Below are 72089 nucleotides of genomic sequence, written 5' to 3' on the forward strand. Positions count from 1 at the left end.
CTTCCTGGGTTTCAGTTAAGTCCAGAACCAACTCTGGGACAAATGACAAATCCTTAACCAGCGTCAAGCTGAGAGGCTCCTTCTGTTTGCTCCACAGACAAAGGCCTGGAGATACACTTTTCTTCAGCAGGCATGTGACTATTTTCAACAGACAAACAACTGGAGAAACCCTCCATAGGCAAGTCATTGCCCCTAATAGATACAGGTTTAGGGGCACTTCGTTCCTGGTCACAGTCTTGTTACTGGTAGCAGGTAAGGCACAGGGAATACCTTCATAGTTCCTTTGTGACTGGGTTATAGAATCATAGAACTGGAAGGGACCTTGAGAGGTCATCTAGTCCAGTCCCTTGCACTTAAGGCAGGACTAATTATTATCTAGACCATCCCTGACAGGTGTTTGTCCAACCTGCTCTTAAAAATCCCCAATGATGGAGATTCCACAACCTCCCTAGGCAATTTATTCCAGTGCTTAACCACTCTGACAGTTAAGAAGTTTTTCCTAATGTCCAACCTAAACTGCCCTTGCTGCAATTTAAGCCCATTGCCTCTTGTCCTATCCTCAGAGGTTAAGAAGAACATTTTTTCTCCCTCCTCCTTGTAACAACCTTTTATGTACTTGAAAACTGTTATCATGTCCCCCTCCGTCTTCTCTTCTCCAGACTAAACAAACCCAATTTTTTCAATCTTCCCTCATAGGTCATGTTTTCTAGACCTTTAATCATTTTTGTTGCTCTCCTCTGGACTTTCTCCCATTTGTCCACATCTTTCCTGAAATGTGGCACCCAGAACTGGACACAATACTCCAGTTAAGGCCTAATCAGCAGGGAGTAGAGCAGAAGAATTATTTCTTGTGTCTTGCTTACAATACTCCTGCTAATACATCCCAGAATGATGTTTGCTTTTTTGCAACAGTGTTACACTGTTGACTCATATTTAGCTTGTGATCCACTATGACCCCCAGATCCCTTTCCACAGTACTCCTTCCTAGGCAGTCATTTCCCATTTTGTATGTGTGCAACTGATTGTTCCTTCCTAAGTGGAGTACTTTGCATTTGTCCTTATTGAATTTCATCCTATTTACTTCAGACCATTTCTCCAATTTGTCCAGATCATTTTTAATTTTAATCCTACCCTCCAAAGCACTTGCAACCCCTCCCAGATTGCTATGGTCCACAAACTTTATAACTGTACTCTCTATGCCATTATCTAAACCATTGATGAAGATATTGAACAGAACTGGACCCAGAACTGATCCCTGTGGGACCCCACTCGTTATGCCCTTCCAGCATGACTGTGAACCACTGAGAACTACTCTCTGGGAACAATTTTCCAACCAGTTATGCACCCACCTTATAGTAGCTCCATCTAGGTTGTATTTCCCTAGTTTGTTTATGAGAAGGTCATGCGAGACAGTGTCAAAAGCCTTACTAACGTCAAGATATACCACATCTACCACTTCCCCCCTATCCACAAGGCTTGTTACCCTGTCAAAGAAAGCTATCAGATTGGTTTGACACAATTTGTTCTTGACAAATCCATGCTGACTGTTACTTATCACCTCACTATCTTCTAGGTGTTTGCAAATTGCTCCGGGTACAGAAGTTAAGCTGACTGGTCTGTAATTCCCCGGGTAGTCCTTATTTCCCTTTTTTATAGATGGGCACTATATTTGCCCTTTTCAAGTCTTCTGGAATGTCTCCCATCTTCCATAACTTTTCAAAGATAATTTATAATACTAACTTGACTGAACATAGCTTTAACATCATCCCCAATTAAAAGATCGGCCGGCAATCACTTCCTTACACCAACTATAACTTCATGTTTAATACCCTTCCATTCAAGATGGCTTCAGGCTAAAGGCACATTCACGGTAAACAAAGAGAGGATTACAATATTCACAGTCTTATCTGATAAATAATCTTCCTCTCTGACAAGACTTGCTTTAACTAAAGTGATGTTAGAAGCTGTAACTTGCCCTAAACAGCTGTTATCATTGGGCCTTTTGTGTTCAGTATAACAGCCTATGGCATCAAGTGCCATGTATGTTTCATCCAGTGTATTAAACCTCTATTTGGCTACTCACCTTTTTGGGGGGGGGGAGGGGGAAGGAGAGAGGTCTGGTTTTTTTGTTCAATTTCTCTCATAATCTCGAAACTTAAAATCACTTCAATTAAGAAGAATATGAAGGACTCGTCAATCCATGGTTATGATGCAGTTTTAATTATATTTAATAAGGAGAACAATGCTAAAGTTTAAAGTAAAATTGTTTCCTTGGTCAAAGAGAATAAGCACACAAGATAGAAACTGGCCAACATTACAGAAATGATTGACAGATTTAACAAAACATTGAATGAAAGCAACATTGTAATAAAGTCTTGGTTCCTTATTTTTTTTAAAATGAAATGTTGTGTCAGTAGTGCACTGAACTCTTACAAATAACACCATTGATAGGCTTAAATTAAACCCAGGAAACTTTACTTGTGCAGGATTAATTCATTGGATAGAACAAGTTATTCAACAAGTAAAAGTACCTTTTGAAAAATAGTTGGCGAAGGAGGTGCAGCATTTAATGAACTAACTCACTGAGCAAACTCCAGGATTGCTGTATTTTTCCCCCATAAGTGATATGGCACTTTTGGCAGTGTGATTGGTTATATGTAATGTGTTTGAATGATGTCTTTACACATGCAAGATTGTTATGCTGTTTTTTAAATAAAATAAAATATTCTGTACACAAATAAATCTCAAAAATGTAGGCACGATGTGTTTGAATGCAGATGGCTTCAATGCCACATCAGTTTATGATACAGCAGAGAGGGCTATTAACATGCTTTTCCTATCTCAAATTAAACACTACTGGCTGTAACCAATGACACTAGAGTATCCAGCTCACTAGTCTCAGTAGCTTTTCAATGGTTCATAGCTGCTAATTGTGCAAAATATTCTAAAGCATTAAAAGTCTACTTGAAATTCTGCAACGTAGCTGGCTTTCACTGTACTGCAAAAGTGACACATTATTTTAGATTAGTTCCACTTCAGATTGAGGAGGGGGGGGAGAGAATTTGATGCTCTGTCTAATTTTAATGACAATCATCTTTCATATTGTGCTGTTGTATAAAGCACTGAGGAAACTTTAAATATAATTAACCTTTCCTGTGGCAGACTCCTGCCTCGGGGCCTGATCCAGTCTTTATTAGCTGAAATACAGATGCCACAGTGATAAAGCCTGGCATAAATACCTGGCTAGAGAAGAGAGGTTAGATAGATAGGATCATGGCTCTGATTTTAAAAAGTATCTGGATTATTACACTATATCCCATATAATCATATGTTATCAGCTAAGGCATGTGAGGCTGGTGAACACACTGCATTTGGGGAAACCTAATGTTATATAATAGAATATCTGATTCATTACATTTTAATCAAGGGGAATAGCAGAAACAGTTAGAAAATAGATTTGCAACAAAGGGTTTAAGGGAAATTTTAGCAGTGGGGGTTTGAGCTAAACAGGACATAAGATCCCCTGCTTGCACCACAGTAGATGAAAGGGAAATTTGCCCGGCCCTTTTTCATGGGAACCGTTTGGAGGAGGATATAAAAAGCCTGGCTGAGAGAAGGGCCAGGAACAATTCCAGTCCCTATGCTCAGGCGTATAGGGACTGCTTCCTTCCTGCTCCCCGAGGGTACATGGTACCCTGAAGTGGGCAGACATGAGGCTGGTCTATGGTTCCTCCCCACCATTGTACAACAGCCAGTTGGGGGAGGGGAGTGAGTTGTGCCCCTCAGAGGTGCATAGTAGTACATATGCAGCCTCTGCCTACCCGGGAGCTCTGGGAATCCTCACTCTCTGGTGGGCAGCTGCATAACAACCCTTTCTATGGGTTGTGACTAAATGGCACAATCTAGCCCAATGTGATTTGTGAACTGGAGCCAAGTTTGCCAACTCATACCACCACACTGACATCAGTGGGAGTACTTGCAAGAATAGGTGCTACTCCCAGCAGTGAGTGAGTTCAGGATCAAGCTCTTGATTAGTTTACTACCCAGACCTAGTCACACATGGGGTAACATTTTAAAGTGCCTAAGTGACTTAGGAGTCTGTCCTGTTTTCAAAAGTGCTTTAGACACTTAGGACCCTAAGTCTCATTGAAAGTGAATGAGACTTAGGCTCCTAAGTGACTTGGGAGCTTATGAAAATTGTACCCTGGTCTTTGGGAGTTTTTTATTTGCCATTTCAAAAATAGGTGACTCAAGTCATGTTCCCAAACAAATCGTCTGATTTTCAAAATTGAAGAGTAGCCAGCAGCTCCCATTAAAGTCAATGGGAGCTGATGGGTACTGAGCACTTGAAAATTGTCACTTTTTTGGAGCCTAAATGTGGATATAGGAGCCTCAGTTTAGGCACCTATTTTTGAAAATTTGAATTATTATTGCAGCACCTGGGATCCCTAGTCATGGACCAGGAACCCATTGCGCTAGGCACTGTTCAAACACAGTGAAAAGATGGTCCCTGTAAGAAAAAGATGGTCTAAGTAATCTTAGTTTAGGTAATCCTTATGGAGAACACATAATAATCCATTTTCATGCGATAGTGATGGCCATTACGTTTTTTTAAGGCAATCAGAATGTCAGAATAGGGTATCATCCTAATTAACATTTTAAAAATGTCAGGAAAGGCTTTTTTAGGAGAAGTCTGTAAATTGTGCAAGTGGCTGCTACTGGCATCTAGTACAAGAAGAAAACTGAACACTCTCCTTGATTGCATCACTCATTGGGGGTTTTACTCTTTGACAGGTTTTGGCATTTTATCAAAACGGAGTTATTAGCAGAACACCACCCACAATCACACCGCTTGTTAAATACAGAACCTATCCTGAAAAAGAATGATCATAGCAAAATGTCTATCTAATTTTGATTGTTGGGGCAAGATTGTGCCATTTAGACACAGCTCAAGTAAAAGATGGTGCAAAGTACCACCACTCTAGTGGGGGCACCAGGAGCCATTCTGTTCTGCACCACTTAGGGCTCCCAGGTACAATGACGGGGTGCAGCTTACTACCCTCCACCCCTTCTTGGGACACCATATGTCCATATAGCATAGGGAGGTAGAAGTCCCTGTGTTCCCAGACTGGAATTCAACCTGGCCCTTATGTGGGCAATGCTACCAGGGAAATGATCCCTGACCCACACTGTGCTTGCACTAAAGTCCAGGCATAATCTGTCTCTTAAAGAGCAAATGGGGGATTTTTTTCATGTTGAGCAGTAGTGCAAGATACCTAATGGGTGAGGCTACACAAATGAGCAATTGGAAAGCCTGTCTCCTGGCACTTTGGGTAGACATTATTTCTTCCTTAGGCTGACTTAAATTTTCATCCTTGTTTCTAAGCATCCAAGTTCACATTGTTCAAACCATGTTTTCTACCTCTTCTAAACCCTTTTTAGCCTCCATTTTGAGTATTAATGCAGTTAAATGAAAGATATCGAAGGACATGGGAGAAGAACAAGGCTATTAAAGAGTGATTGCTACTGTAGAGAGCTGCTTTTGTCAATGGGCCTGATTCTGCACTCCTTTTGTGTTCAGAGCCCCCACTGCAGTCAAGGGGCGTTTATGTTGTGGAAGAAGTAAAGGATATAAAGGAATGATTCCTCATGTCTGGAACTGATTGTAAGTCCATGAGTATTCTTCCATATTCTGCCCTCATGTTAGTCTGTGTGAGTGTTCAGTGACAACTTGAGCCTTTTGAACACACATCTTACATACAGATGTGCTTAGGAGTCAAGTGCTGCATAGACCTGGTGCTGGCCACTGCATAGCAGCAGATTTTCCCCTCACCCGCCCCCCACTGTGGACAGTGGTGGTGGGGAGGAGAGGGAATGGAGGTGTAAGGGAATTTTGCTAATTATTTTGTGCCATTTTGCAAGGCCTTTCATGCTTTTGCTTTTTCAGTGATATACTGATGAAATGGCAACATTCACATGGAACACATGCAAGGAGGTGAATTGTCATGTTTTCATTGTGAAGCCATTTTGGCTCAAAAGCAAGGCATTTTTACTGAACATATGAAAAAACAACAGCAAACAGAGCAAATATAGGCCATTCCTGATGTACCTAAAAAGCACAGGCCCAGCTGGTGTAAATTGGCATAGCTCATCATTCCTGCAGTTTTAGTACTTGTGATTATGTCACATCTGTAACCAGAAGGCCACCTCACCTGGTCTACAGAAGAGTTCATGGGTTCTTTGATATCCATTTTAGATACACTGAATAATTGTAAAACTGCATTACTGTAGCCAACTCTTCATTGCACTGCTGGAGAATGATTTCCTATATTATCATAGATTTAAGCTAAATAAATATGTAAAAATTAAAGCAGCAACTTCAAGACTTCATCCCGCAATCCTAAGATTGAGTGGGCATTTTGCTTGCACACGAACTTCAGATCAGATCTTTATTTTGGGCCTGATCATGCAGTATGCATGGAAACCAATAGGAGTTCTTCGTGTGGTAGCCAGCATTTTAGCTATCACTAGATATTGTGCTGGGGACTTCTAGGACTGAACACATGAGGCTCTGCAGACTGAGAGAAAGAACCAGGCTCTGTGGCTAGGCACTGTGATACTCTTCCTCTGTGGATCCAGCCAGTAGGTTACAGTGGGAGGTCTTGCGGGATCAAGTTCTTTGCTACTGCAACCATGTCAACATGAAACATTCTTAATATTACATTCATATTATTCATGTTTTACAATGCAATTAAAAATAGCTCTTGCCCTAGAGGTTACATGAAGGGAATTATTGCAAAATATTTACAAAAAGATCTTTTTAAAAAAAATGATAACACCAATGTTTAGCGGTGTTTTCTGGATGTTGCTGATGGAATAATTAACAAAGGATGAACCAGAATCAATAATGCTTCCTACAGTTTGACATTATTAAGTGTCTCCATACATGCTTGATAGAGGTTGAGGCAGTCTATGGATTTATTACTTAGACTTAGGGTGTAGAATCCAGCCAGTGAAATGGCCATTTATTCCAATGGAACAGGAATGCTGGGGGGTGGGGGTGGAGGGTTGTTTTTAAAATTTGTGGTAGAAGCTTAACTCAAGAAATGGTTACAAGGAATACTATCTACAAGATCCACAAATACTTACAATCGTCTATATACAGATAGAGATTTATTTATTTAACTGTAAAATCTCCAGCCTCATACAGTTCTTTTAAAATTAGAACTGGGGCAAAAACTAATCATTCTAAAACCAAATGTGTCATTAAAAGAAGGAAGAGAGAGATGTGTTTCTGCCCCTGAGAATGGGCTACTCAGAATCAGTCAGTTGAATCAGCACTTTTAGTGTGAAATCCTGGCCTCATTGAAGTTAATAGCTCCAGAATTCCATCCTTAACATTTTATGAAAATGGTCTTTGAGGATGAAAGTCATCCCTGTAGTCATGCCTGTGCAGAGGGCAATTCGCCACATAAATCTCACTTAAGCTCATTGGAGAAAGTAAAAGATCCATCCCCCTGTGCTAAAGTGGGACTTAATGGATAGAACCTCTGCAATAGACGCTCTGCAAAGGGTTGAATTTCACTTCTACAGAAGAGTTTTGCTGTAAGAAACATTCTGGAATAGCATCATTTTATTATAAATCCAAAACACTAATAACATTTAAAATCAAATCAAGAAGAAACTAAATAGTTGAAAAGATTCCAAATAGTCTTCCAAAAGCAGAATAATCGCTAAGAGCCTTCTGTCCCTGAAGCACCATTCTCATTTCGCTAGTGACCCATGTAGAAGACAGGGTCTCCCTTTGATTTTTTCTGACGTTGTCTTAAAGTGTCAACATTTGATATGCTGGTATCATAAATATTTTATAGTCTTCACAACTGAGATACTCATTTCCTCAAAGATGCATAAATCTGTATGCAGCTTATTACACTCATCCTGAATATGTGTTTCAAATCATGCTATAAACATATAACCTGTATTGTAGACTAATAAAATAGTTTCTTTTTTCCCATATCAGAAATAATTGCATCTTACATTTACAAGTTTTTTTCAAAATGTACAGTTGGAGGGAGGGATTTTCTAACTGTAACAAAGTAATGGATAAAACTAATTTAAGGCTTTTTACATAGGTACATGGGTATATTATTACATGGAAAAATAAACTATTGCTAAATGAAGAGAGAGTTTACTATGGAAGAACTGTGTTAGTCATCTAGTTTAACTGGATTTATATAATTAATTTCAGGTTTAAATTAAAATTAACAGTTGTGCAGTAACATACTATATAAAAACTTGTTCTTTGTTTACCAAGCACCACCCACCATCATTGCAAAAGTATTCAAGATAAAGAGTACCTTATGCTGCAAATAGCCCCACTGATTTCATGTAGACACCACGAGGAGCAAGATAACAAGGTACACCTCTACCCCGATATAACACGACCTGATATAACATGAATTCAGATATAACGCGGTAAAACAGTGCTCCGGGGGCGGGGGGGCGGGGCTGCGCACTCCGCCGGATCAAAGCAAGGTCGATATAACGCGGTTTCACCTATAACGCAGTAAGATTTTTTGGCCCCCGAGGACAGCGTTATATTGGGGTAGAGGTGTACTAAGTGAGAGTAAGGTTGGCAGAATCTGTCCCTTAGGATAAAGCATTTCTTCTGACATCTTTTAGCCAGTTGCAATGAAGGGCCAGATTTTGGAACCCTTATATATCTTAGTAAGCAGTTACTCACATGAGTAGTCTCATTAGCTTCATTTGGGATTACTGATGTAAGTGCTCACCAATGTGAGTAATAATTCCAAAATTTGACCCCTAATTTTTAAAGTGCAAATGTAATTAGAAAAATGACTTTGTAAAAATTTCAATGTCCATGTCACATCTGCTTCCTATAAACATATAGAATATCTGCTTACTTGTATGAGAAAAGTTATTACTACTTTTCATTTAGCTCTGCAGAGTTAACACAGCGATGGGAGTGTGAGCTGGATGCTATTCTGGCTCATGCATCATCAAATGATAAACCGAGCTCCATCTGAGCTTTCTTTAACACTAGTGTTCATATACAAGTTAGAAAGGAAAGCTCGAATGTCAAGTCCCAAGTTGAGTTTTCAGGGCTAGAAGTCTGTATAAACAATGTTGTGAAGTGAGCAAATTTGGTGCCACCTCCTGCATTCCCTGAGCACTCAAATTTCCCATTGACTTTGATGGGCATTTCACACACACACACACACACACACACACACACACACACACACACACACACACACACACCCCAATTCCATATTCAGGCCCTTGGAAGAAATGGAGGGTGCAAGTTTTATAGAGTCATTTTCAAAGTAGAACTATGTTTTAAGGATGCTTATAGTTAAATTAATTTTAGAGACACCACTGAGACAAATTTGTCCTGTTTAAATCCATGGAGTAATAAAAGGAATGAATTTAGAATCATGATTCTTTAGCTATTTCTCTTGGGTCATCATTAAGTGTTCCTCTCTTTCACCATCCTATAGAAAATGGTTATGTCTCTCCAAGATCTTTGTCCACTTAGTTTTCATCAAAGCAGTACGATATGCCAGTTAGGCTCCTGTGCTTCAGAGCACATTAGAAATACCAGGAAAATATGGAAGAAGCTTGGAAAATCTTCAGATTTGTCACTTTGCCATACAGTTTTGACTTTAGATAGATTTTATGGCAGGCAATGAAAACCATTAAAGTGAGTTCATTCTTTGAAATTTGTCTCTAAAAATAGGGTCCTATGTTTAATGTGTTTTAGTGACTCCATATCCAATTTGCTTAGCGCACAAGTTCTTAAATATTTTTCCTAATGGTCAGCACAGTAAACCCAACTTGGAGTGTGAAAGTCAAGTTGAGTTCCTTCCTTCTTACTCAGCATCACTACTGTAGCAATAAAGATGATGCAAGCTAAATTATACAGGCCATAGTGGGGTGTGCAGGTGTAACCCATGTTGTAATTTGGCCTGCATGATTGCTGTTAGTGGAGAAGGAAAGAACCCAGCTTGAATTTCAGAGCCGAAAGCTGAGTTTGCAGAGCTGACCAAAAAAACTTCCCTTTTATCTTGCAAACTGTGCAGAGTTGACCTGGAGTCACACTAAAAGACCACAGACATGGAACCTCATACTGATATTTTTAAAGCAGCACCCCACTTGAAGCCAGCAACCGCACCTGCTTGGTGTACAGGAAACTTTTAAATATCTAAGGGGAGGTTTGCTCAAAAGCATTCGGTATTGGCCAAATGCTGCTCGCACTGAAGTCAGTAGGAGTCAATAAAGCAAATGAGCGTTTCACCACTGACTTCAATGGGAGAAGAGCTAGGTCAATGCTGAGCACTTTTGAAAAGTGACACTGTTAGTGTCTCCCCTTCATTTTACCTGATTCTGTTTGGAATTCATTGTTCCATATAGTTTTTGGAGCCTACAACTCCCAAATGAACTATATATACTATATATAAAATTAAGAAGGCAACATTTATACTATACATTTTATATCTATTATTTCTATACAGTTATTATGTGCCTATTGCCCTTCAGTATACACACAACTCCACCTAGTACTCATGGGAATTCTGAGCACATATAAGAAGAAGAATCCTCAAAGTAATATAAATGTGTAAACAATTGTCCAGTTACATTGTACAATCTGAAGGAAAAAAAGAGAAACAATATATACAGAAGACAAATAGAATAAATAAACTGAGATGGATATATATGAAAATCCCTGTCAAGAAAGGCATTAGTGTTAAAATTCTCTTGTAGGACAAAAGGACAAAATTTTCCTGTTCAGTACACAAGCAAAACTTGTTTCCCTACCAGTACATACACAGAAATGCCAAGTTTGACCCATAGAGGGAAAGCAAAATATCTACATCAATCTCCATGTACAGATATGACAGGAAAAAAATTCCCTCAGCCTTAACTACCATACCTTTAAGCAAATGCATTCATTATATTTTCTAAGAGACAAATTCTGACCTTGGATAACTGCATGACTCCCATTGAAGTCAATGAGTGCCTCATCCACATTTTGAGGGCAGGATTAGTCTCTGAGAAATAAAGCAGCTGGCATTCATGTTCTACTTTAATTCTGAAGCTGATTTCAAATTGGTATCTTGTATAAAATATGAATTTAGAAGAGCAGTGTGTTTTATCAAGACAACAGGATTCCAGTCACTCTATACCATTAAAATTGAAAGCACAGAAAAGTAAGCAAGAATGAGTGTAATCTTATAACTACATCATTGGAGTTCTCAATGACACTTCTTTGCATTCATCATAGCACATTTACAAGGTATCAGTTTTGATTTGGTCATTGTTGTTTAAAGCAGGAGAAGGCTTGCTCTTCTGACCTTCAGTCCCCCCTTTGGATGTTTCCTGAAATAAAAGCCTTGGCATCCACAGTGACATTAGGATTCGTTTATATTCTTTTCGAAAATTCTGGTTAAGAAGTCCGTATATTATTGCGTTAAGGCAACTGTTGAAGTAGGCCATGAAATAGCTTACGACGAACAACCACTCAGGAATTTTTGGTGCCATTTCCAAAGGATTGATAGCTACAGCTAGTCCAATGAAGTTCAGTGGTGCCCAACAAAAGGCAAAGATCACAAAAACCACGAACATTGTGAGAAAGTTTCTGAAGTCACTCGGCTTCAGTCTTGGTTTTATTTCTGATTTGACTCTTCTTCTTACTTGAATCACTAAGATCCAAATCCGAAAGTAGCAGAAGCTCACAATAGTGATAGGTACTATGAAATGAATTATGACAACAGCGATGGTGTAATAGGAGCTAGCAGTCTGAACAAATGTGCATGAATAGATGCGCGGATCATACTCTAAAGAGCCAACGAAAAAATTTGGCACTGTTGCAACAACTGTTAACACCCAAATTAGGCAGACGTATAGCATTGTGTTCCACCAGGTATACACTTTGTCATAAGCAAAGCTATGGCATATGTAACAGTATCTGTTTATTGCAATTGCAGCAATGTTGAAGATGGAGCCTATTACGCTTAGTCCCATCACAAAGCCACTCAGTTTACAGTGCATTTCACCCAAGGACCATCCATTGTGGAAAATGGCTAAGAGCACCAGTGGATATGGATACAAGGCCACCACCAGGTCTGCCAAAGCCAGGCTAACCACAAATGCATTACCTACGGAAGAAGAAAAGAGAGGCAAATAAATATACTCATATTTACGAAAGAGAAGAAAATAGTTTCAAACATTTGTAACACGAACATGTTCAAGGTACCAGCAAGAAGCAGCTATTTCAATAGCAACCTGTCTGTACATGAGATCTAGCTCTGTCATACAGAACACGCTATCACATAAATGTCAGCTGGTGCTGAGCAGTTGCTGAGTGGCTTATAGCTATTAGTGACTGCGCTTAGGCCGGTGGATCTTCCCACAGTAAATACCCTACTGCCAGCATCACTATACTATTCTACCGCCGTTTATAAACTTAAACATCAATAATCCATTATATATAAACTAAGTCAGTTTATTGTAACCAACTCCAGTAGTTGGAGAGAGCCTTGTGCGAAAATGTGATTGAAAAGGCAGCTAGGTAGGCAGATACTTGTGTGGTGGATCGTTACAGGCTGCCACTGTAATACACCTAGGGATTCAATAAACTGCAAAGGGAAAAATGACAGACAGAGCAGGGATGATGGTACCAGGATGATGCATCATATGTTTATTTCAAATAGCTACACAATAAGCTGAACTACGTATATTTTCTTTGGTATGTTGCCTATCCTTTTACAGCTATTTTGCCATTGAATCAACTTAGGAGGAAGAGTGAAACACCTCCACCATCTTCTATACAAAAGCACACCAAACTATGCAAAATCAAAAATATAGGAGTGTAATAGAAAGAAAAAGTATTTAAATGCACAGAAGTCTAGATTCTTTTCTACTGTTGATGTTAAAAGAAACTTCAACAATAAAAGTGAGGCTTATTGTCTCTCTTTAAATAATACCCTTTTCATCTATTTGAAGTTTCTGGACTGTATCTATAAAATCATTCCTGTATAAAACAATAGGATATCAAAATTTATATTTGAAATGTGAAATACGTTACAGTAAATAGTGGTTCCACTGATTTTGTGGGAAGAACCAAATACCTTCTTAGCAACTTCCCAAAGTAATATAATAGGAGAGTTACTAATATTAGGTTTCTGACATTCAGGAAACATAAAAGATGTTCTTAGCTTGGCTGTTTGCTTGTTTTTATTGAAATCCATAGAGTAGTAGTAGTAAAAAAAAATCCTTTACACTGTGAACGTAATTGTGAAAAAGACCAGTGTATTTTTAAAATTATGTGTGAGCATAAATCTGGTGTTCATTTACAGTGAACAATTAAGGGCTCAATCGTGGAAGATGCTGAGCATTCTGTTCTTGATCCAGTGACACACCTGTGCACATGCTTAATTTTAGGCATATGAATAATCCATATGCTTACGTGCATTGCTGGATCCGGTCCATAGTGCTTAGTCCCTTGCAGGATTCAACACTTAGAAACAATGGCAAGACCAGTGTCCATACAAATTTCTCCACACACTTTAGCAAATATACCTTAACCATACGGAAGGAATATGGAGCTCTGCTACTCCCCTCTACTCAAAGGGAGATCTGCTTCCATCAACCCCTTCACATGAGGTAAGGGAGACTTACGATACTATCAAGAAGGACCTTGAGCAGATCACTGCAGACTACATGGCTCTGGGAAGAAGGATAAAAGAGTTTGGGACACAAGTGATGTTCTTGTCCCTTCTCTCTGTTGAAGGAAATGGCCTGGGCAGGGACCAACAAATTGCGGAAGTAAATGCGTAGTTACGCAGGTGGTGTCGGCAAGAGGGCTTTGGATTCTTCAACAACAAGCTGATGTTCCAGGATTACTGTGCTGGGATGGGCTCTATCTATCTATTACTAGGAAGAGCATCTTTGGACATTGACTGGCTAACCTGATGAGAGCTTTAAACTAGGTCCAATGGGGGATGGTGACAAAAATACAGCCAATGCGTATCTAGGCTCAAGTAATGAAGACAAGGGGAAGGGGCTCATTTCTGAAGAAGGATCTAGAAATAACAACTGCATTCAAAAGGCAAAAAGAAAAGCAACAGGACAGTCTGTAAAGTATCTTTGATGACTGTATGTGATTGAAAGGAGTATGGGGAACAAGCAGGATGAACTGAAAGTCATAGTATATAAAGAAAATTATGACTTAATTGGCATGACAGAGACTTGGTGAAACAACTCCCATGATTGGAGTACCTGCATTGAGTAATATAGCTAGTTCCAAAAGGATAGGTATGAGAAAAAAAGAGCTGTTGCACTGTATGTCAAGATTGAATACACTTGTTCTGAGGTCCAAGGGGAAGTGGGTCACAGACCTACTAAGTCTCTGGGTGAGGATAACAAGAGAAAAGAACAGTAGTGACGTTATGGTGGGACTCTATTATAGACCACCAAATCAGAAAGAGGAAGTGGATGAGTAATTCTATAAGCAGTTAATAAGATTAACTAACACACATGAGCTAGTATTAATGGGGGATATTAAATTCAATGATATATATTGGAAGACTATTGCAGCAAAACATAATACATCCTGCAAATTCTTAGCATGTGTAGGAGACAGCTTTCTGATTCAGAAAGTTGAGGAAACAACTAGGGGGTCTTCCATTTTGGATCTGGTTTTGACCAACAGGGATGAATTCGTTGCAAACGTGAAGGTGGTCAGGAACTTGGGAGGAAGTGATCACGATCTGATAGAATTCAAGATCCTATGGAAATAAGGACATGAGAACAGCAAAACAAGGACACAGGACTTCAGAAAGGTGGATTTCAACCAACTCAGAGAAATAGTAGGCAAGGTCCCATTGAAAGACCAATTAGGAAGAAAAGGAGTCGAAGGGGGCTGGCAGTTCTTAAAATATGTAATACTAGAGGCTCAACATCAAGCTATTCCGATGCAGAGAAAAGATAAAAAGAGGCACAGGAAGCTAATGTGGCTGCTCAAGGAGCTCTTTAACTATTCAAAAACCAAAAGGGACACATACAGGAAATGGAAGGAGCGGCATGTCACCAAGGAAGTATACATGGGAAAAGCGTAAGCACATAGGGACAAAATCAGGAAAGCTAAGGCAAAGAATGAGTTACAGTTGGCAAGAAATGTTAGAAACAACAGGAAGGGGTTCTTCAAATACATCAGACAAAAAGAAAGATCTAGGATGGTATGGGTCCACTGCTCAATGGAGAAGGTGAGCTGGTAATGCAAGATGATAGAAAGGCAGAGCTGCTCAATGCCTTCTTTGCTTCAGTCTTCTCACAAAAAATAACGTGACCGGATGACTAGCAAAGTTACCAGAGACAATAAAGGGGAAGGGATGCAGATCAGAGTAAGTTAAGAATATGTCAGAGATCTTCTGACCAATTTGAATAAATTCAAATCAGCAGGGCCAGATGCTATTCACCCAAGGGTACCGAAGGAATTAGCTGAAGAAATCTCAGAACCACTAGCAATAATATTTACAAACTCATGGATGACAGAAGAGGTCCCGTAAGACCGGAGAAGGGCTACTAATATAGTGCCCATCTTTAAAAAGGGGGGGAAAGAGGAACTGGGGAACTATAGACCAGTCAGCCTGACTTTGATACCTGGGAAGCTACTCAAGCAACGTATAAAACATTCAATTTGCGAATAGCTGGAGAGTGGAGGGGTAATCACTAGCAGCCGGCATGGATTTACCAAGAACAAATCATGCCAGACTAGCTTGATTGCCTTCTTTGACAGGCTAACTGATTTGATGGATAGAGGGAATGTAGTGGATATAATATACTTGGACTTCATCAATGATTTTGACACAGTCCCATGTGACATTCAGTTAAGTACGCTGGAGAAATGCGGGCTTGACAGAACTGCCAGTAAGTGGCTACATAAACAACCACAAAGAGTAACTATTAATGGAATGATGTCGGATTGGAGGGAGAGGTTCAACAGGGATCTCTTCTGGGTCTGGTCTTGTTTAAATCTTTATTAATGACCTGGATGTAGGTATAGAGAGCATACTGATCAAATCTGCAGATGACACAAAACTAGGACAGGCTGCAAACACTTTGGAGGATAGAGCTAAACTTCAGCGGGATCTCGAGAAATTGGAGACCTGGGCTATACACAACAAAACGAAATTCAACAAAGACAAATGTAAGGTGCTACACTTAGGGAAGAAAAACCAAATGCATAAATGAATGGGGGATAACTGGCGTGGCAGCAGCACTGCTGAGAAGAATCTGGGAGTTTTAGCGGATCACAACCTCAACATGAGTAAGCAATGCAAAACTGTTGCAAAAAAAGTAATGCAATTTTAGGTTGCATTAGCAGAGGCATAGCATGCAAGTCATAGGAAGTGATAGTACCGCTCTACTCAGTGTTGCATAGGCCTCAGCTGGAGTACCCTGTCCAATTTTGGTCACCAGTGTATAGAAAGGATATAGAGAAACCAGAAAAGATCCAGAGGTGAGCGACACAGATGATCAAAGGGATGGAATGCAAGCCATCTGAGCAAAGGCTGAACAAACTCAGCATGTTTAGTTTGGAAAAGAGGAGATGAATGGGCGATATGATAACAGTCTTCAGGTACTGAAAGGCTGCCATAAAAAAGATGGAGAAAAGTTGTTCTTTTTTTGCCACAGAGGACAGGACGAGAGGCAATGGGTTCAAACTGCAGCATAGCAGATTTAGATTAAATCTCAGGGACAACTTCTTAACTGTAAGAACAGTAGGACAATAGAACAGACTGCCTAGGGAGGTTGTGGAAACTTCTTCCCTGGAGATTTTCAAAAGGAGGCTGGATAGCCATCTGTCATGGATGGTTTAGACACAACAAATCCTGCATTTTGGCAGGTGGTTAGACTAGATGAGCCTTGCATTCCCTTCTAACCCTATGATTCCACCTTCCCGCTACAGTCAGGACAGGTGGTCTACAATGAAAGGAGATTGGCTTACCTCAAGATAGATGCAGAAAATTTTTGAGGGCGCTCCTTGCTATAAATTTGGCAGCACTTTGCAGGGCCGGGTCCTGCCTGCTTTATGATTCCCAGGATGCCCAAACACCTTGATGTCCACTGTTCATTCCAACACTCAGTTGAGTGTTGGAATAATTTTCTTTGAGGCTGTTGGATCCCTTTTTCTGTACTTGTCTCTACGAGGTGGAGTACAGAACTCAAAATGAGGGGGAGGCAGGGGTTAAGATGACTTTAAGACAGTTTCCTGCCCTCCCAATCCTGAGTTGTTCTCATGGCTGGAGAGTCCATAAGAACATAAGAACATAAGAAAGGCCGTACTGGGTCAGACCAAAGGTCCATCTAGCCCAATATCTGTCTACCGACAGTGGCCAATGCCAGGTGCCCCAGAGGGAGTGAACCTAACAGGCAATGATCAAGTGATCTCTCTCCTGCCATCCATCTCCATCCTCTGACGAACAGAGGCTAGGGACACCATTCTTACCCATCCTGGCTAATAGCCATTTATGAACTTAGCCACCATGAATTTATCCAGTCCCCTTTTAAACATTGTTATAGTCCTGGCATCATTTAGACAGCCCTAGGAGTCTAATTTATGGTAGCTTCCCAGAATCTCCTCAGACCCACCCCAAAACTCTCTTCCTGCCCCCAGTTTCATTCCTGGTATGCACCTTACATCGGGATTGTGAAGAGGTCCTCAAAAGGCAGCCTTATGGTTGTCTTCTGCAGTGCCTGGGCTGGGGGAATCCTCCACAGGTCAGATATAGGGGGTTTATGGCCCCTTTACTCCACTCCACCCTTTTTACTTGGCATAGAGGGGACAGAGCCGGGTGGGGAAGATCTGACCGTGGTGTGTATGCTTCATGGTAGTAAGTATCTTCACCACATTTTCCCCACATTGTGATATCTTTTGGGGAGAGAAAATTTAATCCATGATAACACAGATTAAATCTCCATAAATCCCCTTAAACATCAACCAGGCACATATCTCAATTCAGCTAAAGGAATCACCTATTACTTTCATAAAATTCTACCTGGCTTCTAGCCATCAGGAGATCTTCCCCATATAATTGAATCATTTACATTTCACACACACTTACAGGTGCAGCTTCTTATTAAATGCTGCGTAAAGATAATCCAGAAAAGCAGGTGGTGGTGCTGCTGCTGCAGCGGCATCAAGCCTTCTTTCCTTGTGAGAACATCTGTGAGATCCCTGAACATACTCAGTATTTGTCTTACTGATGTCTTTCAAAAGATCCTTCTCTCTCTAGTCCTGGAGGGGGCATGGCTGGAGAATCCTTGGAAATAGCTAATTAAATGTAAATCTGATTTCAGAGTTACCAGCTAAAGCCACACTGTGGAGAGGGTTAGACTAGGTTGAGATGGCTGGGAAATTATTTACCCCTATGAAACATTTTGATGAAAACAATTTTTTTTTTAATTTTCAACAAAAATTTTCTTCAAATATTTTCAGGTTTTTGTCAAAAAAACCAAAACAAAACGGAAATTGTTCCATTTAAAAGAAAAATTTTACCTTTCCGTGGCTGAAATGTGAAGTTTTTATTCAAAAAAAGAAAACCTTTGAGGAAAATGGAAAATATTGGGTAAATATTTCTGTTTAGTCAAGAAGCCATTTTCTGTCGAGGAAATATTTAGATGGGAAATTTTCGACAAGCTCTAATACTGCATAAGTAGCATCCAAGGAACACTAGTTTTTTAATCATAGCAAGGTGCACAGCACTTACATGTAGGAATAGAAATCAGATATAAAAGGCTCCCGGAAAAAATGCAGAAAGTCTATGGGACTTGTGATCCTAAATGAAGCTTTTGAAAATGCCACCTATGATGAATAAGGCCATTCCAAACTGGTCCAGAAATGAATGTGACATTAGTGCATAATATATACTGCATTTTAGGAGACGGAGTGTAAAAGCCTGACAGAAGAATGTTTTCTGTGCTTTTTCAGACGATTCATTGCAATATAAGGGCCAGAGTCTTGTCTCTTGTGGAGCTGAGTGCAGAATATGGTCCTAAATTGTTATATTATTGCAATGAGTAGTTTGAAAAAGCAAAGAAAACCTTTTCTAATGTATAAATAATCTAAACTTTTGGAAATCAAAGGACTGTGATGTCTTTGAAGTTCTGTGACAAGCAAATGTTCCTTAACATGCCTATGATGCAGTCTCTAGCATGGGTATTATCCATAAGAAAATTACCAGATTAGTGCAGGAACCACCCTTTGCTCTCTCCAGCAAGTCTGAAGCCACAGTATGCTCAGGTAGTTGGAATTAGGTGTCCCGATGTCCCGATTTTATAGGGACAGTTCTGATTTTGGGGGCTTTTTCTTACATAGGCACCTATTACCCCCAACCCCTGTCACAAATTGAAATAACGCATTATTTTTTTAACGAGCATCATCAGCATGGAAGCATGTCCTCTGGAATCGTGGCCGAAGCATGAAGGGGCATATGAATGTTTAGCATATCTGGCACATAAATACTTTGCAATGCCTGTTCTCACTTTCTGGTGACATTGTAAATAAGAAGAGGGCAGCATTATCCCTTATAAATGTAAAACTTGTTTGTCTTAGCAATTGGCTAAACAAGAAGTAGGACTGAGTGGACTTGTAAGCCCTGAAGTTTTACATTGTTTTGTTTTTGAGTGCAGTTATGTAACAAAAAAAATCTACATTTGTAAGTTGCACTTTCACAACAAAAAGATTGCACTACAGTACTTGTATGAGGTGAATTGAAAAATTACTATTTCTTTTGTTAATACACTTTGATTTCAATTACAACACAGAGTACAATATCTAGGAAAATGTAGAAAAACATCCAGAATATATAATAAATTTCAACTGGTATTCTATTGTTTGACAGTGCTATTAAAACTGCGATTAATTTTTTTGAGTTCATCGTGTGAGTTAACTACAATTATTCGACAGCCCTAGTTTGAATTAATCTTTTTTGAACATAGGAGACCAGAATTTCATGCAGTATTCCAGATGAGGTCTCGCCAATGCCTTGTATAATGTTACTAACACTTCCCTGTCTCTACCTGAAATACCTCGCCTGATGCATCCTAGGACAGTATTAGCCTTTTTCATGGCCACATCACCTTGATGGCTCATAGTCATCCTGTGGCCAATCAATACACCCAGCTCTTTCTCCTTTTCTGTTGCTTCCAACTGATAAGGCCCAGCTTATAGCAAAAATTCTTGTTCTTAGTCCCTAAATGCCCGGCCTTTCACTTCGCACTATTAAATTTCATCCCATTTCTATTACTCCAGTTTATAAGGTCATCAAGTTCTTCTCGTATGATATTCCAGTCCTCCTCCATATTGGAAATACCGCCCAACTTTGTTATATTTGTTATTTATTTGTTTAGCATGAATAAGGTACTGGGCATTGTACAATATACAAAAATAAAAAAGTCTGTGGGTTACATTTTTTTCAAGTGCGACTTAGGCAATTAGCAGCGTACATCCTATTGAAAATATATTAAATATACAAATTTGCATTAATATTAGAGTTAAGGTTACAGTTTTTAACACACAGAAATAATGATATACAAATGTCTGGGGGATACATTTTACTCTCGGTTACATCTATTTAACTAAGAGCAGGATTTGGCTAGAGTTAATGTTCCCTCAGTTGCATCTAACTGAAGTAAACTGGAATTGTACATGGATATCAGAAGGCAAAATTGAGCCCATTGTTATTTAAGTCATATATTTAACATCATAATTAGTCCTCCAAATAACCCTTCTGTGCACAAAGGGCAAAATCGGTACTATGTATTAATGTAATAAGAATGATGAATATGTTAGCCCTGTAATACAAAGGCATTAGTCTATCAAAGGACAGTCGTGTGATAGTTATCCTAACCACAAGAGAGAAGCTCAGAGTAGTTTGTCTCCAGAAGCTCGATGCAGAATGCCCTTGCATATTTGTTACTTTTACTAAGAGTTAAATTGGAACATTTAAATATTAAATCTCTGGTTTAGATTCCATATTTCAAAAAGGCTGAAATAATGATACTATATTAATGGTATTGACTTCATAGTATTGACCAAGGAGGATTTACAGAGAATAACAAACTAGGTAGACTGGGAAAACTGAAAATTCAGACTGAAGATCAGCCAGGAGAAAACAAAAATTATGCCAACTGGAAGGCAAGAGGAAGAGAGAAAGATCAAAATTGGAGACAAAAACTAGAACAAGTGGAAAAATTTGTAAATCTTGGAGGACTAGTATCAAACATTGGGAATTGTGAAGATCACATAAGAAGAATCGGACTAGGTGCTATTGCATTCAGATCTTGCATAATTTTCTGGAAGGCTAAAGACATTCAGATAAAAATGAAGATCAGCATATATGAGACAATTTTCGTGCCAATCAGGAGCGCCGCCAGCTTTTCTGCCGCCCTAGGTGGCGGAAGGTCCCGCCCCGAAATGCCGCCCCCCACAGAGGCGGCGGAAGGTCCCACCACTGAAATACCGCTGCAGCCGCCGCCCCCCAAATTGTAGCGCCCTAGGTGACCGCCTAGGTCGCCTAATGGGTTGTGCCAGCCCTGGTGCCAATACTGCTGTTCGGTTTGGAGTGTTGAAATATGAGGAAAGCTAACAAACAAAAAATACTGACTGCAGACATGAACTGATTGAGAGGAATACTGTGAATTTCAAAACCACAGAAAATAAAAGATGAAGTGATAAGAAAACAGCTAGGGCAAGAAATAATGCTGTTACAGAAGATTCAAGAAAAATGACTGCAATGGTTTGGATACATGTTAAGGATGGACCTGGAAAGGATACCATATATGGTGATACATACCAAAGTGCAAGGAAATAGAAACAAAGGAAGACTGAGGAGGCGTTGGATAGACATAGTGAAGAATCACATATAGAACAAAAAGGTTTAAAGGTTAACAAAGCCATGAAGCTGGTACAAAGCAGAAAGTGGTGGAAAGAATTCATTTGGCCCCATTTGTTGCTGCTGAGCTGATGGGCAAAAATCAAAGAAGAGGAGGAAGAGTGACAGTATTGGCGTTAATCTCTGTGCCTCAGTTTCCCCGGTGTAAAATGGGAATAATTGTACCACCTCACCTGACAGGGGGTTTGTAAAGATAAGTTAATTAATAAAACAATAATTAAGAGACATCAGAAAAGAATTCTGTATCCACTGTAGGGTTTGAATGGTGTGCAGTAAATAAAACACAGGGCCACTCACTGAATGATGATAGAAAAAAATATTGAATAGGAAATATGAACATGGTGCATCCTGTTATGAACATGATATGGATGTGTGAGGCAGGGGAGAGTCAAAATGAAAAAAAAAAACAAAGTTATCCCAGGTTATGGGTCTGAGTGACAGGGAGGTAGTATTGTCCTCAGTGACAGAGAAAGGGGGGAGAGGAATGATAAAGGGTGAAATTCTGACCCTAATGAAGTAATTTGGAGTTTTGACATTGTCTTCAGTAGTACCAGGAATTCACTCAAGGTGTAAAATTGATAACAAAACATCTTAGAAAATATGTCAAAATAGCAGACTGAGTGTGCCAGAGATGCTTACAATATGTTCACAGTTGATTTATCTAAGACAGGGGTGGGCAAACTTTTTGGCCTGAAGGCCACATTGGGTTTCCGAAATTGTATGGAGGGCTGGTTAGGGGAGGCTGTGCCTCTCCAAACAGCCAGGCGTGTCCCAGCCCCCGCCCCCTATCCAACCCCCCCCCTGCTTCTCGCCCCCTGATGGCCCCCCCTGGGACTCCTGCCCCATCCAACCCCCCCTGCTCCCTGTCCCCTGACCGCCCCAGGACCCCCCGCCCCTGACTGCCCCCTGCCGCCCCATCCAACGCCTCCTCTCATTCCTGACTGCCCCCCTGGGACCCCTGCCCCATCCAACCACCCTTTCTCCCTGCCCGCCCCCAGAACTCCTGCCCCTGACTGCCCCCCCGCTGCCCCATCCAACCCCCTCCCTTCCTGACTGCCCCTCCCAGGACTCCTGCCCCCATTCAACCCCCATTCCCCACCCTCTAACCGCCCCGACACCTATCCACACCCCCGCCCCCTGCCCACCACCCTGAACTCCCCTGCGCTCTAACCCCCCCTGCTCCCTGCCCCCTTACCCCGCTGCCAGAGCACCAGGACAGGCAGCCACGCCGCCCGGCTGGAGCCAGCGACGCCACCGCGCAGCACAGAGCACCGGGTCAGTCCGCGGCTCTGCAGCTGCGCTGCTGGAATAACAGTTTCTTACAAGGCTTTGCATTAGTAACTGCTACCAGTAGCACATTCCTACAGGGAACAGTTGAACACACTGCACCGGCAGGAGCTCGCAGCCCCGCCACCCAGAGCATTGTGCCAGCGGTGCAGTGAGCTGAGGCTGCGGGGGAAGGGGAACAGCAGGGGAGGGGCCAGGGGCTAGCCTCCCGGGCCAGGAGCTCAGGGGCCGGGCAGGAGGGTCCTGTGGGTCGGATGTGGCCCACGAGCCATAGTTTGCCCACCTCTGGCTTAGTCCAATGTCCATGAAAGTCAAATGGAAGAATTCCCATTGACTTCAATGGGCACTGGACCAGGCCATTAAATAACAGAAGTATAAGGAAATAAAGGTCACTTATTCTAAAGTGGAAATCCTGTGAGAAGCTATTCTCACAGTACTTCCAACCTGACCTAAACCAGGTAGTACAGGAAATCTTACTAGCAAAATCTGGCAAGTTTTTCACCCAGATTTCTCAACTAATGAGGTCCAGAAAAGCAACTGAACTCCAGAATTGCAGAAAATTGAGAAGCACTAATTTAAGGGAACAAGAGCTCCACCAATAAAAGATACAGTAATAAATGGGGGTATGGAGTTTTCACAGGTTCTTACTGCAGTAAAGACGGTTATATGTTTGTTTAACAAGAATGTGAAACACTGAAAACATATGGTATAGCTAACATGCATTAAATTGTGAAAGTTCAAGGCATGTGCATAAAATATGAAAACAAACAAACAAAGAAAAACCCCAACCCATAGTTTCTATCCAACCAAAAGTTTCTACAACTTTTAAAAGAACAGACCTCTTCTCAAAACAGAGCTAAGAAGTAACCCACTAGCAACCTCAGGTAGGAAAAAGCCTGAGAAAAGGTCGGCCATGCCAAGGGAAGTGGCCAAAGCTTACTCTGCTATTTTATAATGGGGTGTTCAAGTCCATTAGCATCCCAAAAGGAGATTCTTATTGTCATGACATTTACCACTAAGGCTAGGTCTACACTACCCGCCTGAATCGGCGGGTAGAAATCGATCTCTTGGGGATCGACTTATCGCGTCTCGTCAGGACGCGACAATCGATCCCCGAATCGACGCGCTTACTCCACCAGCGGAGGTGGGAGTAAGCGCCGTCGACTGGGAGCCGCGGCAGTCGATTTTGCCGCCGTCCTCACAACAGGGTAAGTTGGATCTGATACGTCGAATTCAGCTACGCTATTCGCGTAGCTGAATTTGCGTATCTTAAATCGACCCCCCCCTGTAGTGTAGATGTAGCCTAAGCAGAAACATTGCCAAACTGGCCAGCAATGCAGGTGGGCTTGAGGAAACTGGAGTTGTTTAATCTAGCATCTGTTAGCTTGGATACGGAGAGTGCCTGCTACTCCAGGAGAAGCTGTGGGCTGGGGAGATTGGGGTTAAATCCCAACTGTAGATTCTAATTTAAGCTCATTGAAGCTGAAGGAAAGCAGCTGGATCCCCAGCTAAGCCTCGTGTTAACCAGGGCAGCTGAGCTTTGTTCTGTAATCAAAGGTTTATAAAAGATCAGGCTTCTTCTCAGGGAGAAAGAAATCAAGGGAGAATTTCTGCTGTCTAACCAGAACTCAGCATGTACCTGGGTTGTTTTGTGTTGTAGATGATAAACCTCCACATGCTCTTTATCCTGTAGAAGCAAGATAATAAATGAAAGTCCCTAACACAGGGGTGGGCAAACTTTTTGGCCCGAGGGCCACACTGGAGTTGCAAAACTGTATGGAAAGCCGGGTAGGGAAGGCTGTGCCTCCCCAAACAGCCTGCCCCCCGCCCTCTATCCGACCCCTCCCACTTCCCACCCCGACTGCCCCCCTCAGAACCCCTGACCCATCCAACCCCCCCTGCTCCTTGTCCCCTGACCACCCCTTCCTGGGACCCCCTGACCCTAACTGCCCCTGGGACCCCACCCCATCCAACCCCCCTGCTCCCAGTCCCCTGATTGCTCTGACCCCTATCTACATCCCCACCTGCTGACAGGCCCACCCTGAGACTCCCACGCTTATCCAACCTCCCTGTCCCCTGACTGCCCCCCAGAACCTCCCCCCCTTCCTACCTCCCCTGTTCCCCGTCCTCTGACCCCTATCCACACCCCCGCCCCTTGACAGCCCCCCCCCCGGACTCCCACGCTTATCCAACCCCCACCCCCATCACCTGACCGCCCCCCAGAACCTCCGCCCCATCCCACCGCTCCCTGTCCCCTGACTGCCCCCCAGCCCCGGCCCCCTTACCATACTGCTCAGAGCAGCATGCCTGGCAGCTGCGCCGCCCGACCAGAGCCAGACATGCTGCCGCGCTGCTTGGCAGGAGCGCGCAAACCCGCCACCCAGAGCAGTGGCGGCGCGACAGCATGGCTGCGGTGGAGGGTGGACAGCGGGGGAGGGGCTAGCCTCCCCAGCCGGGAGCTCAAAGGCCGGGCAGGACGGTCCCACGGGCCGTAGTTTGCCCACCTCTGCCCTAACAGAAGAGGAAGTCATCTTGTTGTCCCCCGACTAAAGACCCGTGTGATTTGCAAGTGTGGACCCTGGCACAGCAATGAACTTCCTAGGCATAGCCAGTTCACTGATATGGTAAGAGCTGCATTTTGTGTTCCTGGTTCTATTCCTGGCTAGAACTAAGAAGCATATAGACAGGTGGGAACAGGGTTAACTCTTGCAAACATGTAAAGACTAGTTTGAGTTTTGAGACCAGGTTTGTGCAAACCCCAGAGCTAGAAGGGGTAGAGGGATGGAACTATCTGCAACCTCTATGGGGGAAAAGCTAGCTCTGGCCACCCTCATTACACAAATTACAATATTTCTTACCATTAGTTCCACGTACTTTGGGGTTTTTTTACTTGGAATATGTCTGTGTTGTGGTAGTATACATGCTAATAGATTGTTACTGTGACTGATCTTAGGAAAAGGCATAGGAGTTGTGCAAAATATGCCCTAGAGTATGTTGGTCACCCTGACCTTGTAGATCGTGAACTCTGGTTTGGGAATGGGATTCAGGTTCAGTAAGAGACTAGAGAGTTCTGTCTGAGATACTGGGAATTCTTTCTTCCAAGGAGCAGGGGCTTCATCAAAAAGGCTTGTTTTGTAGGTTTCTACTAGAGATTCTGAATCTTGAGTGGAGTGATTTGACTTGACCAGACTGGACTACACTCAACTAACCGCCATGATGCAGAACTGACTTCACGGTGAAGCCTGACTGGGCAAGTGGTGGTGGAGAGCTAACTACATAACAGGGCCCCACCAGAACAGCAGTGGCAGAGCTGATGTCACAGAACAGGACTAGGTAGCTATAGATCAGAATGCGATTGTGTGGTATGTAATTCACTGGAGTGGACGAGGAGGGCCGCCCCCTGACGATCACCAAGTCTCTTTCAAACAGTGAGTGGCTTTGTTTGTGACCAAGAGTTCTGCACCACAACAAGCTGGACAGTTGATACAATGGAACTGAGGGGTTGGCCACTGTTTAGGGCAGGGGTAGGCAACCTATGGCACGCGTGCCAAAGGCAGCACGCGAGCTGATTTTCAGTGGCACTGACAATGCCCGGGTCCTGGCCATCGGTCCAGGGGGCTCTGCATTTTAATTTAATTTTAAATGAAGCTTCTTAAACATTTTAAAAACCTTATTTACTTTACATACAACAATAGTTTAGTTATTTATTATAGACGTATAGAAAGAGACATTCTAAAAATGTTAAAATGTATTACTGGCACACGAAACCTTAAATTAGAGTGAATAAATGAAGACTTGGCACACCACTTCTGAAAGGTTGCCGACCCCTGGTTTAGGGTTTCTTTCCCACATTACTTCTGGAGGGAATTCTGTGCCACTGCGCACCTGCAGAATTCATATCCCCCAGAGATTTTTGTTTGTTTGTTTCCACGCAGAATAATAGATTCTGATGGGGAAGCAAAGGGAAGCCACAAGAGGGGTCATGCGCCCCTCCCCGGCAGCGTTCCCAAGTGTGTGCATCGGTTTGGGCACTGGGAAAGATGTAAATCACCACCTATGGGGGGAACAAGGCTAGGCAGGCAAGACTCTCTCTCACTTGCTATCATGGTGTGCCCAGTGCCGAGGGGCAGAGCCCCGAGGTGTTGCTGGGGCAGGCCTGGCCCTTGCGCAGTGTCGGGTGCAGCCTCACTGCCAATTCTGTGTCCCTGGGGAAGGGCTGCAGGGTAATTCCCCATCTCTGTGCAGCCAGGGGGCAGACAGCCCCAGTGCGTACCCCTTGCCCCCGTTGATGTGCCCGCTCTGCAGAGGCATGGGGCTGACACAAGCAGCTATGGGGAAGTCACAGGGAGCTTTGGCCAAGGGTGCCATTTAGGGAGGGCAGGGGGGTACCTACCCGCCTCGTGAGTTTTGAACCAGAGGTCTGCTCACAGCTGCACTCTTACCTGCAGTGCCACGCAGTCAGATCCCCTCCTCCAGGTGTCAGGGTTCTCCGACTGTGACTCCCACAGTCAGTTTCCTCTGCTGCGCTAGGCCTCTGGGGGTGGGACAGGCAAGGAAGGGGTTAGTCAGGGTGGGAGGGGGGAGCATAAGAGACCCTGTGGTGGGAGTGGGTGGGGAGAAGCAGAGGGTCCCCAGTGGTGGGGAGGTGTTGGAGCCTAGGGGTGGCCAGTGAGGTGGGAAAGGGGAGTCAATCTCCAGGGGAAAGGAGAGGGTGAGGGCAAAGGGCTGTGCCCTGAAGGAGGGGGCAGAGAGTGTGGGAGGAGCACCTGAAGGGGGATAGTCCCTGGGGTGAGGATCTGAGAGAGGGAGAGCTGAAGAAGGGTCGGGGGCTAGGAGCAGCAAGTGCATCTTGGGATCCATTTGCCCTCAGAAGCAGGGATCACCCTTACCTGTCCGTGGGAAGAGACTGGGGACAGACTCCACTAAGCTAATGCATTCTCTCAACTGACTAATCTGCTCTCTGCCTTCCTCCCCATCTCTCCTACTTCAGGGTAACTTGTACCTTGATCTTGCAGTGAGGATCCATGTGGGTGCAGGGGTTTCTTTAACTCTCTACTCCTGGGGGAATCTTTTTTGTTGTCTGTATTGTTACAGACATACTTGCTGACAAGTATTTTGAAATAAATCACCAAAATAATAGAAACTGATGTGATTATATTGGGTTATTCTGACAAAATGTGCAGAACTTTGCAGAATTTTTATTTTTTTTTGGCGCAGAATTCTCCCAGGAGTAAAGCCTTGTATGTAAATATATATAGTTATTGTGTTTTGTTTCTTTTGTTTGCTCTTCTTTTTCCCCCAAATTATTTATGGTGTCATGTTTCCAAGAACTCCTGAATGCTTGCAGGTAGGGAAGACCCACCTAGGAAGATGACCAGGGAGATTATGATTTAATTTCCCAGAGCCATATGTAGTGATACAGCTCTGGATGGGGACTTTTCTGTTTTCAAAAAGATCTAACCCTGGGCTTGTGGCTGTCATTGGCACCTGGCAGAAGGGTTACACTTATTTTATCTGAACAGACTCAATTTCCCTAGTCAACACTGGGCCACCAATATCCATAATCCTGAAGGCTCAGCTAGACCCTAGGCTAATCCTGGTGCTGCTACAGAGCTCAGTCGTGAGACCAACTGTGCAAGTAAGGAGCCGCTTTGCACCTGTCTGCAGGCCTGGCTTTCTTGTTTGGTATTGGCTTCTTTGAATTAAAAAAAAAATATGGTAATTTCAAGATCTATTTGATGTTGGCTCTTGGTTTAAATCTGTAATGTTTGAGTCTAGCCAAGCCACAATACATGGCCTCATTCTTCTTTTTTGTCAGTGCATTAAAGAGGAGAAACACTGCCAACCATATTCAGGCAAAACTCTGTTCATTTGAGTAGGAAAAAAGCCAGCAGGATTTGCCCCAATCTGCAGGTGGAGCATAGGATTAGATCTTTCATAGTCTGAAATTTAGATTATCTGTAGTACAAAGTAGATATACCATGGATCAATACCTAGGGTATTTTTTGAGCTACTCTGGACATGAGTTAATCCTTATGTTAAGTAATGTACTGTGAACAGAAGTGTTAGCATAATCCTCCTATCAAGTATGGGTGGGTTTGTTTGTTTGTTTTGCACAATAAAATTTAAAGGTGGCAATGCCCTAATGTTGTTGCTACTTTCTCATGGTCAAAAATACTTTTTGGGTGAAACTGCAGAAGACTGATCTTGTATAAAGTGACAGCCTAGATATTTTCACTAGGAATGCTGCATCACTCCTGAGGTTTTGTGGATCAATAGCAAAAAAATAAAGGTATTTTAAAAGTAAAGCAGAGGGCTTTGCCCTTGATCCATGGGCTATTGAGGGTATTTACTGTTAGTAGAAGCATGTCCTTAGAAGAAACTTTAAATACTTGGGGAGTATAATTCTCCCCTGAATCTCTCAATTGAAATCCCTCTGATATGGCTGGGAGTTCTGTGTGCAGAACAAGAGATTAGGGAGGGGGGAAATATTTTTCTGAGAACTGATCCTGCATTTGTTATGCATCTTCTCAATTGCTTCAATGGGAGTTTTGCATTCAGAAGAATAGGACTGGACCCTTCATGTTTTGAAAGCATAGGTATGACAGAGGGAGGACTTTGTAGCATACTTTAATATGATTGGGTGGACAGAGTGCCTGCTCCATCCTTCTTAATTACAGAAAAAGAGTAAGGACAGTACTATAGGTGAGAGTTGTTTGTCCGTGCTGGTTCCCAAGTCTGTGAATTTTTTTATAATGTATCTTGGGTATAAAAGAAACTTCTGTGCTCCTCCATTGCTAAAAAGCTAATCCGGCACAAGATTTGTGACCCCCTAAATGTATAACATTGCCCAGATGCAGTGTCCCATGGTGAAATCAGTCAGTATTAATAATGAATATGACTCTGTAGTGCCACCTTGTGTTTCAGCTAAAATGGACATAATAAATTGTACTGTACCAACTAACTGTGGAAGGCAACATGTAAAAAGTGTGTGGTGGTTTGTGTTTCCAGAACAGACAAGCAACCATCTGATCTGGTCCTGAGAGGGAGCTTCCTCAGCTCCCAATGCCGTTGAAAACTTAGGACACACCCAAGAGGTGCCCTGAATAAATTTATAAGCCAAGTTCAATGCAAGAATCTTTAACAATATATTTACTGTCACTACTGTTTTGTAAACATTCACACTCTAAAAGCATGATCATTGTGGGCCCAATTCCACAACCTTAACTTACACAGAGCAGCTGTTACTCATGAGTTGTCCCACTGTGCTCAGTAGGACCTCTTGTTGGAATAAATGCCACTGAACATGAGTAAGAGTGACAGAGTTGGGCCCATAAATACAAATTTTATTATGTCCATTTCCCTCCCCCCCACCCCCCATATAAATAAATAAAACAACTGCTGTAGAACCTGCTTATGTTGAGCTTAGGTATTATTATTATTCTCTATTGTACAGAACTTTTCATCAGTAGATCTCAAAGCAAAGGTTCCTTCTCCCCATTTTATAGATGAGAAACTGAGGCACGGAGAGGTGAACTGACTTTCTCAAGATCACCCAGCAGGCCAGTGGTAGAGCCAGGAATTTCACTCTGGTCTCCGGAGTCCCAGTTTAGTGCTCTAGCCATTAGTCAACACTGCCCTCCCATGAAACTCCATTTAGGGCTAGGTCATGTCCTTAGGCACAGCCTTGAGTAAAGGGCAGGGCATAGGAACACTGCCCCAGAGAGAGCCGCAAGGGGCACTATGCATCATTATTACTGCTCAGAGGCATTGGCACAGACCCTCAAAGATGCTGACGCACTTAATTCCCATTGAAATCAACAGGAGTTAGCCCAGATCCTCAGCGTATTTAGGAGCCTACATTTCCTCCTGGGATTCGCCTATTGCACTGGCGCACACATTATTTTACAACACTCTGTTTCAAACTACTGTGTACTCCCCCTGCATAGCCAGCCAGCTCTGCTGACAGAAACTTGATGGGGTGGATGTATTCATGACTCCACTAGCTCCTTGAGGGGAGAGATGGTATTCAGCTCCTACATTTCCATCCCCAGCAGCACCTAGATATAAGATCCCACTAGCAAGGGGAGGAACCCTTACTCCCCTGCCTCCACACTGAGGGCTGGCCACAATCTAGCCCTCAGAATAGCCCATATCGTTACAAAGTGCATTTTCATTTCTAGTGAACTGCCACCTGTAGTGCAGTTCAGTGGAATGGGGGAAAGAAATTCACTAAGAGGTTTTCACTGTATGTTTGTGATACCTCATGCCTAAAAGCCTCTGGGTGCCTAACACAATCTAATAATAACAGCAATGGAAACAAATTTACTAAGGAAAAAGCATTGTGTTTCCTATACCTGTCAGTAAAATCTCCATAATTTTCTTCACCTGAAATAATCCATAGCTGTTGATTACTTCAACCACCGAATAATAGGAAACCTACATGAAGTATCTCAAGTATGAAAAACTCATCTGCTGCTGACAAAAGAGGGTAACATTACCAATTTATAAAACACCCAGATGTATTCTAGTCAGATCCCACCAATAACCAGCTAAGCTATTTTCATTCTTACGCTCTCCTGTCATTTGTATTATGTTCCTTGTACATAAAGAGGAATGTATAGAATTTTGTGGTATGTTATTTTGTTAGACCTAAAAATACCCACTGAAAACCAGTTTGGACCAACTATAACAGGCCTCAGTCTGGAAGCAAACAATCAAATTAGGAACTTTTCAGTGGTAGAAAAGTCTGGTCTATTCATAAAACGTTACTGTGCCGTTTAGGCCTCATATATATGAATTTATTTTGTGAGAGTGGGCTAGTTCTTCCTCTGCTACATTCACTGAAACCCTTGAGTCTGATAAATGCACCTCAGCTTTCTCTGCTCCCTTCCTTTAGTTTGTGATTTTGTCAAAGGAAATTATGCTTTTTTCTGTACATTGGAATGCAATATTGTCCAGGTTTATAAGACCATCTATATTCTTCCCTCTTTCAGAAAGGACAATCTCACACTCTGGAAGCATAGCTGGTTGAAGAGTAAAACTTTCTTTGTGAGTTAAAGCACTGAGTTGGTTTGATATTAGTGGGTTCATGTTATTTGCAAGTATTCAGACAGAGGAGAGGTTGATGTTTGTGAAAATGTTCACGAATGCCAAAAGCTTCACAAGACTTAGCAAGAATATTCAGAGGTGCAGGAACAATTGGTATAGTGGGGGTGCTGAGAGCCATTGAACCAAACTGTAAACCCTGTATCGGACAGAAACCACTTCAAACCAGGGGGTCCAGCAGCATGCTCCGCACCCCTATTCCAGCACTAGGCTATGAGAATATTCAGCCATGAATTATTTGCCTTTCATAATTTGCAATAAATATTTCAGCCAGAGATAATGAAGGGTAAATTCCTACTAGTCATCTTAGAAGATTACGGGAAGCAGAGGATGTGAGCAGCAGTCCCTTAAGAGCCCATCTTTCCAGCTCAGGACCAGGGAGGGCTAAGTGCAGGGCTAATATATGGGCTCAATCCAGGGGTAAGAGGCCTATGGCCTGAGTGATACAAGAGGTCAGTGGTGATGCTCTAATGGTCCCTTCTGGCTGTAGAAGCTATGAATCTATATGATGGGGAGGCACCTTATTGCTAGTCCAAAAAGTAGCAGCATGTAATTTCTGCTAGCACATGCTGTCCATTATGTGGGACCTACGCAACTAAGCCAAAAAGTTCCCACTGATTGTTTTCTAGGATTGTTGGGTGCTCAACTTGAGAACCCTTGCGCCTTGATTTGCAGAAGTTCTCAGTGCTCAACTTCCATTAAATGTTATAGGAACTTTAGGTGCTCCTTATCTCTGAACATTAAATCCTATCTGTTTCAAGCTGGGCTCCCAACATCAGTGGCCACTTTTATACATTTGAGTCATAGGCTTTTACAAACAGAGGCTAAGCTCCTTAGGGATGTTTAGAATAACAGGAGATCTAAGCAGCATTGGTAACACTCTGGATAGCTGTATAGAAGGCCTGGGTCTATCCTCTTAATTTACAAGATGCCCCAGTGCGTCTGAAGTAGTGTTGGTTGAAAAATGGAGGGGGGAATCACAAAGATTTTCATAAATTCTTTAAATTTTCATTCCTTGGATTTCAAAAAGGAACAATTTTTGTCCAAAATTTGCATCAATTTATTGAAAATTATCATTTATTTTTTCTTTTCATTTTCTTCAGTTTTCCTCCCCTGCTCCCTTTTTTTCTTTTCTCCATTTTGCCACCGAAAAAGGAAAAAGATAGATGAAGGGAGGAAGGAGAAAAATGAGAAATTGAAGCTCTGTTTAAATTTTTTGTTTTCCAGTTTCGTTAAAAAATTGATTTTTTTAAAGTGTTTGTGAAAATTGTTGATTCAGGGGAGAAAAAGGCCATTTTTGACCCACCCACCTATACCATACCATCAGTAGACCGCAAAGTGCTTTGAGGACTCTGTTTGTCAGAGGGTGGAGATGGATGGCAGGAGAGAGATCACTTGATCATTGCCTGTTAGGTTCACTTCCTCTGGGGCACCTGGCATTGGCCACTGTCGGTAGACAGGATATTGGGCTAGATGGACCTTTGGTCTGACCCAGTACGGCCGTTCTTATGTTCTTATGAGGAAGGCAGTGTGGTTTAGTGGCTACAGCACTGAACTGGGCCTCAGGAGATCTGTTTTATTCCCATCTCTGCCACTGGCCTGCTGGGTGACCTGGGGTAAGTCACTTCCCCTCTCTGTACTTCAGTTTCCCTGTATGTAAAATGGGGATAGTGATATCAACCTCTTTTGCAAAGTGCTTTGAAATCTATTGAGTGCTACATAAGAGGGAGGTATTATTTACAAAGGAGGCGAGATCATTATCCTGATTTTTACAGGTGGGAAAATGACTTGCCCAAGGTCACCCAGAAGTAGAGATGGCACTAGAACCTAGGTCCCTTGAGTCCTCATTTGGTGGGGTATACACTAAACTTAAGCCACACTGCTTCCTTCTAGCTCTGAATTTCATTGATATTGCCTATGGCAGGGGTCCCCAACGCGGTGCCCCATGGCGATTTTCGGCGGCATTTCAACGGCGACGCCTCTGGATGACGCTGCTTGTTGGCGGCGATGCCTATTGACGTTGCCGCTTGTCGGCGGCATTTCGGCACATGCTCGTCCGCCGCCACGGTCCTCCATGGCTCGTCATCTGGCGCCCGCCAGACGAAAAAGGTTGGGGACCACTGGTCTATGGCTTGACCTGAGGGCCAGACTCATAGAGCTCATGCTTATGGTGCTACCTGAACAATTGATGATAGCAATAAGCTTTAGTTATGGACCAGTACTGAGCCTCAAACACACCATTGTGTATATGGGATAAGAGCTCTTTATCTTAGTCTCTAGTGTACAGCCACTAAATCACTGCACCATAAGTAAGATATGAAAAATACTGAGGACTATTGGACTCTCTGCAAACTTCCCTCGGTGGACTGTCAAACTGTTATTTATTGCAGCTGTCTGTAATTGTGGTGTTCATCCTTTGAGTTCAAAGATGACCATGAAATCAATGATTGGTTTGGTTTCTGTGAACACGTGTGGCTGATCAGGTCAATGTGAGCTTGAACTGTCTGTGGCTCACTGAACAAGAGATGCCACTGTAGGTTACTTGATTAACAGTGGACATGCTGCTCTTCTCAATTGTAACACATTGGAAAATGTCATTGTACAATGGCCCTCTCCAGTTGTTTCCCTTCCTCTGTGCTCAAATCCTCATTTCACCTGGGTAGAGCAGAAACTCTCTAATTTAAATCTGCACACCCCTTAATCTACCCACAAAAGGTAGTGATCCTAGTCCTGCTCCTATTGAAGTCAATGGCAGGTTTGCAAATCTCCTTTGGTATAATAGCAAAGTGCTGCAGTCAGGCCTGATAGGGTGTGTCTACACAGCCTGCAGCAGCAAGCCTCCTAGCCCAGGTTGACAGACTTGGGCTCACCAGGCTCGGGTTACTATGCGAAAAATAGCTGACCAGATGTTACATCTTGATGTCTGAAGCCTATGAATGGTGGTGGGCTTCAAAGCCTGAGCCACAACTTAAAAGCACTGTCTACACAACTATTTTTAGCCTGAGTCCCATGAGCCCATCTCTCTGTCGCAGGCTATGTAGATGTACCAATATATTAAGACTTCATTATTTTCACAAACTCTACTACAGAACATTTAGTATACTCCAAAGTACAGTAATAAATAATTAAAACCAAAACACTTGTTCAAATACATGAACACAATACACACGATGCATTATCCATGTTTTCCTATTGTGTTGGTTTGCTTACTTGCTAATTCACAAAACTGACTAATGCAGAATGGGTTTCCCTTTCCCAGTCATTAACGTGAATCAGCAGGGTTCAGTTGTAGTGGAGAGTGCATAAATACTACCTGGCTAATTCTTTACTAAAAATTATTTTCTGAAACCATCTTCATATCTACTATCTTTTTTTAAACGATGCAAAATTCTGAAAATTGTAATAAAGATCATACCTGGCACTTTCCCACTTTCCAAGCATTCTAGTCATTAAGTAACATCCTCATAACACTGCCTTGAGGAAGGGAAGTTTCATTAGCCCTATTTTACATATGAGAAAAACTATCCAAGGTCAGGGTTAGAGTTGGTATTAAAACCCCTGGTATTCCTGGTTGCCAAGGCTGCACTCAGTGGTTCTCAACCTCTTCCATATCATGATCCCATATTACAACAAAAAAAGTTTTGGGATTCCTCCCCTCTAGTTTTAGGAAACGCCTGTACATAAAGAAATGGTTACAACCCCCAGGTTGAGAATCCAGGCCATACACAGTGCTGCCTTGCTACATCATTCATAGGGCCAAATCCTACAGGCTTTAGACCAGGGGTGGGCAAACTTTTTGGCCCGAGGGCCACATCTGGGTATGGAAATTGTATGGTGGGCCATGAATGCTCACAAAATTGGGGCTTTCCCTGCATAAGGACTTCCAAGATTTGGTTCATAGGGCCAGAGCAGAAAATATTTATGTTGTGATCAGGAAAATAAAGAAATAAGTGGACATTTCCTTGCCCATAGCAAGTTATTTTCTCTTAAAATACCAAAAACAAATACTCCCCTAACATCACTGGGCTCTAAATAAATTTGCATGTGCCAGAAGAGAGAGACACTAACAGATACAAACACACACAAAACACCATATATCTAAAACAAAGCCTTTTATTCCCTCCCACATATCTAGGAATAGTGGGCTCCCAGCTCAATTCCCAGTCACATTCAGGTTTCCCAAGCCACGTCCTGCTATCCCACAAATGACCTCTTCACATATTCCATTGAGTATCTGTGTGCACTAACCATAAGCTCATTAAAGTTCCAGTGTTACATAGGAGCCTCTTTTAGTGAAGCACCCTAACATCTTCCTGTTCTTTTTCACTGATTCTCTCCTGGATCCTGCTTCTCATCTGGGTGAGAACAGCTGTTTTTGGTTAAAAAGATCCATTGCTAATAAACCAACATAAGTCTCCAGAAAGGAAAGCGTAGCCCTTTCTGCTCCTAGCTTGTGGGAGCCTCCATCTGTTTTACGCTGCACGCACTTATGGAGTTGACTGTCTGTAGAAGCTGTTGCCAGTTTTTACCATCTGCTTCCTTTGAAAGAGGGCTTTAAACTATGATGCATTTACATGTATCATAATAAGATGATACACAGTAGATTTGGAAATCGATTAATGTATTCTCTTCTGAAGCATTAGTAGTTTTATCACTCACATCAATCTAGAGAAGTAGTGGGATGATCATTCTTGAATGCAGGTCCTACTAGACAGCTGGAAAAACACTCACTCACATATAGAGAAACTCTGTTATTGTTGACATAAAAGTCACAATACCAATGCAGGAAACCATTTTCCCCCAACTGACTTGTTCTCCTAAAAGCATTACGCAGATACAACATTCCCTTGTTATCATGCATATTTTAGCAAAAAGTCTCCATGTTTTTTAATGCAAGAAATAATGTCCCACCAAATGCACTGATCCTGTTGTAAGCATGTTGCCAATGGTAAGTTTATTTCACTGCTCCCACTTTTCAGGGATGCAAAATTCATTCCTGTGAAGGGAGAGCAATACAGAAATAGAAAAGTAGGGAAGGATAACGTTCAAGAACAGTGAAAAGTAGGAAAGCTAGCCTTAAAATGAAAGGTCACCATTCTTGCCACCTCTACTCCCCCAGCCCGAATAGTTATTTTGCAATCTTCTCTTTAAATAACATGTAGGTTGCATGGTTTAAAAACTCAGAAGTGAGGAAATGCAAATGCTAAGCTTGTATATGCAACTTTGGGCCAGATCCTCAGCTGGTGTGGCTCATTTGGAACTAGACCAATTTATACAAGCTGATGGTCTGTTCCCTTAACTCTATCCCCCAGTCAATACAACATTTAATTACATGATTACATACTGCCTTTTAAACAATATAGCTTAGTGCACTGTGGAAAATGTATAGTGTTATGCTGGGACATTGGCTCCGTAGTGAATCAGAGGAAAGAGTGATACCTACTCGGTCACCAATAGCATATTTTACAGCATCTTGCATTTTCCTGGGATGTCTCCTATCAAAGCACTGATCAAGCCTAACCCTGGTTAGCTTATACCTGCAGAACTGAAGGGAATCAAAGATATTAAACTACTATTTAAAGTTTCTTCTAATCCCACAAATGCAGGAGTTAGCGTTTACACTAGCACTCCATCCTTAACACATACCATCATGGTATTGTGAGACTGCCCACTCTTCTGTGACCATTTCCAATAAGTAAACCAAATGGGTTAGATCCTTGGGGCTAACATGGCCTTTCAGTTAGTTTTAGGCAGCCTTGGCAGCAGCTTTAAGTTATGGCAGCCTCCCGGTGCTGCCTGTGTTTTGTGGCACAAGACATGAAAGCCGTAACTGCATGAACTATGGCTCACACACTTTAGCCACTGGCACTTGCAGGGTCCATTGCAGGCCCATTCACAGTGGTTCAACACTGCTTGCACCAAGAGATTCTCCCTTGATCCACTGCAGACTATTTACAGCTCCTATACTCTGCCTGAGCAACATATGGGAGCAGAATCCTTCCCTGTGCAACAGCATTGATTTAAATGGTATTACATTTAGAATGATGTTGGCCCAATTGGGTAAATTAAGGGGAAATTGTCTCCTTGACTCAGAGTGTACTTGCTTCCCTTGGTCTGAATCAGACCCTTAACCTCATTTTAGTGTGTTGACTATAATACTTTTTCATCCTGAATGACAGCAGCAGTAATGGGAATAATGCCAATGCTGCCAGAGTCCCTAGCTGTGCTGTTTTTTTTTCCCCATCAGCAGGTCTTAATTTTTTTATGCTATGGGAAAGCATTCATGTCCCTGCAATGGAACTCCTTTAGGTTAAAAAGCACATCTCTTTTTTCCTGCATTCTGTATCTCTGGGTAGTGGGTATGAACAAATTTACTAATAGCTGGGTTGGAGGTTGCAACTGTGGGCATATTTCCCAACGGGACGATCCTATGGAGAGTAAGAGTTGCTAAGCACTTTTGAAAATGTGGCCTCTTCATTCTGGTGCCTAAATGGGAACCTGTTGGATGCAGAGCGCTTCTGAAAAATCTCACTCTTTTTGTTGTTGTTTTATATTTGTTAAATGTGAACAGTGTGCTTGGCATTGCACTGATTGCAAAGGAAGACATGGTCGTGTGCCATAGAACTCACATTCCCAGTAGACTGACTGTAGGTGTGCAGCAGCACTTACGACTTAGGTGGCTTCACACTGTACCATTTGCTGAGCCATTTCAGTAAAGGAAAGTTAGTTGCCTTTCATACCGAGGGTGTAGGAGGGAGTGCTTATTCACAAGGGGAGCATGAAAACAATCATAAACCTGTTTACCTTAGCTACAATAGTGCTTTGCAGGGTCCAGTCCAGAGAGGAGTTCTAGGTGAAGATTCAAATTCTGATTAAGGCAGAGGTCCCCAAACTGTGGGGTGAGCCCCCCCCCCCCAAGGGGCAGTGTGGAGGAACATTCTGGGGAGAGTGGCAGGGCATGGGGCAGCCCACATGGGGGCGGGAGGGGTGGAGAGGGAACACCACACAGCGCCACTCTGCCCCCAGCCTCGGCTCCCAACCCCAGCCACAGCTCCCAGCTGCGGACCCAGCCTCAAGCTCCTTACCCCTGTCTGTGCCCCTCTCTCTCTTTGCCCCCTGCCACCCGGAGCCACAGCCCAGCTCCCGGCCTCTGCCCCCGGGGGGACGGTGACACAGACAGGATTAAGGGGGGGCATGACATGAGTTTGGGGACCATGGGATTAAGGTATTTCAGTGAAGCTTATACACTGTATTTTGTGGCCTCAGAGTAAGTTTCCAGAACTCTGTCTCTTAGGCTTTGTCTTCACTACCCGCCAATCCGGCGGGTAGCAATCGGTTTTTCAGGGATCGACTTACCGCGTCTAGTGAAGCCGCGGTAAAATCGATCCCTGATCGCTCTGCCGTCGACTCCGGAAATCCACCTCGGCAAGAGGCGGCAGCGGAGTCAGCGGCAGCGCGGCAGCGGTCGACTTTCCCCCGTCCTCACCGCCAGGTAAGCCGACCTAAAATACGCAACTTCAGCTACGGTATTCACGTAGCTGAAGTTGCGTATCTTAGGTCGGACCCCCGCTGCAGTGTAGACCTAGCTTTTGGGTAGGTCTACACTGCAGCAGGGTGTGTGATTTGGTGTTCATGTAGCCATATCCATGCAAGCTGTAATCTAGCTAGCTCGCTAAAAATATCAGTGAGGATGCAGTGGTACAGGCTTCAATGTGGGCTGCACAAGTTCACTTGACAGCCCACCCTGGGTACAGACTCACTTGTACAGTCTCTGCCAAACCCCTCACCGCCATGTCCTCAATGCCATGTTTAGCAAGTTAGTTAGGATACAGCTGGTGCGGGTACATCTACATGAGCTGCAAATCAGACCCCCCCAGCTACAGCATGGACGTACCTTTGGCCTTCCCAGATATTTACTCACAAGGGCTTTGCACACACAGCACACTAATAAGGTTTTGTTGTATTTCATTAAGAGCTTGTTCCTGGGGTGCTGTAACTCTCTCAGGGAGGTACATGGTCTCTCTCACTGGATCGAGTCCCAGAGGAGTGTTTTGTCCTGGCTGCTAATTGTATGGTGGTTTATTTTAACATTCCAGTATGATACCAGGATGTCAGATTGTTCTATTTAACAAAACTGCATGAATGAACGCAATAAAGTGAGACATATTATATATGGTCATTAACATTTATAACAAAAGTCCTTTGTTTGTGATGGGCTTGTAAATTTACTTTGTCATAACATGAAGGGTGGGAAATCAAACACCTAGCCTGGCATTTCCTGATGTGTAGGTACCAGGGAGGGTGTGTCATGAGATGTTAAAAAAAAAAAAAAAAAAAAGCAGGGGGGGAGGTAAACGGGGGAAGAAAATATAAGAAATCATTTGTAAAAAGTGTGTGGGGGGGAAGAGAAATAAAAACACACGCCGGCACGTTGCAACCAATGTAAGCTTTCATGCAAGCATGGAGGTGCTGGCTGCTGCATAGCAACTGGCGTGCAAATCACATGGGCACAGAGAATGCTGCTGGCGCAGCACCGGGGCTCCCTCGATGGCTGCGGTTCCTAGAAGGGGGTTGGTTGTGGGTGTAGGGGCTCATGGTGGTGGGAGGAGGGAAGCAGCAGTCAGGGGCTCATACGTCTAGTTGACTTCAGGGGGGCTCCCCTTCCCCTTAAGGATTGAGGGAGGCTCCTGGGAGGGAGTGGGTATGGAGCTTTATGGGTCAGCGGCGTCAGGCTGCTGGTTTGGGAGGGGTGCCTGAGAGGGCAATAGAAGGGTTAGTATGGCGGAGCCAGTGACCAGTTTTTCTGTGCCTCGGAGGTTGGACTTGTAACCCTATTTACAACTTTCAGTATAAATGTAGGATCACATTATTGCCACGTTTGGAGTAGGCGAGTGGTCTGAAAATTATTTTTTGTGCTTTTAATTTTCAAAAAAACCCAAAACACCTCAGACCCCTGGGGTCAAATTAACAGAGGTGAGCTTAAAGGGGGTTGTGCCCTGAAAAAGTTTGGGAACCACTGATTTAGCTTAATGAAGTGTTGAAATCCTGCGGGCACTGGAATGTTTTTAGAGGATTGTAATAAAATCAGGGTTTGTTTATCTGTCAATTGAATGAACTTTGTGATGTTGAAAGGTTCCATCCTATTGGATGACTGGGACTGGTGGGTAGGTTTCAGTCCAACACAGCTCTTGATTTACATGAAAATCCACAGGCAACACTGCTGGAGACAAACTGGCAACTTTTCCCTGTTAGCCTGCCGCTGCCCTGGTACTTTCAAGTCAGTGTAGCTGGGAGCAATAGGACCAATATAGCATTATTTGTTTTGCTGTAAGGGAAATACTGTATACAGTGCTCCCATAGAGTTATAAAATGTAGGGATGGAAGGGACCTGAAGAAGTCATCAAGTCCAGCCCCCCGCACTGAGGCAGGACCAAGTAAACGCATGCTGGAGTCTCAGATACATACAATGTTAGGCCATCACATACAGAGGACCTGAACCTGAGAAAAGCCAATTTGAAAGGAGACTTCCAAGGAGCTCAACACCTCTGAGGATTAGAGCTGGGCAGGAAACTCTTTTCCTATCCCAGGAAAAAAATACAGATTCTGAACATTTTTTCCTATCCTGAACTGGGACAAAGAGTCAAGATCTTAACAGTTTTTGCAAACTGAGAATCCGGAAGGAAAAAAATCAGTTTGGGTTAATCTAAATGCTTCACTTCAATCATTTTGAAACATTTAGTTTTCACATTGACTATTTTAAAAAAATATTCTAATTAACTTAAATTTCTTAACAGAAAGTCATTTTGAAATGAAAACCCAAAATTTTTAGTATTGAAAATGTCAAATGGGGCTGTTGTGACAATTTTGAAGCTTTTTTCCTAAAACACATTTAAATGAGAGATTCATTGAAATCGACCCTTTCCTGCAAACAGATTTGTTTTCAAAGAATTGCCATTACATGATGAAAAAAGGTTTCCTTGAAAAATTCCCGACCAGCTCTACTGAAGATCTGGCCCAGAACATGATCAGCAACACACGGGGTACCTAGGAGCACCTGCCTGCTTACCAGGAGCATAGCAGCTAGACACATTCAGCATGAAGGCAGCTCACAGAGGAGATACCTCCTACAAAGCTGTTTCCTATAACGCGAGCAAAGGGACAACCCAAAATAAACATCACTTAGTTTCCTTTTTAAGCACACTGAGTTAGGAAAGGGCCACTTGCCTATTTAAGGTCAGCACATGAGGTGGAAGACTGGATAAGTGCACAGAGACAGATGCCTCCCTCATCAGCCAATGGTGAGCTACTGCCAGGATAGCCATTCTCCTCTGACCCCGGTCCAGGTGGGGCCCAGTGGGCAGAGAATGCTTCTTTGAAAACTGTCCCAGGTAGGTTGATGTGGGCCTGGACAAGCTGGTCTGGAGGTTGTTCTGCCTCCAGCTGTGCTGATCCTGGCACCAGCTGGGCTTGCCTGGTCCCAGCAGCACTGGTTAGCTGCTGGATCTGGGAGCATCACTGCCCATGTTGTGGCTGAGCTGGTGGGCCTGGTATTTTTGTGCCCGGTGAAGGAGGTGTTGCATAGGCCACATGAAGGCGCATGTGCTGCTCCGGGGACCACTGGTCATACACCTTGCTCCTCTATGGGGGCTCCTGCACATTGGGCAACCTGGCTTCTCGGCACAGGATCTGGTCTTCATGCCTGTCTGGACAGGGCTCCCCACACAGCTGTTGCTTCCCCTCATTCTCCAATGAGGCATCCTGGGAGTCTCCTTCCAACCCACTTCCTTCCCCTTCCTCCTCCTCTCTAGCAAAGTACTGCTTCTTCATCTGCTGGACGTTGTAGGGGTTCTTTGAATCCTCGTTGTCCTGAGGGGTGCCTTCTGGCTGGGTCTGTGAGGACCATGGTTTGGGAATGGATGGCAGCAGAATGACTTCTATTTGTGAATGCTTTTGCCCTTCATAACACCTGCTCTCTGAATTTAACTAACCCTGGTCTCTTGCTGCTTTTTATCTCTGCTCTGCCCAGCTTCAGTTGCTTCCAGATCTTTCCTGTCCTGGCTGGGGTGGGGTCTTCCCAGATGTCCTTGTCAAGGTCCATGCTGCTGCCCTGGCACCATATACTGTTCAGCTGCACATAAGAGAGCATGTCCTCTGGCTTGTCCAGCTGCCAGAACCACTCCTGGAGGTAGCTTTTGCTGTCTTACAGCTCCAGAGCTGAGTGGGGAGCAGCTGGCTCCTGGGCTGAGCTGGAGACCTATTGCAGAGTTAGGCCCTTGTCATGTTTGATAGCCCTGGAGACTGAATTCTCTGTCATCTAGAAAATACCTCTTCAGGGCACAGGGCCCATTTGCTCTTTCTCCCTGGCTTTGAGGTAAGGCTGTTCCCAGACCTACCCCCACTTCAACTTAGGTATCCACAGCTGAAGAGCCCACCCAGGCAGTTTGAGTAAGCTCCATGATATAGATACTGCTGCAACCAGGATTTGGTCCAATATGAAATGAGCAGCTACTTTGCCCCTAAATGTGAGAATGTGACACTGTTAGACAGCAGCATGATCTTATCGGAAAGCCCAACTAAAAATGATTCTCTGTGAAGAGCTGTGATTATTATTATTATGCATTTAGGGCAAGATTTTCCAAAGCACCTAAGTGATTTAGGAGAACAATGTCCTGACTTTACTCCTAAATCACATAGGCATATTTGAATATCCCACCCTTAATGCTGGTAGCACCCATGATATTCTTATGAGATTTCTACACAGAGAAGGCATGGCACTTGCCCTGAGAAATACACACTCTAAAGACAAACAGAGAGCAATAGGAAGGGATGCAATATATATGTAGAATGGTCAAGTTGATGATTCACTGCCTCTAAGTAATGGCTACATTGAGCCCTGACCTGGAGGATTTAATAGAACTCATTGTTCTTCTAATATATAAAATATTCCTTCACCCCAGTTTGAAGTGTCATGGAAACAATGATTAAATTCTCTTTGTAAGACAAAGATGAGTGTGAAGCCAGCATTTTGCTCCATAAATATTGCTTATAGCCTCAGAATGGACAGTTTCAACAATATGGTTCACTAGTGACTTTCATCATTCATCACAAAAGATCTACAGACACAAGGTACATTTTATCCTGTCAGTTAAGAATGCTCAATAAATGTTCTACTTAGAAAATACTGATCATAATTCTTCCTGAAACATCTATACGTTTCCCTGTTTCTTCAGAGTTTTGTATGTTTTTCTGACACTAGTAACAAGGAGAAGAGATGGACAAGTCAGACATCTAAATGCTCTTCTTTGAAATGACTTTGTAGCTACTAGATATGAAGGGGGGGGGGGGGGTGAAATATATAAAGGGCCAGATCCTGGGATGATTCTGAGACACACTTGGTGCAGCTCAGGTGCTATTTTATGGTCCCTGATCTTGGAACCATCTAGCCATTGTCCAAGTACTTAGTCTAAAAAAGAGCAGTCACAGGACAGCTCTATTTTATGCCAGCTGGAAGAACATGAATAGGGCTTCTAGGTACTACTACTAATAATTAACAATATGACCCACATCCTCCTTTCCAGCTCATTTGTTTTTAGGACCAAAACTTTTTTGTGCTTCTGAAGTCTATGGACAATATTTTCCTTCTCAAATGCCTTTGCACTCGCAGGTCACAGTTGTACCCAGAGTGCTAAAATACTATGCAAGAGTTATCCTCTCTGGGCCCAAAAGGAGCGGGACCTTTTGAGAAATGTTGTTGTTGCAAAATTTCCAGCCTGCTATTGCAGTTCAAACGATCTCTGAATATGTGGATATTTATCAAAACCACAACCAGACTTTCAAAGGTTCTCCAGCACAGCTTAGTATGTGTATTAAAATTAACTTCATTCAACAGTTAGACTCTTCACATCACTTTAAACCTGTGCAGATATAAAAGCCAGTAAAGAGGCTGCAGATATAAAAGCCGCTAATGTGGCTGCTTCAATACCATGGTGATGAATGAAATATAATAAATACCTAGATATATTGGATAGAGACATAAATACAGAGAGATGATATAGGATTCATGAAAGACCCTCTTCAACATTTATACATTCTAGCACTGCAGTTGTGCTACTGTAGCGTAGACGTGTCCTACACCAGTGGAAGGGGTTTCTTCCCATCGTAGTTAATCTACCCCTTCAAGAAGTGGTAGCTAGGTCAATGGAAGAATTCCTCTGTTGACCTAGTTGTGTCAACACCCGGGGTTAGGTTAACCTAAGCATGGTGCTCCAGGATGTAAATTTTTCACACTCCTGCATGAAGTAACTAGATTGATCTAATTTTTCAGTGCTCAAATTCAAATTAAGGGCCCAATCCATCTCCCATTGACGCCAATTAAATCTTTTCATTGGCATCAATGGGAGGTGGATAGAGCTTTAAATCTTAAAATTGAGGTTTATGCAATGCATAGAGTTTTTTGTAAGTACTTTACACAGGAATGAATTTTACCCTTAGGGTACGTCTTCACTACCCGCCGGATCAGTGGGTAGTAATCTATCGGGGATCGATTTATCGCGTCTCGTCTAGACGCGATAAATCGATCCCCGAACGCGCTCCCCGTCGACTCCGGAACTCCACCAGAGTGAGAGGCGGAAGCGGAGTCGACGGGGGAGCCGCGGCTGTCGATCCCGCACTGTGAGGATGCAAGGTAAGTCGATCTAAGATACGTCGACTTCAGCTACGCTATTCTCGTAGCTGAAGTTGCGTATCTTAGATCGACCTCCCCCCCCCAGTGTAGACCAGCCCTTAGAAAGCAGCTCAAGATTTATAGATGGTAAACAGAGTTATATTTGCAAAGCTGATATTGGGATCCTTATTTTACCCATTGTTATTAGCCGAACAGGTAACTTTTTCATGCAACAGTTTTATGATTGTCCTTCTCTGTGCAAACTTGTCAGCCTAATGTGAAGGATGTTATTTTATTGCAAGACAGTGTCAATGTTTGTGGGACATAAAACATAAGCGGAATCATGATATTGGTATTTAAATACAAAATATAAGCTGGATACAAGGTATACATAAATAACATTTAAACACAGGAAGAGAACTGGATAAAATATAAACATTCAGGCAAATGTAATGATATCGAGTGAGGGATTTTACTGCACAATTTGTTTAGTAGCTATTATCAAATAGCTTAATCAAATGTTCATGTAGCTCATCTGTAATTAAAAAAGGAAAAAAGCAGCAGTCCATACTGCACCTACATATGGTGCAGACTTCAAAATATCAGTGCTTAATCTGTGCCAGGACCAAGCTCCGGCATCCCTAGGCTTGGCAGTTCATAGCCCTGGCACCACAGGGCTTGCCATGTTAGTTATGAAAATAAAAAAATTGCTTGAGCCCCGGCACCTACTTGCATGAACCCTGGCACCTCTTTCATTACAAATTAAGCACTGCAGAATATCCTGGAAAGCTCACTTTTCATGGTATTTCTAGTTCTCCTCAATCAGTGCAGGTACACAAGGGCAGAGCTAGGATAATATTACCTGGTGCCAAATAGAAGATGTGGCTGTTTCATCCCTGAGTTTAATATATTTCCTGTTTAGCTGAAATTACAGGAAAATGTCAGCCGTCCTAACATCACTCACATTTTGAATACTTGGTAGTGCTGAGTCCAAAGGTAAATTTGGGGATACCAGACATAATGGGCCATTTCTCAGTTATTGATTGGCATAGCCAGCAGAGAATTAGGCATAACATCTCCATTTACTATAGTTACTGGGAATCCTGTTTTTATGTCCCATGTTAAGGTAGATGTTTCAGGACTGAAAAGATAGTGGATTAATGAAAATCAGACACTGAGGTGTGGAAAATTACATACTGTAGCACACTTTCTGCCCCTTAGGCAAAGTTTTTGGTAAATCACTCTAGGGTGGGGTACTACCAAGTTGCTACAGTCTTATGTTTCCTGAGATTAATGTCACTTGCCCTCCTTGGAGCAAGTCAATATGCTAGAACTTATTTATTTATGCATCTCACCATTTGTCTGCACAGCATTTTACAGGGAAATATAAATATAATTTCCTTTACCTGAGAGGCTAATATCTAGAATTATAGAAATGTAGGTCCAGAAGGGACCTAGAGAAGTCATCAAGTCCAGCCCCCTGCACTAGTGCAGGATCTAGTAAATGTTGACCGTCCCTGACATGTGTTTGTCTGACCTGTTTTTAAAAACCTCCTGTGATGGAGATTCCACAACCTCCCTTGGAAGCCTGTCCCAGAGTTTAACTACCCTTATAGTTAGAAAGTTTTTCCAAATATCTAACCTAAATCTCCCTTGCTGCAGATTAAGCCCATTACTTCTTGTCCTACCTCCAGGGGACATGGAGAACAATTGATCACTGTTGTCTTTATAACAGCCCTTAACACGTTTGAAGACTGTTTTCAAGTCCCCCCATAGTCTTCTTTTCTCAGGACTAAACATGCCAAGTTTTTTTAACCTTTCCTCTTACATCACATTTTCTAAACCTTTTATCATTTTTGTTGCTCTCCTCTGGACTCTCTCCAATTTGTCCACATCTTTCTTAAAGCATGTCATCCAGAGTTGGACACAGTATTCCAGCTGAGGCCACACCAGTGCCAACTATAACAGGATTATTACCTCCCTTACCTTACTTAGAACACTCTTATTAATTCATTCCAGAATGGTATTAGCCTTTTTCGCAACCGCATCACACTGTTGATTCATATTCAATTTGTGATCCCGCTGTAACCCCCAGATTCTTTTCAGCAGCACTACCACTGAGCCAGTTATTCCCCCTTTTATAGTTGTGAATTTGATTTTTCCTTTCTAAGTGAAGTACTTTAGACTTGTCTTTATTGAGTTTCATCTTGTTGAATTCAGACCACTTCTTCAATTTGCCAAGGTCTTTTTGAATTTTAATCCTGTAATTCAAAGTGCTTGCAACTCCTAGCATACTCTCTAAACATACTCTCCACTCTGCTATCCAAGTCATTAATGAAAATATTGAATAGTACCGGACCCAGGACTGACCCCTCTGGGATCCCATTAAAAACACCCTCCCAATTTAACAGCAAAGCATTCATAACTACTCTTTGAGTATACTCTTTCAACCAGCTGTGCACCCACCTTATAGTAACTTCATCTAGACCACATTTCCCTAGTTTGCTACCTAACTTTGGTGAGCTCCTTAGGATGTTGGTACTCAATATGGGTCCAATCGAACTCATCCTAAAGTCCATGGAAAGACTACCATTGACTTCAGTGGCAATTGGATCTGGCTTTGTATGACTGGCCCAAGGTGACTCGTGTCACCATCTGAAATAGTAAGCAGTTAAAAATTAGAAGAAAAATCCCCCCTTTAAAAATGATTGCCGTTACTCCTTGTAGAAAGCATCTGGCATCTTAGCTCTCCGAATCAATGTGTCAAAGCATCTGCAGTGACACCACTGAATACTCAGAAGATCCTCTGGGTTTGGCCAGGACTGGAGCTCTATTGTAGAGTGAACATTCTTTGGAAGTCAGAAAGCACTGTAAAGGAGCAGCCTTTCCAGAGTCCATGGGGGAGATGCCAAGACACACAGGAGTCGCCATACAAGATCAGTTCAGAGCTCCATCTAGTTCCATATCCTGTCTGAGAGTAACCAGTACTAGTTGCTTCAGAAAGTGCAAGAAATCCCTGTATCATATTCATCTAGGTATTTTATCATTGTGATTTTTTTTAAATGATCATTCAAACATTTTGCCTGCAGTAAGGCTCACAGATCTGTAATTGCCAGGCTCACCTCATGTCTTACTTAAAGATAAGGAACAACATTTGCTACCTTCAAGTCCTCCAGTGTAGAGAGGATTGCATGTTTGTGTTAGGGTTCAGTACTCCATTCTTAAATTAATTCAAGACCCAGGAATCTGATCCTGGTGGCTTGTTCCACATTCATTTAGCACTATGTTCCACCACCTTTCCTTTTGACACCTCAGCTACATAGGAATTGCCATACTGTATCAGACCGATAGTCTATCTAGTCCAGTATCCCATCTGACAATAGCCAGCACCTGATAATTCATAGGAAGGTCCAAAAAATCCTGCAATAGCAGATGTCAGATAATCTGCCCCTGAATTATAGTCTCATCATAATCCCTAATTGTTAGAGATTGATTTAAATCTGTTAACATGAGTTTTATATCCCTCTCATATTTTTTGTTCATATTAGCTATTATTTTGAATGCCAATGTTCTCCTTATAAATGTTCAACCCCTCTTTGAATCTTGCTAAATTTGTGGTCTCTATACATTCCTGTGGCAGAGTTCCATAGTCCAATTACACAGGGTGTGAAAAAGTATTTCCTTTTTTTTGTTTTGAATTTTACATCTTTCACTTTCCTTGAACATCCCCTGGTTCTTGTGTTATGAGAACAGAAGCTCCCGATCTCCCTTCACTAGCCCATTCATTGTTTTGTATCCATTCTCTAGCAGTACATTCTCTTTATTGTCTGAAAAGGCTAGTTAACTCCCCACCATCGTCTGTGGCAAAGACTGATCTGAAATAGTCATTTAGTTTCTCACCAATGTCCTTATCATATTAAGTGCACCTTGTAACCCGTAGTAGCCCACATGATCTACTGATTCTCTTGTAGGCTTCCTGCTTCTGATAAATATAGATATATAATCTTATTTGGTTTTACGTCTCTGCTCTTCAAATTCCCTCTTCGCATTCTGATTTCTAGCCTATGTGTTACCTGCTAGAGTTTATACACATTTCTGTTGGCTTCACTTGGGTTGGATTTCCACTTTCTCTTTAGCTCAAATACCCTCTTGTAACTTGCCATTTACCCAGACTAGGTTTTCCGCTTCCTTTCTTGTTTAAGGGTATGTATGCCTTTTATGACTCGACTCTGACTGTTTAAATAGCCTCCGTGTTGAGTCTAAGGAGTTTAATGTCCTTATTTTCAATGTTAGGGTCTTTTTGACTAGCTTCCTCTTTAAAAAATAAATAAAAATAAAGGATCAGATCTTCAGCTGATGTAAATTGGCATATATCTATTTACTGTAATGGAGCTATGCTGATTTATACCAGCTCTAGTATTTGGCACAAAATAAATAAAGTTTGGTCAAAGTGTTAGCTTTCGATACACACCCTTCTCCAGCAACATTGAAGTGGATTATATTGTTATCACTGGGTGAAATCTTGGCCCTTTGAAGTTAATGGCAAAACTCCCATTGACTTCAATAGGGCAAAGATTTCAGTCATTATCACTTAGGCCTAGATCTTGAAAAGTATTTAGGCACCCAATGCTCATTAAAATTAATGTCTCAAAATCAGTGACTCAACTGTAGTTACTTTTTGAACCAGCTCACATGGAAGAGAACATGTCACTGGGAATCTTCTCCCATCCCACCTCCCAGAAGACAACAGAGATGTACTGTGTTTAGCTTACTAACGATGGGTAGAAAGAGTCGGCTAGTGGAGGGAAAGGAGGGAGAGAGTCTTGATGGAGGGAGGAAAGGGAGAGAAACAGAATGCTGTAAGGGATCAGTGTTTTGGGGATTGGAAGGGGTGAGGGAAGGAGACACGTGAGGGAATGTAGAGGTGAGATGACAGATTGATGTTGGTGGCTAGAAAAGAGTAGCAGTACAATTGAGTGGGTAAGGAAGGAAAGGCGCAGAGAGCCTGGGATGGGGAAAAGGAAAGGAGATATAGAGAGTGGGAATTAGATGTGAGAGAGAACATGGAAAAGAAGGGAGAGAACACAATGCAGGGGGGAAAAGAAGGGAGATGTAGGGAGAGATGAGGAATAGGGGAAGGCTACAAATAATAATGGAGGAGAATATACACCCATATGTAAAGAAGAAGGAAAGAATGTGGTGTGAATGATGAGAAATGGGAAAAATGAAGAAGAAAAGCACAAGACACAATTACATTTTTTAAAGTTTATTTAGGATGAAGTTGAATGCCAGAATTGTTAAAATACCATGTGCAGGAATGTTTTATTTTCTACAGATGTGTGTACATTTACCTATAGAAATATCTATTTCTGCAGATATATACATAATATGTGTATATATATATAATTACATGTCTATATACACCAGTGTTCTGATGCGTGGGGGGAAAGAATGGAGGAAAGAGTGGAATTATTATTTGTATTATAGTAGCATCTAGATACCCCAATCAAGATCAGAGTTCCATTGTGCTAGCTGCTGCTTATGATCCTGTCTCTCTCATCTCGAGAGCACTAGTATCTATATAAGAGCTAGTTTGGGATTGGAATAGTAGAGTTATCTATGTCTATATAAATAGGGACTGAAAGTCTCAGAAGTGACTAATGACCTTAATGAGACCTGATTTTTGAGGGTGATTGTTCAGCTGAAAATGAGGCCCCTATAAAGATATCTCAAGTTTGGCACACGATAATTGAGGCACCCAAAATCATTAGTCACTTCTGAAAACTCAGTACATTATGTCAAACAGAACAAGTTAACTTATTTGATCATTCCCACATATGAAGTTTTGTTTAATTTTGCAACAGGTTGGATAAAATTATTTCTCCTCCAAAATTAGACACTATAAAAGCACTAATTTCTGTAAATTCAACCATGTCTAGAGATCAGAAATTGCTCAGGATCTTACAAAAAGGCTAGCTAGAGTTACATAACTGGACAAGTGGTGCGGAGTCATACCAATTAGGATATGAATTAGTAGGAAAAGCCTTCACAAATTCACTCCCTTTCCCCCAAGCACAATTGAGAAACAGACTTTAGTATGTACATCAAGCCTGCAGTTGTAATGCTGCCCAAAGGAGGGAGGGATAGCTCAGTGGTTTGAGCATTGACCTGCTAAACACAGGGTTGTAAGTTCAATCCTTGAGAGGGCCACTTAGGGATCTAGGGCAAAATCAGTACTTGGTCCTGCTAGTGAAGGCAGGGGACTGGACTCAATGACCTTTCAAGGTCCCTTCCAGTTCTAGGAGATAGGATATCTTTATTTATTTATAACTCCCAATGTAGTAGGACAGAAAGATCAGGCCCTAAAAGCATCAGTCCTACCAATGCCCCACACTCTCTTCACTCTCCTCTTCTGCTGAACATGAATACCAACCTACACTTTTCTATATAAAGGCGAATGGGACATTTTATTTCACTCAGTTCTGTGAGCCTCACATTATATGAAGGCTGTGAAACATTTGCTTTTGATCATTCCTTAATTGTATGGTGGATGATTCATAATTAAACAATTTGTAATTATTGGGATCTTAGTATAAAACCTGAGACAGAATAGTGTGTCTAAATTTGGGGGATATGACATAATGGTGTCTTGATTCCTGAAGAGAAGGTTATTAGTGATATTAGTTAAAGTAATTGAACTTGGGTTCTTTATTCCCCGAATCCACACTGCTTAGTTGCAACCTTCAGCTCGCACCCTAAAACTCTCCCTCTGTCTCCACACAAGAGTTCACCAGCTTTTTCAGAGAGAAGGTAGTCAAGATCTGAAGTGGTCTTTCCCACCATAGAGTTAGAAGGGACCGCAAGGGTCATCTAGTCTAACTCCCTGCCAAGATGCAGTATTTGTTGTGTCTAAGCCATCCAAGACAGATGGCTATCCAGCCTCTCTTTGAAAAGCTCCTGTGAAGGAGCTTTCACAACTTCCCAAGACAGTTTGTTCCATTGTCCTACTGTTCTTACAGTTAAGAAGTTTTTCCCGAGATTTAATATAAATCTGCTATGCTGTAGTTTGAACCCATTGCCTCTTGTCCTGCCTTCTGTGGCAAGAGAGAACAATTTTTCTCCATCTGTTTTATGACAGCCTTTCAAGTATTTTAAGACTGCTATCATGTCTCCCCTGCCTCCCTTAATCTGCCCTTTTCCAAACTAAACATACCAAGTTCCTTCAGCCTTTGCTCATAAGGCTTGCATTCCATCCCTTTGATCATCTTTGTTGCTTGCCTCTGGATCCTTTTCAGTTTCTCTACATCTTTTCTATATAGTGGTGACCAAAATTCCTCCTATTTCCTCTGTCCCAGCACCCTGTCCTCCTTTTCCCCTGTCACCTACACCAAAGTTTTGGCCTGCTCTCCTCCTCTAACCCTTCCACTGTCTCAGTGACCCCATCCCCTCTTGTCTCTGACATCCATTGCCATCCACTCTCACCGCCTCCTGACCTTCCTCAATATCTGACTCTCCTTTGCTCCTTCCCTTCACAATTACAAAGATACTCAAAATCAACAAGATGAAATTCAATAAAGACAAGTGCAAAGTACTATACTTAGGAAGAAAAGTCAAATGCACAACTCTAAAATGTGGTGGCTAGGCAGTAGTACTGCTGAAAAAAGGATCTGGGAGTTGTAGTGGATCACAGATGAATATGCGTTAATGTGATGCAGTTGTGAAAAAGGCTTATCATTCTGGGTTGTATTAACAGGAGTGTGGTATGTAAGACACAGGGGTAATTGTCCCATTCTATTGACACTGGTGAGGCTTCAGCTGGAGTACTGTGTCCAGTTCTGGGCACCAGACTTTCAGAAAGATGGGGACAATTTGGAGAGAGTACAAAGGAGAGCAACAAAAATGATAAAAATTTAGAAACGCTGACCTAGAATGAAAGGTTAAAATCACTGGGCATATTTAGACTTGAAAAAAGAAGATGGGGGTGGGTGGGGAGCATGTGATAAGTCTTCAAATATGTGAAGGGCTGTTACAAGGAGGATGGTGATCCATTGTTCCCCATCTCCACTGAAGGTCGGGTAAGAAATAATGGGCCTAATCTGCAGCAAGGGAGATTAGAAAGTTTTTCCTAATATCTTAACTATAAGGATAGTTAAGCACTGAAATAGGCTCCAACAGAGCCTTAACACAGAGGGCTGGACTAGATGATCTCTTGAGGTCCCTTCCAGCCTTACATTTCTATGATTCTATAATTCTATGCTCCAGTCTCTTCAAAAAGTCATCTCTTGACCCACCTATCTTTCCAACTCCTGCCTCTTCTCTCTTCTTCCCTTCACCTCCAAAGTAATTGATTCTTAGCATTCCTCACCTTCTCCACTACAACATTAATGGTGATAGTCTTGAATGTCCATTTCTCTGATTCTCCCAGTCATCTTCACACCTTCTTTCATTCTGCATTCTACACATGGAAATCTGACTGAATTGACCCATAAGCCACTACCTATCTCTACCCCCCAAATCCATCCTTAAGAGTCATTTCTTCCTGATGCCTAAAAATGAATTTGTGGGACAGTCATATGTAGATAAATATTTAAGGTTAAGAAGAGAATATGTATGTTCAAAATAAATATGTTTATGGTATCCCTCTCCCTGACCCTCAGCATGTTGCTTGGCCTCATGAATTGTAAACTGTTCCTAGCACATTGTGGGCACTACTGGACCTAATAATATGCATTAATAATTCTATTATGAAAATAATGCTTGTCACTAGTGAAATCTTATGATACCACCATGCACTTTGATAATTAAATTTAAGTTTATTCTCACTATCATATTCACCAGTAACTTCTTTGCACTGTAAAATGAACAAAGCAAACCATATCAGCCTACCTAGACAGAAGTCCTGATCATCCTTCCTCCTCTATGATTTGATGTTTCTGTCCATCTGAGCTTTACAAAGATGAGTGAACAAAGATCTATTCGTTTTCATCAACCAATGAGCACTAGTCACAGCAGTGTACTCCCAGACCCCCAGGGTTATTCAGAGCAGAACTGACACTTCTCTCAGTCTTTGGGACATGCAAAGGTACAGTGATTCATATCTATGGGATCTGATAAGTGATAGATCTATTTGTCTAAGGACTGGTAGGTTGCTGTAATTTTTTCTCTCCCCACTTACAGTATTTTCTCATCAGCAGAGGTAAAGGTGGCCTCAGAGTAATAGGAGGAATTTTAAAATATGGAGGAATGTCATTATCTTCCTCCTAACTAATTAGACTTCTACATGGAGTAAAGCCCAATAGAAGCATATTGTTTTAACCATACTATATTATATGGCTTTCTAAGCTACATCCTGCCCTTAAAATATAATCATGTTATCAAGTTACTAAGCAATTGATGACTAAACACAGTCATTTGCTAAAAGAAAACTGCTTTTAGATGAAAACTCAGCATCATGCCTTTTTCAGTTCAATATCTTCCTGATAGGTTATGTTCCCATATTTTCATTTTTCTGTCCCTTTGACTTATTTTTCCTACTGAAACTGATAAAGGCTAGATTCCTTTTTTAAAAATTATAATAGTATCTAAGTATTGACCAAATGATAACAGAATAGTAATGATAGCTGTGTATATTGTATTCTTTCCAATTTCATTTATTTCTGCTTCCTAGAGAAGCATTTTTCTTTGAAAAGCAAAGGCAACCTAGTTCTTAGCTCCTCCTACTGTTCAATTCAAGTCTAATTAGTATATCTATAGCAGTTACTAGTGTCAAGTTACATAAACCAGAGCTTCACACATCTGAAATGATGTTTGTACAAGTCTTGTGCTTCAGCTGAACTACAAGAATACCATTTGTACCAGGTACATTAATAAATAAGATAAAGAGATATTTCAGCCTTTCTTATAGTAAATGAAACCTAGTGTATTGCACTGTTAACTGGGAGGAAGGCATACAGATAGTTAAAGCACCAACGATAAACATTTAATGAACGGAAGTGTCATCTCTTTACACACTACTTCATCTTTTGTATTTAACACGGGGACTGAATTTTCCTCAATTCCCTTCAGTTCAAGAACTATCCACAATGAATGTGAAACAAGAAAACACTGAAAAGACCTTTGCAAAAGAAATGAACCTCCCTGAAATAGCCCTGCATGCTTAAAGTACTTTAATAATGATATATTACCAACTATATTTTATTAACAAAGGGAGGGTTCATAGCGAGGCTCCCGATGTCTCTCTTTGATCTAAAATTCGACCGAGATCATGTAGCACCAAAGTAGTCTCCCATTTAGCATAGGGATGGTATGGGGGCATTCTGCGTCTAACTTGGATCTGGTCTTGACAAAGTTTTGTTACTTAGGACTGAGTTCCTTCACGTCATAAAATAATGCTATTGAAGATCTGAAGTAACAGTGCAATCCCGGAACTGCTTGTAATGGGAACTCTAACGAGCTCGTTCACTGCAGTTAGTGGGGATAATAACACCTTCCATTACATCCATATACCTAACAGTCGACTGAGTACAAATATCTTATGAACAATCTAACTTTTTAGCACTTATAAATGAACTCCTGTTCGGCTGAATCCAGCTGTAGGCAGCACGGTAGGTGGTATAACAAAAGTCCATACAACGGGACATAAAACAACAATGGGAAGCAATTCTAAAAGAGGCATGGCAGAGCAGTCCCATCTGGGTACCACTTATTTCCTCCCCCTGTCTAGTTCTGTGGGGCAAACAAATCTCTAGCCACCTGCATCTTTAGCCAACCCCAAACTGAATAAACTGGGAGGCAAACAGAAAGTTTATCAGTTACATCACCTCAAGAAATAAACACAGACATGATTCGAAAAATCCCCTTTATTTGGTGTTTAAGGATGACCAAGCAGGAGGCAGAAAACGTTGGTTAATAAATATGAAGATTACTGTGAATTTGATAAACCCGCGGACAGTGGATAGTCTCTCTCGCCTACACACACCCTCAAAAGTACACTTAGACAAGTCTGAATCTGAGATTTCCCTCCTGATCAGTTTGGGGAAAAGCTTTCCGTTAATCATTAAACGCTATTTTATTAGCCTGCATCCTTATAAAATACACGGAATTATACGCTGCACAAAGATTACCCGATGCGTTGCTAAGATATACTTTGATGCCCATTAGGAGCCAGTGCCGGGTGGCTGAGTGTAGGGATTGGCACAGGTTATGGGGTCAGCACAGGGTCGTGGGTTTAGGACTGAGTTGTGGGGCTCAGCAGAGTTGGGAGGTGAGGGGCAGAGCTCTAGGAGGTGGCCCAGTGTCAGGGTTCAGGGAGGGGCAGCGGTATAGTTTCGGGCTGAGTATAAGGCTGCCCGTTGTATAAAGTTCCCCCCTAGCTGGCCCGGCTGGAGCCCAGGCGTGGGGCTACTTGCGGAGCCGCCTCGTGCTGGGCAGCAAAGGGCTACGCCAGAGTCCAGGGGTTGCTCTGAACGTGCCCCGAAGCGGCCCCGTCCAGCCCGCTCGCCCCCCTCTCACCTGAGTTCCGGAGCTTGCGGTTCTTGAAGACCGAGATGACGACCAGCAGGTTGCCCACGATGTCCACCACGGTGGTGAAGATCAGCACGCTGGACAGCGCCGGGACGACCCAGGCCGGCCGCCGGGCCGCCGCCTCCCGCCCGGCCAAGCCGAAGCCCCCTCGCCCGCCCAGCTCGCAGCAGTTCCTCAGCGAGCCATTCTCCAGCATCGCTGACGCCCGCGCCCCCGTCTCCGCTTCGCCGGGCGCCCCCGGCAGCCTCCCGCCCGGCTCCTCCTAGCATGGGCTGGGGCGCCCCGGCCCCGGGCTCCCCATGGCAGCGCCGGCTGCCGCCTTCCCTCCTGCCCCGGGTGCCCCGGCGCTGCCGACTAGCCGTGCTCGGCGGCGGGCAGGGCTTTAATGGGCTGCGCTCCCCCGCCCCGCGCCCGCTCCCCCGCTGCCTCCCCGGCAGAAGGCGCTGCGGGGCGGCGGCCGGGCGGGGCTGGAGGCAGCAAAGCCCCCTCCCCACTCCCCCATCTCTCGCCCGCCCCGGCCGGCAGCCCCGCCAGGAGCTGGGGCAGGCGGGGAAAGGGGTCGGCGCGGGCTAAGCGGGGAGGAGACTTAGAGCAGCCGGCCAGGTCCCTCCCCCACTGCCCTGCTCCCTCCCCCTCTCCCACCCCCCACGCGCGCGGCGTGACTGCAAACTTTCCCGCGCGCCGCTCGCAGCCCCTCGGCGGCGGCCGGGCGCTCTGAGGGGAGCCCGCGAGCCAGAGCGCTTTGCTGCGGGGAGGCGCGTGCGGGGCGGAACCGGAGCAAGGGGCCTAGGGGGCGGGCGTGGGCTCGTGCACGGGGAGCCTGTGAGTAAGTTAGGAGCGATCGAGCAGGGGGAGACGAGGGGGGGAAGCACGCATGGGGAGGGAGCGTGCGTAAGGGAAGGGGATCCCCGACGGGGGAGGGGAACATCCCAAAAGGGGGGAAGGGAGAACATGCATGGGGAGGAGGAGCAGCCACGGGGGAGGGTATCACTGACAGTGGAGCATGCATAGGAGAGGGGAAATCACAGCGCGGGGAGGGGAGGATGCATAGGGGAGAGGGAATGGGGGGGGGGGATGGAAGGATGCATAGAGGAAGCAACAGAGGGTCCTGTGGCACCTTTAAGACTAACAGAAGTATTGGAGCATAAGCTTTCGTGGGTGAATGCCCACTTCATCAGACGCCTCTGTTGCCACAGGACCCTCTGTTGCTTTTTACAGATTCAGACTAACATGGCTACCCCTCTGATACTTGGCATAGGGGAGGGGGACTCACAGGGGGGAAGGGGGCACGATCAGGGCAGTGGCAGTCAACCTTTTTTCATTTGTGGACCCCTAAAATATTTCAAATGGAGGTGCAGACGGACCCCTTTGGAAAGCTCGGACATAGTCTGCAGACCTCCAAGGGTGCGCGGAGCACAGGTTGAAAACCACTGAGTTAAGGGAATGGGATGTGTGGACAAAGGGCAGAGAGCCCCAAACAGAGGGACTGTTGGTGAGGGAGGAGTCCCAGGCGGGCAGGCACCATGCAAGCTAGGGACTGGCACATGGTAGAGGGGTAATACACAGCCAGGTGCAGGGCACTCCACGCTACAGGGCTGGCACAGGGATGGGGGCTGTGGCCAAGTTGGGAGTGCAGGGGATGCTGCTGCTGTAAGTGGGGCAAGCAGGGGCCATCGCACGCCCCAAGGGGTCCGGTCCTGCTGCCGTGGAGGTCCCCCGCTGCTAGCAGCAGTCTCGCCAGGCACTGAGCCCAACTGTGGCACGGGGCAGTGTGAGGTGGGTGGAGCTGATCTTGAGCTGCAGATCCAGGGCCCTTCCTATGAAGAGGCAGCGGGGGGGCTAGAGCCCTCATGCTCGTCCCGGGCCCTGCGTGGGGACAGAGGAGCCTCAGTGCTCCTTTCTGTGCGGGAAAAGTCAAAGCCACCGGGGGAGGGGGGGCAGGAGGGCCCATGGTGGCTCAGCTCGCTGCAGGCAGGAGAGGAAGGGTTTAAAGACAATACTCATTAGCAATAAGCCTCAGAGGTGTCGCTGTCCGGGCCTCTTCTTTCCCAGGACAGTGCTGGAGCTGCATGGCAACCAGCCAGGAGTCTGAGCTCGGACAGCAGGAGATGCCAGCTGAGATCCTGGGGCTTCCACATGACTCATGAGCAGGGCCGGCTCTACTGTTTTTGCTACCCCAAGCCAAAAAAAAAAAAAAAACCTGCTCAGACTGCCACCGCCCGAACTGCCGAAGCGCAAAAAAAAAAAAGCTGACCAGACTCTGCTGCCCCAAGAATGGACGGAATGCCGCCCCTTAGCATGTGCCGCCCCAGGCACGTGCTTGCTCTGCTGGTGCCTGGAGCTGGCCCTGCTCATGAGAAGAGCCTGGCGAATAGCTACCAAGGGAGCAGCTCCTCCTTGGTTTCACTGCTTTTGACTCACAGTTTGAAGGGCCTGACTAACCAAGATAAGGTAATCAAGGGCAGCAAACAACCCTTCATCTCCTTTTTTTAAACAGGGCAGAGCTTGGGATTTAGAGTTTATCTTAATTAAGAAGTCCATGTAATCCAGCTCTATCTAAACCATCTCTCTCAGGCTTGGAGTTTCAGAACTGATTTGGCAAAAGGCGATTTTCTAAAGCAAGTCTCCCTACTAAAAGTCAATAACTATACACAAGGCACCCAAGGAGGAGAACTTTATTTTGCTCAGGATCGGTCTAACAGCTAGAGCGAGTTTGATGTAATGGGAAATCCCTCCTCACCTCCCCCATCTACACCATCTGTTGTCTGGCTCTAAATGTTCCACTGCTTTCCCACCCGTTAAAGTAATTTCAGTCACTTCCTATGGATTACGTCAGGGGTGCCCAACCTACGGCCCACCAGAGCATTTCATAGGGCCCACAGCCTGCTTCAACACAATATACTAACGGCTGATTCACTAGCATTTTGTCATCATGTTTACATCATTTTAGTTTACACAAGTGTGTAAATAGACAATACTGTACATAGAAACCACCTGTTTAAATACATATGAAACAAGCTGAACTTAAAATATAAATCAATATAGGTGACTTTAAATCTTATTAAAATTTGTGGAATCTGTTTGGCCCACACAAAATTGTGCTTAGGTTTATGTGGCCCTCCTGTGTAATAAGGTTGGGCACCACTGAACATAATCATTTGCTAAATATAATACAATATACACTATGTATTATTCGTTGTGTTACATTAATGCCAAGAGGCACCACCTGAGAACAGGGCCCCATTTTGCTCGATGCTGCACAAACACTAGGGGGGTATACAGTCCCTGCCCCCAGAGAGCTTACAATCTAAATAGGCATGACTTACAGAAGTGGAGTGACTTGCACAAGGTTACACACAGAGAATATCATTGGAACAGCCAGGATTAGAGGAACCCAGATCTCTTCACTGCTAGTCTGAGGCCCTATCTACCAGGCCACAGTGCCTCCTAATACAACAATATTATATACAAGATCTAGATTTGCGTGCGACTTCTCTTCCGCTCCTACTCCCCAAAATTTTACAAATAAATTGATCAATGTATGATAAATTACATCCAGTGTACCCTGTGAATTTCACAAGTCACCCAGATTTGACTTTCCTGGCAGACTTTGGCTGTAATTTATTTATGTTGTAGGATTCACCCCAACACCAAACATGGGCATATCCACCCTTAGGCTTCTATGAAAAGGTGGTCAGACCAGGAAAACTGTGTTTTTGGAGGGAACTATCTAGCTATATTAGCTTCCATTGCTGTAAAAGCTGAGCCACACTTGGAACATGGGGACCAATGGCTTTACAGATTGGGCAGAGGAATGGCCATGAAAACAGCCACTAAGACGAAGCCTAAACAAACTGCTGGTAGGGCGATGTAAATGTACCAGATTTCAAAGTGAGGCTGCCACACACCTGTGTTCAATTAATGCAAAAAGTAAGATCTGTGAGAAAAAGGAGCCCAAACCATGCATGTCTCAGTGCAGACGGTGGGTCTGTTATACCACAGCATGATTCCTGGCCCCAGCACAGTTACCAGGCTGTCACTGACTCCACCCATACTGACAGTGCATCTGTGGCCCCTCCAGTCCGGTTCACAGAGCATATAGTGACAATTACTGCTGCTCACAGCAGATGTAATGCAAAAGGTTTGGGGTCCCACTTTGCACCATTTTCTGGAAGGATCATGCCACATGCCCCTGCCCTGCTCCTCTTCTTTCTGTTCTTGCCCCATTATTGAGAATTTCTTGGAGAGGTGGGTGGAAACTATATAGTGCAGGAAAACTTACTATGTCATTGTATTTCCCTTCTGAATGGACCCTTTATGCTTTTTTTACATGGGATTAAGGGCTGCATAGCAAAGGGAGCATATGGCCCATAGCTTTTTCTCCCCATACTTTACCAAGCATTGAGTCTAGGGTTAGCAGCCTACCAGTTTTAACAGGCAAACTCACAAAAAAGAGTTAGTTTTCTGGCCAATCCAACAGCAAAATGATAGTTACTCCATTATGGCTAGTTGCCTCTTTGAGGTACTATCTCCACAGAAACTTGCACTGGTTAAACAAGTGCACACCCCTTCAATTTCAGTTTACTACTACTTTCTTGGTTTAATTTTGTTCCTAATCAACTTAAGATAAACTGAAATAACACTAGTTTAAACCCAAGTGTCCACTCAGCCTTTTGCATCAGTTTAACAAAATCAGTTAAAAAAAAATCTTGTTTTAAGTTAAAGTCATGCAACTTTGTATTTAGACAATCTCTAAGGCAGCCTAGTCATCAACATCCTTTGCAAACTGTACATGAAAGAATGTCCCAATGTCTTGATATTTTGAACCAATCTAGAGTAAACAATAGTTCTGCCCTCCAAAGTATTACTACTGGGTGGACATTCCTCAGCTCCTGTCTTGATGGTGTAAAATAAAGGAACATTGTACCTGTTTAACAGGTGAGACTCAAGCCTAGCATAAGCACAACTTTGCTTTCACTTTATCGCCAACAAACTAGTAATGATCCATTTTAAATGGAAGTTTCATTGTTCTTGAGGTATTTATCTTTAATGAGTTGTCAAAAGAATAAGCTGTCTCTGGACTCTCTCCAATTTGTCCACATCCTTCCTGAAATGTGATGCCCAGAACTGGACACAATCGTCCAGTTGAGGCCTAATCAACACAGAGTAGAGCGGTAGAATTACTTCTCATGTCTTGCTTACAACACTCCTGCTATACATCCCAGAAGGATGTTCGCTTTTTTTGCCACAGCATTACACTGTTGACTCATATTTGGCTTGTGGTCCACTATGACCCCCAGATCCCTTTCCGCAGTACTCCTTCCTAGACAGTCATTTCCCATTTTGTATGTGTGCAACTGATTATTCCTTCCTAAATAGAGTATTTTGCATTTGTCCTTACTGAATTTCATCCTATTTACTTCAGACCATTTCTCCAGATCATTTTGAATTTTAATCCTATCCTCCAAAGCACTTGCAACCCCTCCCAGCTTGGTATCGTCTGCAAACTTTATAAGTGTACTCTGTATGCCATTATCTAAATCATTGATGAAGATATTGAATAGAACCAGTCCCAGAACTGATCCCTACGGGACCGAACTTTTTATGCCCTTCCAGCATGACTGTGAACCACTGATAACTACTCTCTGGGAAAGGTTTTTCAACCAGTTTTGCACCCACCTTATAATAGCACCATCTAGGTTGCATTTCCCTAGTTTGTTTACGAGAAGGTCATGCGAGACAGTATCAAAAGCTTTACTAAAGTCAAGATATGCCACATCTACCACTTCCCCCCTATCCACAAGGCTTGTTACCCTGTCAAAGAAAGCTATCAGGTTGGTTTGACATGATTTGTTTTTGACAAATCCATGCTGACTGTTATTTATCACCTTATTATCTTCTAGATGTTTGCAAATTGATTGCTTAATTATTTGCTCCTTTGTCTTTCTGGGTACAGAAAATAAGCTGACTGCTCTGTAATTCTCTGGGTTGTCCTTATTTTCCTTTTTATAGATTGGCACTATATTTGCCCTTTTCCAGTCTTCTGGAATCTCTCCCATCTTCCATGACTTTTCAAAGATAATCACTAATGGCTCAGATATCGCCTCAGTCAGCTCCTTGAGTGTTCAAGGATGCATTTCATGAGGCCCTGGTGACTTGAAGACATCTGATTTGTCCAAGTTGAATATTGTGCACTGGTATGGAGCAGATGCGGCCACACGCGACTTGAGGATACCCAGCTGAATACAGTGATGCAGTGCATCACAGGAATCCTTACGTCGACTCCAACACTATGGCTACCTGTTCTGTCTAACATCGCTCCCTCGCTGATACACCGAACTGCTGCAACATTCCGCGAAGCTCAGTGAATCCAGGAAAATGGATGCCTTCCTATCCACCAAGACCTTGACAATGACCCCCAACGTCTTAAGTCCCACAAGCATTTCTGGGAACATTAGTTTAGCCTCAAGAAAACAGGCTACGATCAGAAGGAGGCTTCGAAAGCAGATTGGGCTAAACAAGACTTTAAAAATAAGCACCTTGTGCTGGATCCCATTCAGAAGGTTCCTAGGTTTGACCTTCCACGGTCATCTTGGTCAACTCTGAACCGAATTCAAACCAACCATGGTAGATGCACACATCTAATGCACAAATGGAAAATCAAGGACTCCCCAGTGTTCGAGTTTGGTTCCCCACAACAGACCATCGAACATATCCCTACCTACTTCCCAATTTATAAATATGAAGCATGCATTACTGCAATAAATTCTGCTATTCCTGATGTAGCCATTTGGCTAGATCAACTTCAGGTGAAATTGTAGTTGCTGCTCTGCACCAGCCATACAAAAGAAGAAGATTTAACTGAGATAAGAATTTGGTCCAGAAACGTCAGCCACACTTTAAAAAATAAGCACCTAATGTGGGGCACCTAACCCTTACTTAGGCACCTAAGTAAGAGGATCTGATTGTCAAAATTGCTGAGCACCAGCATCTTCCATTGACCCTAATGGGAGCTGCTGAATGCTGAACACTTTTGAGAAACAGGCAACTTATTAAGGAGTCCAAGAGCCCATTTTTGAAAGTTTTGACTATTTATCATTGCTTGGAATCACTGGGACTTTTCCCAGTAATGCTTTCCTGCGTTATATCTGTGGATGCTCTCTCTAGGAAATGCTTCTTTTAGTTTTCTGAAAAAGGTTACCCTTACCCTGATTTTTTTTCTCTTTTACTTGAAGTGAGATGTGGTACTTCATCTATGGGTGAATCTAGAAAACTGCACTGAGAACAGTCATGGGTAATTAAAAAGTGTTTGTTCAGAATAACTTCCGCTGAGTCCATAAACAGATCAATTTTTGTGGTTAAAGGTTCTCCTATTGAGCTGCAATATAAAGAAATGCCTTGGTATTTTAAAGTAATATTAAACATCTTATTTTCTTTTGAAAAATTCTACACCCCTGCCCCTCATTTTATGTCAAGGGGAAGCAATTTTATTCTGTGATGTAGGTCCAGGCAGATTTATTTTTTAAGCAATCTAAGGCTCTGTGTGTCTGCTGCAGGACAAAACGAAGGAATTGCCTGTATGGGGAGCAATCAAATATTCCACACATCACTCAGCTGCCCAAGGCTGTTCTCTGTGGATTGTTCTTTTTTTCCTGAAAATGTGTGGCTTCTTCCTGAAGATTCATTCATGCTCCTGTTTTCTATGTTTTATTGATTTTTTTAAAGGGACTTATCTTTAACCGGTTGTCAAAAGTGTAAACTTTTCATGAACAAGAAAGTTGCTACTGCTGGCGTCCCTTGAATTTTCAGTTTCCCAGTAGAACAGAAGAAAAAATTACATCTCAGCACATTCATTATGTTATCACGTGTTTCTGTAAGGTAACAGTGCAATTTGAACTACAATGCACCATCTCTTTTAAAATGCCTTCATGCTTTCAGTGGTGTTAATTTCATGGTAATTTAAACCTTGCACATCCGTGTGGAAGCCAGAATCTGGGCTGCTCTCCTGCTTTCAATTTGATCCAAGTTTAATTCTTTCAAAAACAGTTTGACTTACCTTTGAGTTAAATCAGGCCCAAGTTACAATGTTTAAAAGCAACAGAGAATCCTGTGGCACCTTTAAGACTAACAGATGTATTGGAGCATAAGCTTTCATGGGTAAATACCCACTTCGTCAGACGCATGCGTATTCATCCACGAAAGCTTATGCTCCAATACATCTGTTAGTCTTAAAGGTGCCACAGGACTCTCTGTTGCTTTTTACAGATCCAGACTAACATGGCTACCCCTCTGATGAATGTTTAATAGAAAGCCTCTTCTGCCCATCACTGCTTGTCTACTGTCGAGAACCTGCACAAAAAGCAGTATCTCCTTGCAGAAAGGAGAGACTGTGCCATCCCAGAAACAAAGTTGGTTGACTGACTAACATTTTGCTATTTTATCTGCATCTTTTTTGCTCCCACACTATAAGAAGGTACTTATCTAGAAATCAAAGCCAGTTTTGTGATCTTTGTTGTATATTTTTCCAACTTTTAAAAATGGCTTTATTTTCCCCTAGAACTCTCCATAAAAGTCAGTGGGATCTTCCAACTGGGTGACTGCCATCCAACTCCCCACCACAACAACAGACATAATTATTATTTATTTGTAGTACAGTAATATCCAGAGGCCTCATCCATGATTGGGGCACCATATGGTAAAAGCTGCGTAGAAACATAGTAAGAGACATACTCTGCCCCAAAGGGCTTATAAGCTAAATAGGCAAGACAAAGAAGAGTGAAAAAGGCAGTGTTCTCATCTCCGTTTTAGGGAGTTTAAGTGACTTGCCTAAAGGTCACACAGTGAGTCTATGCTACAGCTGGGAACTGAATCCAGTCTCCTGAGTCTTAATCACAAGACCTCTGAATGAGTTAAACTGGGACATGTGGAATAGTTTATTATTCCTAGGGTATGTCTGCACAACCAAAGCTATGCACAGGCTAATCTACCACAGCTAGCTTGAATCTAGCTAGCGCCAATAACAATAGCAGTGAAGACAGTGGGGTGGAGGCTTCAGAGTGGGTTAGTGAAGCAGGCACGAACTCAGGGTCCATACCAGGCTTGTACTACTCATGCTGTGCTGTCTTCAATGGTGTTGTTAAACTAGCTGGATTCAAGCTAGCTTGGGTAGGCTAGCCTGTGCACATACCCTTAGCAAGTAGAAGCCTTTTCCCTTTATCAAGTCATTTTTTGTGCTACGCAGCTTAAAAAATCTGTCAAACCTGTATGGTAGATCTGACACTCTGCAATGGGATGGCACAACAACAAAGCTAGCCCTATGTGACTGAATACAGCCCTGTATTCACACCCTTTACACCACTGTAAAAATCTTTGTACAAAATATGCCTTGTGAGGTATCATGTAAAACTATCAGAGGGGTAGCTGTGTTAGTCTGAATCTGTAAGAAGCAACAGAGGGTCCTGTGGCACCTTTAAGACTAACAGAAGTATTGGGAGCATAAGCTTTCGTGGGTAAGAACCTCACTTCTTCAGATGCAAGTATAAATCAGTATGGAGATAACGAGGTTAGTTCAATCAGGGAGGAGAAACTGCTTCTGTAGTTGGATAGCCATTCACAGTCTTTGTTTAATCCTGATCTGATGGTGTCAAATTTGCAAATGAACTGGAGCTCAGCAGTTTCTCTTTGGAGTCTGGTCCTGAAGTTTTTTTGCTGTAAGATGGCTACCTTTACATCTGCTATTGTGTGGCCAGGGAGGTTGAAGTGTTCTCCTACAGGTTTTTGTATATTGCCATTCCTGATATCTGACTTGTGTCCATTTATCCTCTTGCATAGTGACTGTCCAGTTTGGCCAATGTACATAGCAGAGGGGCATTGCTGGCACATGATGGAATATATAACATTGATGGACATGCAGGTGAATGAGCCGGTGATGTTGTAGCTGATCTGGTTAGGTCCTATGTTGGTGGCACATGTTCAAACCCACGTAGCCTTGAGTAGGCAGGACTGGTCAAGTATGTCCTAAATAAAGGAATGTGTGTTTACTTCAGTTTACATATAAGTTGTAAACAGGGTCCTCAGACAGCAAGAAGGGTTAGACAGGAGAAAAGGAAAATCTGCATTTCAGCAAACAGAGGTGAGAAGAAAAAGCATGCATCCTCTTTCACCGCCAGATACCATATCACCTTTTTTGAATGAACTTTAACTAGGGGTAACCTCAGGAAAATGCAATTCAAAGATTTCAAAATATAACTGAACTATAAAAGTGGGAGGCAAAAACACCCCACGTTATCTCTACCTATCCATCTCTCTCTTTTTCACATAAGTCAAAATAAACAGCCTTTGGGAGCAGATTGTGGCCTCAGAATTTGGTCAGTAATGTTACTGGGAAGCTGTGGTAAGAATTGCACCTTGAACCAAGTCTAGTTTGTTAAGTTTAAAAAGTGTTTTATCTTTATTTCTTATGTAAACATTTCTGACTTTAATGCCTTATATTTGTACTCACTTAAAATCTATTTCTTTGTAGTTAAATAAACTTGTTTTACTCTTTAATTAAAACTCAGTTAATCCAATGTTGTGAATTGTTTGGGTAACTTCATTTAAGGAACAGACTGTTGTATATTGATCATCTTAGATGAGCAATGGACCTCATCTATCTGGACAGTCCAGTAGAGGGCTGGATAGTGTAAAATATATGTTATATGTTATTTGGGGAAAATCCAGGACTGGAGTGTGTTGGGGTCACCCTGCAGGTAGTAACCAAGGCTGCTGGAAGCCAGAGTGTAGCTGGTATTTGCTAACAGGTTGCTGGACCAGGGCTGTGGCTAGCCACAGACATTCAGGCTATGTCTACACTATCGTCAGATCAACACTCTGGCAATCGATGCACCGGGGGTTGATTTAGCGGGTCTAGTGAAGACCCGCCAAATTGACTGCAGATCACTCTCTGATCAACCCCGGTACTCTACCCCAAACAAGAAGAGTAAGGTAAGTCAATGGGAGACACTCTCCCATCGACCCAGTGTGGTGTAGACACCACAGTAAGTCGACCTAAGCTATGTCAACTCTAGCTACCTTATTCATGTAGCTGGAGTTGTATAACTTAGATCGACTTACTGCGGTATTGTAGACAAAGCCTCAAAGTGTGAACTGCATGCTTGCAGGATGATTGTGAGGAGCCCATGTTAGCAGCTACAGCAGCAAAGCATTGTGAGGCTCCCCAGGTTGCAGGGCAAGTGGTAACACAGCCCCTCACTAGTCTAGATTGCACCTGGAATGTCATACCCTGGCAGGAGTAAAATGTGTTCTTTTTTGAGCTATTAAAGGAGACCGGGAGAAAGGAGTGGGAGAGACCCCGCACATATACACACCCTAATGCTACTACAGAATCAAGGATATTTTAGGCCAGGATTGTCAGAGGACCCTAAGGGAGTTAGGATCCTAAATCCCATTGACAGTAAGCACGAATGGGACACCTAACTGCCCTTAGTGCCATTGAAAAATCTTTGCTACTGCTAGTATAGTGTGAATTAGGAGTGACTTGAATGCTCTAAAAAGTGAACTAACGGTAGCTCCAGCACAGTGCAGTGCCAGGTGACAGTTCCATGCACGTCTCTGCTGACTCACCCCAGGCTAGGCCACTCTTGGGCCCCTGCTGCCGTTTTGTATAGTGGTTTTATGGCATTTATAAACAGAAGACTGGGATGAAATAAACTAATTTTCACTCATGGCCTAAACTAGTATTTGAGCATGCATTTCCACAGGTGAAAGGCAAATTCCATTGCCCCACATCACCCCTTAACTAATTGCATTTAAAATGGAAAGCAGAGTCACAGAGCTCGTATCATTAGACTGAGCGACCATAATGCCCTTGTCATGTAGATTCAGGTGCTGTTATCTCTGCACGTCAGCTTGTACTAAAAGCAGCTGCTACTTTTATCACAGCTAGAAAGGCAGGATAGTCTGGGAGTAGTGACCACAGGGTGGCAAGTCAGCTGTCCCCATTGCCTCACCACACAGCCTTGGGTAAGTCGCTTTACCTTTCTGTCTCAATTGCTCTGACCTTAAAATGGGGATAAGGAAACTTGCCCACTTACCTCATAGATGTGAAGTGAGGATTAATATATTAATCTGATTAAAAAGCTAGAATTTAATTTTACCTATGCCCCCAAGCTAATAATGTTTAGGTTCAGGGCACACAAAACACTCATGAATAGCCTAATGTCTATAAAACATTCTGTAATTCTCTGCCGGAACCCGCAAGAATAATTGATATTACAAAGGTACTTTTATGGTGTCTCTGAAAAATTCTCTGCACTGATTTTTGTGCAGTTGCCTATCTGTAACTGAGAGCAGAATTGGGTCCACTATGTGGAACAGGGCACAGGTGTGTGCTAGCTAATGGTTAAACAATCTTTGAAATAAGGAAGGGGCTTGAATTTTCTCTTTGACAGCTTCCTACCCTGCAGTGCTGCTTTGATAATCCAGAGTGAGCATAGTTTGTGGGAGGCTTGAGTCCTGTCATAGTGGAGTGGGATAGACTAGGCATATGCCAAGAGTGTGGCATCTAACATTGGCCTCACTGGCTATGCCTGCCAGCTCATCTTGGGTTAGCACACAGTGTTCCTGCCTCCTCATTTCATGCAGTTGAATACAGGACAGGTGGCTAACACTATAATTAGCATACAAGATATAAAATATGGATGGGAACCCTTGCTTTCCAGGAATAATTGAAACCCAGCTGGCCAACGCTGCAGGCTCAGATGACCCTGACCGAGAAGTCTGTTCAACATAAGCTATGAGAGAGATGGTGAGACAGTGCTGTTTATACCTGGCTCTGAATGCAGCCCCAACACCACCAGATTTGAAGGTGTGACCACCTTTATGGGAATCTTAAGAAGGGTGAAGCAGGGGCACTATGTACCACACTGATGTACAGTTCACTACACCACAGAGTCCCTGCTTGAGTTGACAACATTTCTTTCTGCAGAACCACTGAGGTTGCCTGAACTAATTGGGTGACTTCAATTTCCAAATGGATGACCATCCCTGAGGGCCAACTTAAGCTCCCATGGTCAGCAGGACAGCCATGTGACTGTCCTAGGTGGTTTTTGGATTCACATAGCTAGAGATACTCTGGATCTTATTTTTGAGGTGGGATTGGAGGCAAAAGCGATGGTAAGTATGTCCTTTCCATGGACTGACAGGTTCTCTTGGGCCATGTTCTGCAGTATTTCATCAGTCAAGGAAAAGTCACACACACTGACTACAATGGATGTTTTGCCTGAGAAAGGACTGTAGGATTGGGCTCTCAAGTTTCAATATAAACTAGATCGTTCTGATTGTTTCTTTTATACAGTATGTATATATGAATCCATGAAAATTTAAATGAGTGAAATCCTGACTTTTCAATAGGGCCAGGATTCCCCCCATTAAGTACTGCAATATTTCAAACAGTGGCATACAGTAGAATCTCAAAGTTACAAACAACCTCAAGAATTGAGGTTGTTTGCAACTCTGAAATGTTTGCAACTTTGAACAAAACATTATGGTAGTCCTTTCAAAAGGTTAGAGCTGAACATTGACTTAATACAGTTTTGAAACTTTACTATGCAGAAGAAAAATGCTGCTTTTAGCCATCTTAATTTAAATGAAACATGCATAGAAACAGTTTCCATACCTTCTCTCCTTTTTTTTTTTTTTTTTTTTTTTTTTTTTTTTTACAGTTTCCCTTTATGTTTTAGTAGTTTACTTATAACACAGTACAGTACTGTAAAATGCTTTTTTCCTTTTTGGTCTCTGCTGCTGCCGCCTGATTGCATACTTCCGGTTCCAAATGAGGTGTGTAGTCAGTTTGTATCTTGGGTGTTCGTAACTCTGAGGTTCTGCTGTATTTCAATTGATTTATAACCATTGATGGAAGCAGCCAAAATGTACACTAGACCTATTTATATAAATGCACAGGTTGCAAATCTTCTCTGATAAATGTAACAACAAAAAATCAGGGGGATGAAGAATTTATCCAGAAGTAGAATTTTTCATAAGGTTCTGTCAATAACAGGGGGAAAATGTACGCAGCTTCTGTTCAATGCTAAGGATTTATCCTCAGGAATGTAGACAGAGCATTGGCATTCAGGATTGCATATTGATGTGAGCAATAATGATAGAAGTGCAGGGCATTTCCTGGAGATTAATGGCTGTCTGGGGGCTTGAGGGTCTCAACTGCACCAAGAGGCATTCACCCCAAATGGCTATTAATCCCCAGGAAATGCTCTGCACCTCAATCATTATTGCTTAAATTAACATGCAGATGTGGAAGCTCAGTCTATGTTCTTAAGGATAAAATGTAAAAACAAAAACATGATATGTGGCTATTTTTTAAATGGGTGATGCTGTTTCAGCTGGTACCATGTGTACAGGGCATCTCTAGATAACTACTGGCCTGGAGTTTACACAGTCAAATTCCTTAAATCATCTGTCAATATCATTATATGAAACTCTACTGCAGAATGGAATATCATTAAAGAAATGTA

The 72089-nt window shown here is 42.9% G+C and overlaps 1 protein-coding gene across 1 annotated transcript; it reads right to left on the bottom strand.

Moving 5' to 3' along the window:
• Positions 1-11310: 11310 nt before the first annotated feature.
• MTNR1B (melatonin receptor 1B) lies at positions 11311-57757 on the bottom strand. Its single transcript, XM_065414966.1, has 2 exons — positions 57550-57757; positions 11311-12179 (listed from the first exon to the last, which is right to left on the bottom strand). The coding sequence occupies exons 1-2, from the start codon at positions 57755-57757 to the stop codon at positions 11311-11313; spliced, it is 1077 nt and encodes a 358-aa protein (XP_065271038.1).
• Between the last annotated feature and the right edge of the window lie 14332 nt (positions 57758-72089).

Source organism: Emys orbicularis, chromosome 1 (genome assembly GCF_028017835.1).
Source record: "Emys orbicularis isolate rEmyOrb1 chromosome 1, rEmyOrb1.hap1, whole genome shotgun sequence".
NCBI lineage: Eukaryota > Metazoa > Chordata > Testudines > Emydidae > Emys > Emys orbicularis.

What these genes read in the sequence shown, in the direction of transcription:
- MTNR1B (XM_065414966.1), bottom strand. Translation starts at nt 57,757, where the DNA reads ATGCTGGAGAATGGCTCGCTGAGGAACTGCTGCGAGCTGGGCGGGCGA. An exon ending in CCGCAAGCTCCGGAACTCAG is followed by an intron (nt 12,180 to 57,549) that starts GTGAGAGGGGGG and finishes CTTCTTCCGTAG; the next exon opens with GTAATGCATTTGTGGTTAGC.